General features: G+C 41.2%; 2 protein-coding genes across 2 annotated transcripts; both read left to right on the top strand.

The window, feature by feature from the left end:
* The first annotated feature begins 7,563 nt into the window (after positions 1 to 7,563).
* Positions 7,564 to 35,091, top strand: rint1 (RAD50 interactor 1). The gene is made up of 15 exons (XM_080050805.1): positions 7,564 to 7,791; positions 8,920 to 9,045; positions 14,038 to 14,153; positions 16,526 to 16,699; positions 17,151 to 17,291; positions 18,711 to 18,882; positions 18,965 to 19,075; positions 19,736 to 19,961; positions 20,817 to 20,954; positions 24,050 to 24,144; positions 25,815 to 25,919; positions 29,554 to 29,774; positions 31,040 to 31,220; positions 32,439 to 32,557; positions 33,701 to 35,091. The coding sequence occupies exons 1-15, from the start codon at positions 7,570 to 7,572 to the stop codon at positions 33,912 to 33,914; spliced, it is 2,361 nt and encodes a 786-aa protein (XP_079906931.1). The 5' UTR covers positions 7,564 to 7,569; the 3' UTR covers positions 33,915 to 35,091.
* A 5,862-nt stretch (positions 35,092 to 40,953) lies between these two features.
* dera (deoxyribose-phosphate aldolase (putative)) lies at positions 40,954 to 54,428 on the top strand. Its single transcript, XM_080050730.1, has 9 exons — positions 40,954 to 41,093; positions 42,548 to 42,645; positions 43,330 to 43,477; positions 45,078 to 45,173; positions 46,236 to 46,370; positions 47,354 to 47,482; positions 50,010 to 50,122; positions 53,229 to 53,378; positions 54,026 to 54,428. Exons 1-9 carry the CDS (start codon positions 41,063 to 41,065, stop codon positions 54,080 to 54,082), a joined length of 957 nt encoding a protein of 318 aa, XP_079906856.1. The 5' UTR covers positions 40,954 to 41,062; the 3' UTR covers positions 54,083 to 54,428.
* The last annotated feature ends 13,483 nt before the right edge of the window (positions 54,429 to 67,911 follow it).

Genomic DNA, 67,911 nt, shown 5'->3' with positions numbered 1-67,911 from the left:
GCTTTTCATAGATTTAGGAGCTAGTTTTAGTGCTAAAATGCTTTGTGAATTACACTTATCTCAGAAAGTTAGGAGTCCTAAAATTAGGAGTGAAACGACCCTTATTTTTGAGAGTTACTCCTAAATCAGCACGTTAGGACCTACTCTTAGCCTTAAAATGTTTTGTGAATACGGCCCCTGATCATTTCTATGAGGTAGCAGGGGCCGTATTCACAAAACATTTTAAGGCTAAGAGTAGGTCCTAACGTGCTGATTTAGGAGTAACTCTCAAAAATATAGGTGCGTTTCACACCTAATTTTAGGACTCTTAACTTTTTAAGATAAGTGTAATTCACAAAGCATTTTAGCGCTAAAACTAGCTCCTAAATCTATGAAAAGCTAGGAGTCCCTTTACCACATTAAGCCCATCCCCTTTACCACATTAAGCTCCTCCCTTTACCACATTAAGCCCCTCCTCTTTACCATATTAGGCCCCTCCCATTTACCATATTAAGCTCCCCCTCTTTACTGTATTAAGCTCCTCCTCTTTATCATATATAGTCCCTCCCCTTTACCATATCAAGCTCCTCCTCTTTACCAATTAGCTCCTCCCCTTTAGGGGAAGGAATAAGAGATATGAATATTTGGTCAGTGTGATTGACTTTAAAACCTGCAGTATTTCAACAAACACACAGTAGGCCTATAGAGGGGATGCTGGTCCTACATATAGCCTACATTTGATTTGATTATATTTTCACAACATGTGTATTTTATTTATTTATTTCCTTTCAGCACAAATGACATATTAATGAAAAAGCAGCTTTCTCTTTTTTCACTTGTGAATACTGACTTGTGAAAAAGCTCTAGTATCACTGTATGGGGGAGAGACAAATCTAATTCCTGAGAGACACCTGTTATACTGCCTGGCAGGTAAGCCAGGCAGTTTTTCAGGTTAGAGGCCAGTCTAAAAGCAGCATCGCCATCACCCATTGGCAGTAGGATGATTGGATATGCAATAAGTGTGGAGCTCATGTGCATATTCAAATAGATTTAAGAAGAAACTTGTAATACAAAAAAAGTTACTTTTCAAGTATACTTTTACTATGTAAAGTTGTATTGTGGTAGGAGTAAAGGAAAAATGTAAGCCTATTTGGGTTTATTTTGGGCATGTACGATTAGTGTATAGCTCATTTGCATATTACAATTAATTTCAAAGAAACCTGTAATACAAAAAAAGTTCATTTTCATGGATACTTTCATTGTGTAAAGTTTCATTTTGATAGGGGTAAAGGAAAAAAATAGCCCCATTGGGTTGTATTGTTGTCTCGCCTTATTGGCACACATCTCGGATTGATGAGAATTAAACATATTTCCTCAACTACGATTTCTTAGGACTTTTAGTATGTTGTTCTGGACACCTCATAGAAATTATCTGAGCTGAAAAAAATTATTTTACAATTAATTCTATTTTTGGCCCCAAAATGCCTTACTTTACCTAGCCTATTAATATCGAACTTGTATTTTATATTGTGTTTTATGTGTAACTGTGTTCTGCTGTCCATCTTGGCCAGGTCTCTCTTGTAAAAGAGATTTTAATCTCAATGAGACTAACCTGGTTAAATAAAGGATAAATAAAAAATAAATAAATAAAAAACATCTGTATTCTGCAAACAAACTTAATACAAACTTAATACGACATGCCTTTCACAAATTGTTAGAAAAATAACTCTAATTTGTATGATATTATGCCCCCCCATTAGTATTACTCTTATATACTCAACTAATAATCAAATACAATTATAACGTGACCTAAATGTTCTCATTTCAGTACAGAGCAGGGAGTGGAGAAAGGAGGAAAGTCTCAGGCCTTAAGGTGAGAACACACCGGGCGCGTTGGGTGTGGTGGGCGCGTTGAAAAATCCTATTTTTGCATAGGGAACCATTGGTTGGGGCGCGAGGATCCGTTGGCCGCGGCAAAGCGTTGCTTTGGGCACTTTGGGCGCGTTGCCAAAGCGTCACCGCGCCGGCAAAGCGTCAAAAAGCGTCACCGCGCCGGCAAAGCTTCAAAAAAAAGATGAAAATATTGAACTTTCAACGCTCCGGCGCGTGACGTTTAGCCGTGTTGGCCAATCAGCGGTGAGCTTGACCCTACGACACTGGCAGAGAGCCGGAGGACAGAAAAATCTGAGACAAAATGGAGGCGCAAATAATCACCGCTGTGTGTGCGAGACCGTGACAACACAGAGGCAAACACCGAGTAGGAAATGTATTTACGGCTGGCTGCCTGGTGCTGTATGAAGCCGCTCGGGGTTACAAGACGTGGGGAAAGTGAACCAGGAGCAAATAATCACCGCTGTGTGTGCGAGACTGTATAAACACCGTGGAGGAAATGCGGCTGGCTGGTGATATGAAGCCGCTCGGGTGGGGAAAGTGAGCCAGGAGAATGGGCTTCCTGGTTAATTCAGTGAATATGTGTGGCTGTGCTTAAGCCGATAAACCAAGTTAGCACCGGTCGGATAGCGTTAGCTAACTCACCCGGCTGTGTGCGGCCACCACCTCCATATAATGAACCCAAACATAACGGCTAAATCCGGGGAACTTTCACAACGAGTACAGCGAAGCACCGGTGTTTATGCCTGCCCTATAGGCTATCTACGCCAGCCACGGTCCCGTCACAGCCAGGTAATGTAGGCTACTTGCCTTTATTTTATACTGCCCTGTGCACAATGCTGCTGTAAATGTGTTTGGTATGGTGCTGCCTTGCTGTTTGTGTTCATTTCCGGGTGGCGTGAATCTGCAATGCTGTTTTAAGGCTATTCGTTCCGTTCACTTGCTGTTTTTTGGCACAATTGTTGGCCGTGTAGAAGTTGTTTTTGTGTGGACATGAACGCTGTTGTGTCGGGTCGGATCTGATCGCAGCCATGTTTGATTAGGGGAATAAATATATTGGGGGAGACTAGCTGCGTAGCTCCGTTCCTCGGACTCCCACAAAAGATAGAGCGCAGCGATGGGGATTATCTCAGCCATGGTTGATCAGCAATAGAAAAAGCAGGGGAAAATAAGTTTCGGGCGGGCTCATCTACGTAGGCCATGACGTAGGCGCCTTGCTTTTGGGCGCGTTGGACAGTTTTTTGACACAAAATGACCACGCGCCAGATCGGGCGCGTTGGTCGCTTTGGCCCAAAGCGCCAACGCGCCCAAAAGATAGAGCGCAGCGATGGGGATTATCTCAGCCATGGTTGATCAGCAATAGAAAAAGCAGGGGAAAATAAGTTTCGGGCGGGCTCATCTACGTAGGCCATGACGTAGGCGCCTTGCTTTTGGGAACCATGGCTGCGATCAGATCCGACCCGACACAACAGCGTTCATGTCCACACAAAAACAACACCTACACGGCCAACAATTGTGCCAAAAAACAAATAAACAGCAAGTGAACGGAACAAATAGCCTTAAAACAGCATTGCAGATTCACGCCACTCGGAAATGAACACAAACAGCAAGGCAGCACCATACCAAACACATTTACAGCAGCATTGTGCACAGGGCAGTAGAAAATAAAGGCAAGTAGCCTACATTACCTGGCTGTGACGGGACCGTGGCTGGCGTAGATAGCCTATAGGGCAGGCATAAACACCGGTGCTTCGCTGTACTCGTTGTGAAAGTTCCCCGGATTTAGCCGTTATGTTTGGGTTCATTATATGGAGGTGGTGGCCGCACACAGCCGGGTGAGTTAGCTAACGCTATCCGACCGGTGCTAACTTGGTTTATCTGCTTAAGCACAGCCACACATATTCACTGAATTAACCAGGAAGCCCATTCTCCTGGCTCACTTTCCCCACCCGAGCGGCTTCATATCACCAGCCAGCCGCATTAACACCACGGTGTTTATACAGTCTCGCACACACAGCGGTGATTATTTGCTCCTGGTTCACTTTCCCCACGTCTTGTAACCCCGAGCGGCTTCATACAGCACCAGGCAGCCAGCCGTAAATACATTTCCTACTCGGTGTTTGCCTCTGTGTTGTCACGGTCTCGCACACACAGCGGTGATTATTTGCGCCTCCATTTTGTCTCAGATTTTTCTGTCCTCCGGCTCTCTGCCAGTGTCGTAGGGTCAAGCTCACCGCTGATTGGCCAACACGGCTAAACGTCACGCGCCGGAGCGTTGAAAGTTCAATATTTTCATCTTTTTTTTGACGCTTTGCCGGCGCGGTGACGCTTTTTGACGCTTTGCCGGCGCGGTGACGCTTTGGCAACGCGCCCAAAGTGCCCAAAGCAACGCTTTGCCGCGGCCAACGGATCCTCGCGCCCCAACCAATGGTTCCCTATGCAAAAATAGGATTTTTCAACGCGCCCACCACACCCAACGCGCCCGGTGTGTTCTCACCTTTAGAAGAACGTTTGGTGGATGGTACAGACCTGACTCATCCCAATTATTATAGATAAGAAGTAAATAGCCAAGGTTAGGAGCATAGTTTCACTTTTCAGGAAAAGACGACGAGGTCAGGATTGGTCAGAGAAAACGCATGGCAACGAGTTCAACCAATCAATAAACATTGTCAAGATATGATAAAAGACTCTGCTGTAGAGAGAGAACTTCACTTTTTTTCGTCCTGTCAAGATTGCTTGCATCACCTGTTCTGTGATATCACTTCATTAAACATCGCTCTTGAGAACTTTGAAACTTTTTCCTGTCATATTTTTTCTTCCATATATCCGAATAAACGAACACGTTTTTTTATTGTTATTAAAATACACGTTACTTTCTTTAAAACCACGACTCTTGTCTGTCTATACGAGCTGTTTTTGTGAACAATTTCTGTGACATAACAGAAAGAGAAATGTAGGGTTAGACAGTGAGACCATAAAACACTCTTTCTGCCTTTTCTCAAAGGGTGTTTTTTTTAACCCTATATTTCTCCTTCTCGTGACATCACAGAAAGAGAAATATAGGGTTAAAAAAAAACATACTTTGTAAATATTACTGTGATGTCACAGTAAAAGACATCACAGTGATATTTACAAAGTAAGTTTTTTTTAACCCTATATTTCTCTTTCTGTGATGTCACGAGAAGGAGAAATATAGGGTTAAAAAAAACACTCTTTCTGCCTTTTCTCAGGCTAGGATGAACCGATTTCAATTTTTTTCGCACATTTATACTAAATAGGATCTCAGAATTCAATCACCTTCATATTCAAACCGGTGAAGTAGGCCTTTAAGTACAGTTGTAAAACATAAAAATAAGATTCTTAACTAAAAACATTCACATGTCATTCAATATAAAGTGAATGGAGCGCTGTGTATTGTTTTCCCCCACGATGGGCGTGGCCTCCGATTATGACGCGTTCCGCTCTGTCTCTATTACATAGAGTAGGTCACAACCATATGTTATGCGATTGGTTGGCAGATCCAGAGTGGCACTGGGCAGATCCAATAGTTTTAAACTTCAACAGACACCCACCTTCAAGTGAGTTAACCTTTGTCAATTGAGCAATTCCAGACCTTCTGTACTTGATGAAATGAAGCTACGATGGTCTGGTTGAACCAGGCTACCTGTCATTTGCATCCTGGGATAATTAAAACAGATCAAATTTAAGTAAAAAAACAGTAGCAATTATACTTAAAAAATCACTTACTTTCAAAGGAAGGGTGTAACAGATTATCTAAATCTTTGTTGCGCTATAATGCCTAGCAATATCAAAAAAGATTAACTCGACAAATATTCACTAAAAATACCATTGAGCTAGCTGGCAGTGCTAATGATAATTATGATGCTAATTGCTAGCTAACTAGTATAAACAGAAACAGATAAATAAAAGCTATTTGGAATAATCAATTTGCAAAAAAAAATATGTAATCACTATGTTCCATAATGCCAGCAGGCTAATACAATGACATTTTAAACAGAAAATAAGAAGACATGATTTTTTTTATTCTGATTGACCACTCTATTACATCTCATAATACACATTACAAACATCCATACATTTGTTAGATTTGTATGACCTTAATATCATTTACAACTAAACGCTATGTCATTGTGTGACTTTTCATCTAAATTCACTGCAATGCTGTTGAATATGGCTAAACCACGCCCCCAGAAGTGATGTCATGACCACATAACCAATATTTTTTCATTCCAAACGTTCATGATTAGCTCACTGTTGATTTTTTATAAATACAATATTATTCATTCAAAGAAACACATGATCAAGCTTAACTGTCCCAAGATGCCCTTTGTCCCAAGATGCCTGTACTATACTTCAAGAATTCCTATATTTAGTTTATAAATAAGCCATCTCCCTCCCTCTGACAGCCAGCTTCTCATTCTGCCTTTGAGTGTAGCCATTCAGTTTAACATATTTTTCTTCTGATGTGGTGGTCAAACAAGATGTTGTAAGAACTAGAAGGCTATACTTCATTGTAGCAGATCATGAGGAAATATTCACTGATTTCGAAAAAAAGTGATTTTGACAACAAACATTCTCCAGAATCGCTGACCACAAACTTAAAAAAATCCCTCTTTTACTTTTATTCATGTTTTTCTTAATTCTTTGAGTGTCAGGAAAGGCATAGGCTTAGGCAATAATGTGATCAATTATATTATTAGGCTATAGCCTATTAATAAATGTAAATGTACTTTATTTATACAGCCCTTTACAACAGTCCTTTCGGTGTACCAAAGTGCTTACAGGATTGAGCAAGATAAAACACGATAAGATAAAATCAAACAAGACAAAAACAAACAAGATCAAAACAAGATAAGATCAAGATCAAAGTGTCATCACGCTACTGTGTATTAAAAGCCATCCTGAATAAATAGGTTTTTAGCCTGGATTTAAAGAGGCCCAGGTCAGAAATGAGACGCATGTCAGTGGGGAGCTTATTCCAGAGCCTGGGGGCAGCAACAGAAAAGGGTCGGTCACCCCAGTGCTTGTATCTTGACCTGGGCACTTCCAGCAACAGTTGATCGGTGGACCTCAGGACTCGACCAGGATTTCGGATGGTTAAAAGCTCAAATAAATATGGTGGGGCGAGGCCGTTAAGAGCTTTAAAAACTAAAACAAAAAATTATAATAGGCTATCAAGCCTATTAATAATAATAATAGCCTACATTTAGGCTATTATTATTATTATTTTATTATTATTATTATTATTATTATTATTATTATTATTATTATTATTATTATTATTATTATTATTATTATTATTATTATTATTATTATTATTATAGGCTTGATAGCCTATTATAATGTTCTTACTCAATGATTGTAATGTTTTATGTTGTTTTGATTGGAATAGTTTTGGGATCAATTAAATTTATCTTGTTAAAAAAATAAAGGGGCTAAAGAAATATAAAAAGCCCATATTTTTGGCGTGTAGTAGCGTGCTCCGTCTGAAAAGCCTTTAAAGACCGACGTTTAAAAAGTAACAGTAAGCAAGGCACAAGTGTTCACTTCCCTCCAAGGCTCCAACACGGACAAGGAGTGAATGAAAGCTTGGGCTCACGGTGCCACGTAACCGCCCGCGGTAAACCAGCGCCCCTCCCTCGCGACATGTTTGTTGACAGCCAGCAGCGGGGAGGAAAGATGGCGGCGCACACAGCTAAGGCAGAGCCAGCCATGAATAACACAGATACTTTTCATACAAAGAGCCTGGATAGCGGGTCGTTGTCAGCAGACCCGGGGACATTACATGACTATGTGGTGGACTTCCTCCAGAGAGAGGTCGGCAGTGACATGAAATCACTGAAGAATGTTAGCGAGCTTCTGGACGGACTAGTGGAGGAGAACAGCGTCCTGGAGGAGCAGGTGAACACACAGCGAAGACTCTTTTAGTGTATTAAGCCAAACACTCGAACACGCATTTACCCTCTGCGTTACGTTTACAGCATGTGTTCTATAAGAATGACAACGGCCTCCGTGTAACAGTAACATAAGCTACACGTCAGCTCAGCCTCAGCAGTGAGGTTATTCAACACTATAATACAGACAGTGTTGGACTATAATACAGTGTTGGAATACCACTTCAAATATTAACTTACACAACAAACCCGCTTCTCTAAGCATGAGAGCACTCCAACCACACTGTTAACAGAGCAACAGGGCATTGGCACTCATACAGCCCACCACTGCATCTAGCCGCTGAAGTTGCATTTAGAAGAAACTCATTCACGTTGGTTTGGAGTAGCCCACTTAATTTATCCGTTAGGAACTTCATTTGTGCAGAACATTAGTGTGTGTACACAACACATAGGCTACCACACACACACATCACATTCAGGTACAATTGGCAAAGCACAATAGCCTATAGGCTACTGAATACATGTCAGTAATTTAGGGTCAAGTTCAAAAGAATAGTGTTAAACAATTGGCTCAAAATACACACACTCGCCCAAAACACTGATGACAATTGCACTTCTTCTCAGCAGAGTCTATATATTCTCCTCATCTGTGTTTCATATTCTGTCTTTGGAATTGGTCCAACACTGCACTGCACAATCTAACAGAAAGTTCCAACATTTTAACCAGCGGACTGCATCGTTTATATGGTGTCGCAACAGGAAAGATTTTTTTTTTTTTTTTTTTTTTTACCTTTATTTAACCAGGAAAGTCCCATAGAGTTTAAAAACCTCTTTTTCAAGGGAGTCCGAGGAAGTTACATGCATACACATACACTCACAACATAGAAACAGAAATTATAATGATAAAAAACAAGTAAACAAGTTACAAGTAAATTCAAATGTAGAAGAAACATCTAAAGTAAAGGAGGTGGTCTCAAGTGCCCTCAGCCTGGATTTAAAAGCATTCAAAGGAAACAATTCAGTTGATTTGCATCTTTTTCTAACCAACAGAAAAGTGAGCAGAAAGTTGTTCAGTACACGTTGTTGAGGTTTTTTGACTGTAGGACCTGAGCAGTGAGTGTGTTTGTTCCTCCAGGTGCTGAGTGTGTCCAGCTCTGTGCCTCCTGCAGTGTCCCTGGCTCTGTGTGCAGCGGAGGAGGCCTCAGCCTCACTGGAGGAGCTGCTGAAGAGAGAGAGGCTCATCTCCAACAAACTGCACCAGGTACACACACACACACACAACACCAAGAAGGGAAGTATCTAGAAATAAAGGTGCTTTCAAATCCCTTTAGTGGCAGCAGGACCAGCGCATGTGACTCACTGCAACTGGTAGAACCAATAGGATGCTTGTATTTCACTGCCAATGCCATTAACAAATATATTTGACTTCATGTTCATGTGTTTAATTTGCCGATATACATGTGCATATCCATAAGTTTTTTAGTCAGACATATTGAATTGGTCAGAGAATAACATTTGTTTCCTGCTGTCAAAGTGTATAACAATGGAGCTTGCTTATTGTTGACCTTGGACATTTGCACTCTTATTAAACAATGAAACCTTTGGAGATGTTCTTTTCATTTTAAATGACATAAAATATCATCGTTTTGATACAATGAGCTCATTTCCATGAGAGATAACACTGCTGCGCTGTGTGATGAACTTTGAGTGTTTAGAGAGAAATGTCGGTGCGCAGCCCTTTGTTTATTGTGTGTTGTTTTTCTTGTTCATTGAGTAAATCAGCGGGCTACACTGAGTCCTGCTGCTATGATGTCACCATAGTTACATAGCTGCTATGATGTCACCAGCGCTGTTTAACGGCTCTGGCCCATAGACTGTATTCTGACCGGCATAAACCCCGCCTACCAAGTAAACGGTATTATAATGGCGCTTTTCCACCGCATGGTATCAGCTCGACTCGACTCAACTCGCATTTTTGGCTTTTCCACCGCAATTTCATGGTACCTGGTACCACGTAGCGGCTGCTTTTTTGGTATCGCCTCGCTCTAGGTTCCAAGCGAGCTGAGCCGATGCTAAAAGGTGACGTCGGCAGACGGCCGGCCACTGATTGACCAGAGACTATTGTCTGGCCAATCAGTGGCCAGAGACTACCGGCTTCATTCTGTTGTTTATTCTCCCCAACTCTCCGGGACTTTTGAGTGTATTTACGCCGCGTGCAGCCTTCTCTGGCTCTCTTTCATTTGATTTGCATCACAGATCTGAATTTATTTTCCATATATTCTCTAAGCTCACCCAGTGTTGGTTGTTGGGGAAGTTACTTATCATACGAGAGGAGACATGTAGGGCAGCTAGCAGCTAGGCTAATAGTAGCCAGCTGGGACAGACATGATAGCGAGCGATTACATTACAAGCCTCGGACTGAACTGATTACCTCAATAAAATATTCAGGCTGAGACACGGCTTGCATTTGAAAACACGTATCCTGAAACAAGCACTAAACAGTCAACTTTATCATGCCCGTGTTTACGTGCATAGGGGTGTACGTGACGCATCCCTACAGCTGACTGTGTGGCAGTCACACATCGGGACAACAACCATCCCTTTTAATGGCCCGTAGCAATATTCTTCTACTTCTTTTAGCAAACAGATACAAGGGGGGTATTTCTTAAACATTTTTCATCCGTGTTTTTGGCGGTTGGTTCAGTTAATAGTGCAGCAACTGCTCGCAATTTCTGCTCTGCTACTTTGCTCCGGAGTAGGCTTTCAGCCCCTTACGACGACCCCGCCCACGTTCAGGAGGTACTATTTGCGGTGGAAAACGACCCGTGCTGCTACCAAACCAAGTTGAGTCGAGTCGAGTTGAGTCGAGCTACATTTGCCGTGGAAAAGCGCCATAAGTAAGGGTGCTGTCCGAAGTGGAAATGCAAGCCAGTCCATCTAGTGTTACCGTTCCCTTACCAAACCATACCGTACCAAACCCAACTGTCCTGCTCAGTGGAAACGAGGCTTGCAACTCTGCAATACTCTTACGTCTACGAGTCATTGCCACATGTTTATTTAATTTAGCTTTAAAAGCGGAGTCGGCGATACATGAGAATGCTTGTTGTCAAAATCGCTTTTTGACCAAATCAGTGAAAGTCTCCTCACGGTGAACTACCTGTCCGTACTGTGTGTGCAATGAAAAACAGAGTCCAGTGTTGTTACACAGCCTGGCAAACGGGCATGTTGCTAGCTACCCATTTGTTTTAAATACCCTTTGCTTACATACCATTTTACAGAGCATAGGCTGTGTATGAACACCAGTAAAGACAGGTAGCGGATCATGAGGAGATAATCACTGATTTTCACAAAAAGGGATTTTGATAACAAGCGTTTTTTCCAGAATCACTGACTCCACCTTTAACAGAGATGATATTCCAGATTCTACATCTGTCCGAGGCTATACAATCCTTTCACTTCTGGCATTTTAGGAGTTCAAAGCAATTGGCTGTGTTCGGAAAGCCATAACGCCCTACTCATACTCATTTTGACGTCAATTTGAGTATGTTGTGTATGCGAGTTTGGGTAGTCAAGAAATCCCCAGATGAGTACTAACTTCCGGGAAGATTTTGGGTATGGATCGATTGGATACTTTTCCTACTCAACCGCCCCACAATGCATTGCGTCGTTTCCAGTGTTGGGAATAACGCCGTTTAAAATAACGGCGTTAGCTAACGCCGTTCTTTTTTCAGTAACGGCGTAATCTAACTAATTACTTTTTCCGTCGTTACAACGCCGTTATCGTTACTGAATGTTAAATGCGGTGCGTTACTATGAATTGATTGAATAAACTGTGTTATCCGAACGCACCCCTGGCTCCATACTACACAAACTAAGTTAAGGAGAACGGTGGGTTAACAACAAGATAAGCGATTGTTATTTCTTATAGTGTTTTAAGATGTGTTTTATTCAGTGTGGATGACATTATAACTGTCAGTTAGCACCGTCACGTCAGTCAGCCGGAGCGCCTGTTTAGTGAAGTTTCTTTTTCTTTCTCTCTCTGTTGTGTGAGCTTGCGCGTTGCCGCAGTAACCACCTATCAATCCACGGTTGAAACGTGCTCTCCCTGAGTTCTTTTGCATCGCCCTTGTGAGTAAGTGCATGGAGTTTCCCGATCTCTATAAATTATAATTTATGCACGTTATTAAACAGCCGCGATTCGCCGGTTGCAACAGCTGTTTAGCGTGTCATCATGAGCCGAATATTGCTACTGTTATTTTCCTGGGATCTGTATGCTGCTGTGCATGTTAAAGAAGGAAATAAACATAGGATAAATCCTTATTCCTCCTCTCATCGTCTCATGCTTCATAGTCTGACGTTTTTGGCCTTAAGTGGTGTTTTAGCCGACACCCCTGAAGTGAATCCAGTGATAGCAGATCAGCACGGTACATTCAGCAGTTTCCTCTACTACTTTTGTTGAGAACAAAATAGGCTAGGCCTAGTGCAGGATACACCTCTTGCTGTCTGTTGATGTGCAATAAATATTGAAGGTTATGTAGCCTACAAGTAGGCCTACCTGTCTGTTCTACTCATTTCAACTGACTTGTGAAAACTGCTCAGAAAAATCCAAATTTGTTGACATACAGCTAATTTCTTTTTTTTTTTACAGTAGGCTAACGCAAATAGTTACTTTCCCTGGTAACTAGTTACTTCTATTATAAAATAATTCAGTTACTAACTCAGTTACTTTTTGGAACAAGTAGTGAGTAACTATAACTAATTACTTTTTTAAAGTAACGTTCCCAACACTGGTCGTTTCAAACGACAAGGAAGGTTTTTTTTTAATTCTTTATTTACAATTCTGCATTTCCTACACTACAAAGGACTGTATGTAAAAATCTAGTTCTATATCTAACCTGTGGAGGGCGGTAATACGCTAAACAGCATCTAAACGAAAGTGGACTCACGTTTGTCCAGTGAAATGCTGTTAATGTTTAGCCAGTGAAATGCTTTTACTGTGAAGCCGTAGCCTTAAAGGTCACATATTATGCTAAATGCACTTTTTAAATGTGTTTTAACATATCCATGGGTCCACGGTGTGCCTAGAGACTGCCAAAATATATAAAAAAATAACAATCTCTCCTGTTCTCACTCTCCCCCTTTCTGAAACCCCCACCCCTCCCCCCCAATATACTCTAGTCAGAATTTTCCCCTTTTCTGACCTCACAAACTGGAAAGCCAGAAGCTTCCACTGTGCAGCCCACACCCCTATTTCTTATTGGTCCACGGCCCTGACAGACAGAGGGCGAGGCGTATCTGGCTTCGCTTCCGGACAGGGGGCGGGGGCAGCTCAAAGATTGTATATTTATGAGGGGAGCTGCAGCTCTTTTTAAAAAATAGGCCATTGTGAGATTAGCTGAACTTCAGCATAGTACAATAAATTATCTGAAAGTTTTTTTCAGCAAACAATTAAAGAAAAACGTATTAGGGACCACTAAGACCATATAATATGGTGTATAATAGTACCGAAAAGTGTATAATATGGGAGCTTTAATGCTCCCTTTGTTGAACAGTAACTTAACCGCTGCGCGCTGAACTATGGATATTGTTTTTTAATGTAGAGAGAGCCGTGTCCCTGGCATATAGAAGCTACACACGTTTATTTGGCTAGAAAAACCGGCAGAGCACAAATCTTTCCCCAGACAAAGTGGCCGTTCGTCTCAATAACTTCAATAACTTACTAATCGCTTAGACTAAATTGGCGAGTGTTATATTTGAGCCCTGCACAACACTCTCCGCTGATCACAGTGATGGTGCAACGGAGACACCGTGCATATTATGTTGTCTTCTAACTTTATAACTCGCGTGTGGGTATTTTGACAGCAAATGTTATAGACTACGCATATGTGAAGTGGAGCCGTGGCGTCAGCGTTACCAGGGGAAATGGTTGCGGTGTTTACAAGAAACCAAAACCGTTGTGTTTTCCAAAAAATGCTCCCTGGGAGGTGATCTCAAAAACCTGCGGTTTCATGCCTGCGTTTGCTGTTTTCATGTAAATGATATAGTGCAACCGCGAGAATATTTTCGCGTATGCACCGTTTTGTGTTGTCGTGTAAAGTGCCCCTCAGTGTGAATGTTTCCATGCACCTCACGTACACAATCGATCTTTAAGTAGACAGTATGTAGTAAATAGATGTTGAGTATGTAGGAGGGTGGACGTTAATATGGCTTTCCGAACACAGCCATTGTCTTAGTGAAGTGTTGTGTCTCCTAGCACCTCCAGGGGGCCCAGCCTTGGATGGACAGCTTGGGTCAGACGCTCAACCAGGTGGACACCATAGAGAGACACATGAAGTACCTGAGGTGTCTACAACACATAGAGGAACTCAGGTACAGTAACCAAGGGCAGACAGACAGACATACACACATCAAAACTAATGAGAGAAAGAGGAGAAGGGAGATGTACATAATACCGGAATGGAAAGAAGGATTAACCCTGAAAGACAGCACAGGCTGAATAATTGGTGATGAGTTAGGGCTGGGCAATTTGACCTCAAATAATAAGATATCATGATATGATCACCTCGATAACAATGAATGAAGGAGTGTTTTGTTTTTCTGCCCTCAAAGTTGACTGAAAAGGTTTGTACTGTAAATACGCTCTAACTATAAATGCTTTTTCCAACGAACGAGTACATAGCTTATCTTTATGTTTTTTTATGTTAAAGAAAAATAATAAAATACATTTTTCAAGTATTAATAAATCAAAACGAAACAATAACCGACATGGGCAGGATTACCTTGGCTAAAGGTTCTGAATGTCGGTTTCCATTCATTTTCAATTGTCCAGCCCTAGGATAAGTGGTCTCTGGCTTTACTATAATATGGCTTCCACATTTGCATGGTTACAGGTAGACTAATCTACTATTAACCATTACTGCGGAGTGTTTCACCTCCAGACCCTTATTAGCACATTAATAAATATATAAATAGATATTAGTCTACTTGCCAGCACATAGAGCCCCATTGTGAACCCAGATATGTTGAGTACAACAAAGTTTTATGTTAGAAACAGAGGTGGGCAGAGTAGCCAAAAAATGTACTCAAGTAAAAGTAAGTTACTTTAAGATTATAATTACTCAAGTAGAAGTAAAAGTACTCATAAAAATTATTACTCGAGTAAGAGTAAAAAAGTATGCAGTGAAAAGACTACTCAAGTACTCAAGAGTACAAGTAGGCCTACTGAATTACTCCGGATTTATTTTTGAAATATACAGAGCAACACAAACGGTACAGAATAGACACGAACATAATATAAAACAGCAATGTTCAAATAAAGATATGTTAAATAAAATAATTTTAAATAAAACAATAAATAAGGTATTTAAAAATCAAATGAATAACCCTTGAACTCAAACAATAATAAATTAATTATCTGCCAAATTAAATACATCACCCTTCAAATAAAATGATAATAAATTAGGCTTGTCCAAAATTATATTAATTAAAACCAATACACTTATAACACTGTTGCAATTGTTTTGCACATACACATTTTAAAACAAATTCCTACAATATGTCACTGGCCCTGAGAAAATTATCTAGGTTGGGTTTAGCCCCAAAATGATAAAACACACAAAATTAAACTTTGTTACACATCAAAACCTGCTGGCACACTCACTTAACGTATGAAACTACAAAGTGGCTGAACAAAGAGACCACTCTCAGACTCTCACACAGCCAGACTGGGGCATGCGAAGTGAGTAGGCTACAGGGAGAACAGGACATGTGTCAAAGAAGAACAGTTTCTCTGTAATTGCGAGTGTGTGGGAGTCTGTGTCACTGTGATTGTTATTTTGTAAGTTAGTGTGATTGAGAGCTTGCGAGTGTGTGAGTTTGTATTTGAGGCCAGGGGTGTGGCTATTGCTCCTCGGAATCAGCGGTTTCTTCCATTTTCTCGACTCACCCAGATAGTCAGTAAAATATGCGTTTAACCTACATGGCACAGCCACGGACACAACATCGGTGCAGAACCGCAGCCTTTAAAAAAGTCCGCGGACATTGTTGAGCCCATGGTTGAGCCCTATGACAACATGACAACACTTGTCATGTGACTGAAGTGGCTGCATTTGATTGGCAAGCTTTTGTAATGTGGTTTTTATTGGTTGAAATAGTCACGTGATAGAGATGTTGGCTGAAGACGTCCCCGGGGAGAGAAATCATGAGAGAAATAGCTCTCGCATGTAATAAATAAAATATATAAAAAAATAAGGTAACGACCGTCACGTAGCCAAATGGAACGGCGTAAAAGTACCGTTCTTTCTTCAAATATTTACTCAAGTAAAAGTAAAAGTATGTTGCAATAAAACTACTCCTAAAATTACAATTTATTCAAAAAGTTACTCAAGTATTTGTAACGGAGTAAATGTAGCGCGTTACGACCCACCTCTGGTTAGAAATGTAAAGTATGGGTCCCCAGTAGGTAGAAACTGGCAGCTGCTAACTTGCATATGTTGGGCAATTAGTGTAGCATAGCATAATTAGCATGATTACCATATTGACAATATTTCAGGAACTGTTTGCCGATTTGGACAATATTGGAGTGGTTTTGGGGGTTAATGAGGAAGATTGACCCATACTTTACATTTCTAACATAACACTTTGGTGTACTCAACATATCTGGGTTCACTTTTTGGCAAGTAGACTATATGCTGAGTTTGAATGTGAGGGTTGTGTGTGTGTGTTGTCTTGTGCTCGTGCAGTGCTGCGGTGCAGCAGTGTCTGATGACCAGCAGTGTGTGGGAGGCCATCAGGGCAGTAGACAGCATGGCGGCGCTGGACGCTGGACTCAGCCAGTCGGGCTGTACACACCTCCAGGACTTCCTCAGAGAAACACTTCACTTCTGGCACAAGATAATCAAAGACCGACTGGCCAAGTATAACCACCTCCACCCAAATGTGTTGTCACTTTGTGTTTAAAGGTACAGTGTGTAATATCGCAGTATTTAGCAGCATCTAGTGATGGAAGTTCTAGATGTCAAACGCTCCCTTGCTTACCCCTCCCTTTGGGAGAATTTACAGAAGCTACGGTGGCCTTCAAGGACAAGAAGCTAGTTACTAAGCTCCTCTTTGTACATCTAAAAAGGGGTCATTCTAAGGTCGTAAAAAACATTTATTTTCAAGCAATTATACATGAATTAAAACCTTCTTATAAATATTATATATAGTTTCAACCAAGTCATTTTTGGAAAAACGCCAATAGATTCTACACACTGTACCTTTTTAAATATAAAGTGGTTCAGACAAGCAGCAATACACACTGGCTTACTGTATCATCGTCCTATGTTTACTGTATAAGCTAAATCCTCCTCTTGAACACTTTGACAGTGACTTTGAGAAGATCTTGACTCAGCTCCATTGGCCGATCATCTCCCCTCCCACCCAGACCCTCACACCCACAGCCAACAGCCAGGAGATCAGCAGCCAGCTGGAGCTACTGGTCACACAGCTGCTGGCCCTGCAGACCTCGTATCCTATACTCTACACATTATCACCACACACACTACAAACTACATTCATATACACAGCCCATTGACTTTGTCTCATGTAGTCAGTTTATTTTCAACTTTTTCTTGATTTGCTTGAATGAAGATTAGCCAAATAAACAACCAAAAATAATACAGTTTAAGTTACTTTATTAGTCAATGGTTACATTGAAATTTGTCTTCCCGCATATCCCCTCTCCAGTTCAAGGGGTCGGTTGTCACACACTATGGGGTTGTTTGTCACAATGTTATCTTAATGGGAATAATCTTAAAAAGAAGGCAAGAAAGCAGAACTAAATTTTAAAGTTAAATTGCATTGTCAAATAGGCCTACATAACTTACTGTTTCTTCTTCTCCAGCTGGGGTGGAGTGCACTGGGGTACAGTAGCCTTGGCAGCTGGTCTAGTTTGGGATGCACTGGGTTGTTTTGATTTTGTTGCCCTTTTTGCTTTTGCATGCTAGCTGCCTTTTCCTGCTCTATTCTTCTGTATAGAGCAGGCAATCAAGTGTATCCTCACTGACACCTTCTCTGGGGTATCAGTGAGGATACAGCTTGACAATTTATTTCGTTATTGGGTTCCTTTTCTGGCTGCAGCCTTTGGATAACATGTGACAACCAACCCCCCAAAAAATGTGACGACCAACCCCAACTTGAATTTCTTGCTAGCATCAAGGCCAACAACCATCTGACAACTAATTAGCTTGCTAACAACAATCTAAACTATAGCTTACCCTTCACACTTTTTTAGGGTAACAAGTGTTTTGTTATAAACCCATTGTGTAAAAGCCTAGAAGAAAAATACTGAGGAGCTAAATATTTTCAATTTGACATGAAAAACACAAACAGTCCTCTCACCTCAAATTCAGCGGTCTAACTCCAAGGAAGACTATGTAGGTGACCTCTGATCCCAATTCTGGATATTTACATACCAAAATTTCACAGACAGCGCCTCCTGGTTCTGAGATATAACGATTGTGACAACCAACCCGTGTGACATATAACCCCGTTCTCCCCTAGTGACAGATGTAAATGCTCAGGTTCTGATGCATGTATATTTATTTGCAGTCCAAATATTCTGACTTATTCACTGCGCAGCTTTCCCACATTATTCAAGCGTAAGTGTTTATGTGTGGCCTTTCAGACAGTATCAAAAGATAGAACCACAACCAGAAGTTACTTAATCGTTAATTAATAGTTATGTGTCCCGCTAAGTAAAGTCACAACATTATGATATATTTACAGATCATTACCTAACGATTAACTAAGACAGTTTAAGAGCCTCAAGTCATTTGGTGGAGCTGGGGTAAGGACTCTGTCATTACCAGGTCCCCAACAGTGTAGGCTGGGTACTCTGCATGTGCTCCAGTTGTTTTGTATTCTTTAACTCCTTCCCCCTTCCAGAGATGACCTGCTGTCCCAGAGGGCTCTGCTCTCCTCTGTCCCCCCCACCACCCAACCTGTGTCTCCAGCCCAGACCCCCCTCTGTCTGCCCATCCAGATCATGCTGCAGCCGCTCAGCAAGAGGTTCAGGTACCACTTCTACGGGAACCGACAGACCAACACCCTCAGCAAGGTCTGTCTCACACAGAACACACACACAGTATCTATCTATATATGAATGAATATACGCTCACAGTCCTGCCCTGTGTGTCCAGCCCGAGTGGTACCTCACACAGGTTCTGATGTGGATGAGTCACAGCTCCGTCTTCATGGAGGAGAGGATCCAACCTATTCTGGAGCGAGCCGGAGCCACCATCAGTGCCAGGGTACAGCATGCTCTTCTCTCCTGGACTGCTTAGACCTCATGTGGTTTAGGTGGCATTCACACCAGTCTTGTTCAGTTCAGTTGAGCTGAACCCTGAGTGTTTAAACCCTGAGTGCGGTTCGGTTTGGGTTGGTTTGAACGTAGTCTGAGACCTCTGGTGTGAAACAACCGTTCACACAGTCACACCGTCAACCGCTGCTCCATTTAAAAGGGCTGGTCCCTGGAGCAGTTCATCACACCAATCACAACATAGTATTTAATCCTCATTTCACCGTCGTAGTAGAAGCTGTTGACAATCCTTCCTGGTGGACTCCAATTCTACTTTATGTTTATTAGGAGCAAACATTTCTCCCGACTCACAGTCCCCCTTTTCACTTTTTTGACATTTTAAATGTATCTGTCTGGATACACTTCTGTGATCGTGGTTACACATCACATAACAGTTCGAACAAATAATGTGTACAACTTCTTGATGACATATCTTCTGAAAACAACCTCAAGAAGTGTTACTGTAGGATCCACAACTAAAGGTGCGTGTGTGTGTGTGTGCGGGCGGACACCTCTGTGTGTCTGTCTGTCTGTCTGTCCATCCGTCCGTGTGCGTGTGTGTGTGTGTGTCTGTCTGTCCGTCCGTCTGTGTGTGCGACGCGTGTGTATGTAGGTGGAGCTGTGTCGAGGCCTGTTGTCTCTGGTGCAGGAGAAGGTGTCCAGTGATGCCTGCAGGCTGCTGTATGACGACCTGCTGTTCTGTCACCTGGTGGAGGAGGTGCTGCAGTTTGAGAAGGAGCTGAGGAGCCAGCAGGCCTACCCAGCAGCTCTGCCCGGGCTGCTGCACCTGCTGCTGGACGACGCCACGCTACAGAAGTGGCTCGTTGTGGAGAAGAAGAGTAAGTCTAAGCCACAGTTTACTCATACATTGTGTGGATTGGGTGGTGTACCGCTTTCCTAATAATGTAGCCAACATATCGTTAGCCTCATAGCAGAATTGCCTAAATCATATTTACTCTACTCTACTTTTACTCTACATCTACTCTATTCTACATCTACTTTTCGTTAGCCTAATAGCATAATTGCCTAAATCATATTTACTCTACTCTACTCTACTACCCTACTCTATAACCCTTAAAATATGACTTAAGCAATTATGCTATTAGGCTAACGAAAAGTATATGTAGATGTAGAATAGAGTAGATGTCGAGTAAAAGTAGAGTAAATATGATTTAGGCAATTATGCTATGAGGCTAACGATATGACAATTTTTCTAATTTGTCATTTATTTTGATGTATTGCAATGGGTGTTTTTTTTGGGGGGATAACATGAGAGCCTGTATGTGCTTGTCTTTGTAATAGTTTGTTTTCTGTCACTGTATTTTTATCACTTGTATATTTGACTTAGTCAATGTATTTGTTTCATGTGTCTTGAAGACCCCCTCAGGTTTATTCATTCTCTAATAAATGTAGAAATGTAAAAAGAGAAAGAAGTAGTCAAGTGTGAGGGGAACTGCCCGCACCGGTTAATGTCATACCCATTGTTAGGTTTGGCTCCTGGACTCACTGCAAAAGCTAAATGTGTTAATGTGAATTACTTGCTCTTTAATTGTTCTCCATCCACATTGTATGTCACTTCTAACACAGAGTCTAGACGTCAACCCATTTCCTTGTGTTATGAAACAAACCAAACAAAGTCAGACGTGGAGACATGCAGTCTGCTCTCAGTGTGTGTGTGTGTGTGTATTCTACAGTGGCAGTGGAGAAGATGGATGCCATGCTGTCGGCAGAGGGAGCGTGGAGCTCTCAGTATAAAGACATCAGTGATATGGACGAGCTGAAGGCCCCAGACTGTGCTGAGACCTTCATGACTCTGCTTCAGGTCATCACCGGTGAGAATACTCAGAGCAGCTCTTCTTCTCTCTCTCTGGTTCCCAAGGTCAAGAATCAATCTTGATTCTTCAAACACAGGGGCTGTGTTCGGAAAGCCATACTAACGTCCTCCCTCCTACATACTCATATAGTACATACTGTCTACTTAAAGTTTGATTGTGTATGCGAGGTGCGTCGAAACATTCACACTAAAGTATACTCAAGCAATAAAGAATTTCTTCTTCTTATAAGATTCCTGCCGTTTAGATGCTGTTTAGCGTATTACCGCCCCCCTCCCCCCCACACGTTAGATATAGAACTAGATTTGTACATAGAATCCTGTGTTTTGCAGGAAATGCAGAATTGTAAATAAAGAATTAAAAAAAACACTTAATTGTCGTTAGAAAAGACGCAATGCATTGTGGGGCGGTTGAGTAGGAAAATTATCCAATCGATCCATACCCAAAATCTTCCCGGAAGTTAGTACTCATCCGGGCAATTCTCGCATACCCAAATTCGCATACCCAAACCGTCACATACTCAAATTGAAGTCAAAATGAGTATGAGTAGGACGTTAGTATGGCTTTCCGAACACAGCCTGGGTCATGTTTGAGGCTTTCTGCAACACTATTAGATATGATTAACATGGCTGCTCGTTGTCCTTAAAGGCACCCAGCTGAGTTTTTGTGTAAATATTTACTATTGTTGAGGTCTGACAAGCACATGTTCTACCTCCTAACATGTTCAGATCAGTTATGTGCACGTTGTGCTTTGTTTGAACCCATGTTGCCAGCAAGCTTCCTGTCAACCTCTCCTAGCACATAGCATATATTTCTTTGTGCGTTACCATCACATGTTGATTGGTAGAACAGTGGGAAATGGTTGACAGGAATTTATCATGTCATATATATACAGTATCTCACAAAAGTGAGTACACCCCTCACATTTCTTCACATTTTTCTTTATATCTTTCCATGCGACAACACTGAATAAATGACACTTTGATACAATGTCAAGTAGTCAGTGTACAGCTTGTATAACAGTGTAAATTTACTGTCCCCTCAAAATAACTCGACACACAGCCATTAATGTCTAAACTGCTGGCAACAAAAGTGAGTACACCCCTAAGAAAAAATGTCCAAATTGGGCCCAAAGTGTCAATATTTTGTTTTGCCATCATTATTTTCTAGCACTGCCTTAACCCTCTTGGGCATGTAGTTCACTAGAGCTTCACAGGTTGCAACTGGAACCCTCTTCTACCCATTCATGACGACATCAAGGAGCTGGTGGATATTAGAGTCCTTGCGCTCCTCCATCTCCCGTTTTAGGATGCCCCAAAGATGCTCAATAGGGTTTAAGACTGGAGACATGCTTGGCCAGTCCATAACCTGTACCCTCAGCTTCTTTAGCAAGCCAGTGGTCGTTCGGAGGGGTGTTTGGGGTCGTTATCATGTTGCAGTACTGCCCTGCGGCCCAGTTTATGAAGGGAGGGGATCATGCTCTGCTTCAGTATGTCACAGTACATGTTAGAATTCAATGAACTGTAGATCCCCAGTGCTGGCAGCACTCATGCAGCCCCAGACCATGACACTCCAACCACCATGCTTGACTCTAGGCAAGACACACTTGTCTTTGTACTCCTCACCTGGTTGCCGCTCCACACTCTTAACACCATCTGAACCAAATACATTTATTTTGGTCTCATCAGACCACAGGACATGGTTGCAGTAATCCATGTCCGTAGTCTGTTTGTCTTCAGCAAACTTTTTGTGGGGTTTCTTGTGCATCATCTTTAGAATAGGCTTCCTTCTGGTATGATGAGCCATGCAGACCAGTATGATGCAGAGTGTGGCGTATGGTCTGAGCACTGACAGGTTGACCCCCCACCCCTTCAGCAATGCTGGCAGCACTCATACGTCTATTTTCCAAAGCCAACCTCTGTGTACGACGCTGACCATGTGCACTCAACCTTCGTAAACTGGGCCGCAGGGTGGTATTGCAACATGATAACGACCCCAAACACACCTCCAAGACGACCAGTGGCTTGCTAAAAAAGCTGAGGGTAAAGGTTATGGCCTGGCCAAGCATGTCTCCAGACCTAAACCCTATTGAGCATCTTTGGGGCATCCTCAAACGGAAGGTGGAGGAGCGCAAGGTCTTTAATATCCACCAGCTCTGTGATGCTGTCATAAATGGGTGGAAGAGGGTTCCAGTTGCAACCTGTGAAGCTCTAGTGAACTCCATGCCCAAGAGGGTTAAGGCAGTGCTGGAAAATAATGGTGGCCACACAAAATATTGACACTTTGGGCCCAATTTGTAAATTTTTTCTAAGGGGTGTACTCACTTTTGTTGCCAGCAGTTTAGACATTAATGGCTGTGTGTCGAGTTATTTAGAGGGGACACTAAATTTACACTGTTATACAAGCTGTACACTGACTACTTTACATTGTATCAAAGTGTCATTTATTCAGTGTTGTCCCATGGAAAGATATAAAGAAAAATGTGAAGAAATGTGAGGGGTGTACTCACTTTTGTGAGATACTGTATATATATATATATTCAATATGCGAATTAGCGAAAGATTTCACTTGCAGTCTCACTGGGTTGGTACTTACGACACGTTTGCGAATGTCCTGGCCAAAACTTGCCGGGAGCTCGCATTTATGCCTCGCGAACGTCTGGCGAGGGTCGCCCGAACGGACTGTCAGTCTCATTTTTGTCTCAAATCAGTCGCAATTAAGTTTCATATGTCGCCAAACCTTCGCAAAGTTGTCTCACATTTCTCGCACTTTCTGACTCACTAAATTGAGAAGGGTTTGCGACGCGTTCGAGACACCTGCGACCACTCTGAGACTATTTTGAGAGAACATTTGTCGCACAATTTTTTTGAACATGTTCAAAATTCAAGCGACAGGACTGCAAGGCTCTGCGACTCGTGAAGAAATTGAGACCCCCCGCAAACGTTTTAAGACAGTTTAGAGACTCCCTCACGAATGCAGTCTTCAACTTGTCGCAAACAGTCGCAGCCCAGTGAGATAGGGGGCTTAGTAATGTCTGCTGTTGGAGCATTTAAGGCCTGTTGACTCTTGGTGTTGTGTGTTCCTGCTGTTCACAGAGCGCTACCGGCCCCTGCCCTGTCCCTCTGCCCAGCTCAAGTTTCTGGGGTTGCAGAGAGAACTGCTGGATGACTTCCGCATACGCCTTACCCAGGTACCAGTCACTCTTTAATGTTAAAGACCTACTTCACCGGTGGAAATATGAAGGTGTATTGAACTCTCCTGTGTAATATAAATGTGCAAACAATTTAGAAATCGGTTCATCTTAGCCTGAGAAAAGGCAGAAAGAGTGTTTGATGGTCTCACTGTCCAACCCTACATTTTACTAGAGTGACATCACACTAGTAAAAATGTAGGGTTAGGATTAACAGGACAGCTGGGCCAAGGGAAGACTGAGGGAAGAAATACCTCATTCATTATATTATAATAGAGTTTTTATAATGATAGAACGCCGGTTCCATATGGGTGAAGTATTCCTTTAATGACTTCAAACACTATATACAGAATACATATAGCAATCAATTGTCTTCACAGTGGATTTCCCATTGATGCTTTATGTGGAGAAAAAAAAGTAATGGTAGAACAATGTGAAACAGCTGTTTACGGCGAGACACTGCAGGTGAATAGGGTCAAATGTTTAACTTAAAGATATCGTCATGACACTTTGCCAGTTGATTACTGGCATAAAAAAACTATATATATATTTGTATTCAAATTAAGTTTGAATAAATATTTAGATTTTTGGGCAATGCCAAACTAAATATGTGTAAACTGCGTGGATGTTGGATAAAGTCAGAGTCAACATATTAGTGTCTAACGTTTTCACAGCAGATTTTGAACACAGCCTTTTTTCATTCGATAAATCAAAAAATACCATGTACAGGTCTTACAAATGAGTTTTAATCATGTTTTTAAGATAAAAAAAAAATTATAATAAATCAGACAATTAACAACCTATGAACCCATCCTTCTGTAATAACCTTAAGCTTAATGCTTAGTGCTAAGAATAATTATGGAAAGTTTAATTGATGTAATTGCTTTAGAAATGTATGAGATTTTTGGTTAGAGTATTGAAAAAAACTAATATACAGACGTAGTGTGACAGGAATATTAGACGTAACAAACTATATTTTCAGTCTACACAGTTTTGCTTTGTAAAAAAAGAAAAGAAAACGCTGCCATCTTGTTTTGTTCTCCATTGTGCATATCTCACTGTAATTGCTTTTTATGCATTACTTTTTCTAATAGATTTTGTAATTATGTACAGACTGAAATCAATGCTAGTTTTCACAGGGGGGAAGAAGTGAGTGCTAAATGAATGAGACAGAGGTGAATTAATTCAATTCAGTTCAGTTTATTTAAGAAGGGGACAGTGCAAATTATAAAACACATGATCATACATGGGTTAAAAATGCCAGAATTTGCCGAAAGGCCATTTATCATCTGTAGTCCCCTGACATCAATGTTAAAAGAAAATACAATTAAACAAGATATAAAAACAACATAAACAGGACAGAACCCCAGAGCACAAAACAGAGCATCACAGAACAAACAGAACTGACTAACTAAGGTAAAACAACACAACACAAAACACAAAGCACCAGTGAAAAAATAAAACAAGATAAAAACATAGTGTGTTGACCACATTCACAACAAATTATTTTAGTGCTGACATGTATATGTATTGATCAACCATTGTCTTAATTGCTTAGTGAACGATTTGTATGTGTTTAGTTCCCTGATATGTCGTGGGATTGAATTCCATTCCCTTGCCCTTTTGACGGACCAGTCTGACTGACTTTGATATTGTGTCAATCTCCCCAGGTGATGAAGGAGGAGTCGCGCTGCCCTCTGGGACCACGCTACTGTGCCATCCTGAACGCTGCCAACTACATCTGCACCATCCTGGCAGACTGGGGAGACAATGTGGTGAGCGCCTCAATTAGTTCACTTTAGTTTTATTTGTGCAGATAAACAAGATTAAAACGGCAAAAAGATGCACATAGACATACATGAATGCACGGGTGGGACAAAAGAAACCCCGAAGGGCTTATAAAGGATGTCCACCTAACATTAAAATACAATAAGGTAAGGTAAAGAAATATAAAGTAAAAGAAAAAATACCCAAAAAAAATTAACAAAATAAAAATTAAAAGATAAAACTAAAACAACTACAAAATCATGTTACAAAAGTTAAAAAAAAAATACATTTAAGTAGGGGAGAACGGGGTAATCTGAGCCACTTTTTACATTTGCTCCCCTCTAAGCGAGCTAAAATTATTTATCACTCAAATTTACACATTTCCCATTAATTCAGGATGTTTCCTAGAAATGGGCATTAGCAGAATTTTTTCAAGACAAAGGGCAGTGAAAATATGATTGTTTAAAAAAAAGTTGTCATGTGGCTCACTTTACCCCGCTGTGGGGTAAACTGATCCACTTACTTTTTCCACTCTGAAACTACCATAACAACACATATTGTAACAGTAAGAATCCTGAAAGCTAGCCACACATTCCAGAACTAATGTCGGACTAGTAAAAGAATGATGGGGTTTGGTCAATTAAGCGAAGCAAATTTTCTAAACACTTGAAAGTAACTCTGAACAAAATCAAATACAACATATTATAATTCAAAAGGTTTTAATAAGATTCAAATGAAAGATAGAACCAGTTAGATTAGAACACAGTCTGGGGGTCAGAACACAGGACCCTTAGAGCCAGCTAGTGTCTGGGGATCAAAGCATAGGAAAATCAGAACCAGCGAGAACAGCCTGGGACTCAGAACACAGGAGAAGACCCAACTGGATTATAATATCAGCCTGTCATACTCTACAACTAGGCCTACTCTACATTCCAGCCCTGAAGGTTACAGGGAAAGATGAGAAGGTGCTCTTTCCGTGTGGTGGCCCCAGGTCGTCTTCCTGGTGTATTTCCTTGGCATGATGGCTTTTCTACAATGTGTATGACATTAAAATAAAACATATGTAATGTAATATTACATTAAAATATGTTTAAGACTAAACTTAACTTGTGCCTCATGGTGTGGGAAAGTGAGACAGTGGCTCACTTTCCCCCACAGCATTTGGCTCACTTTCCCCCACCACCACAATTTGAGAAAAAACTACCTCTCTTAGCATTTCAGGCTAATCTTCAGTTATCAGCATCACATGGTTTCATATGTTGGTAGTTCATCAACACGTATGATAGAAGTTTTTCTACGTGAATACATTTGCTTTGGCACAACAGTTGATTAAGTTGACAGCAAGAAAATGTACTTTTACATGCAAAATACCCATTTTGGTGAAAAAAACATGCTTACCACAGCACCATGAGGTCCTCTCTTTCAGGGCCATGGGGAAATGAGAGGGGCTTGAAAACATATATCTCACATGACCACAAATGTTTTCTGTTGCCTAGATACAGGGGGTGGCTCACATTACCCGATGCCTCAGATTCCCCCGTTCTCCCCTGCATATAGTAATAAAGCAAAATAAGGAAGTAACTAACAAGCAAAAAGACAATATAACATACAGTCAGTGTATACATTATCGTGAGCTTTTAAAATGAGGTACATTTTAAGATGTTAATGAGGTAAATTTTAAGATTCATTGATTTATGCATTGCTGCCACAGCTCCAGCCATTAATGTGGGATGCTGTAGATTTAAAAAAAAAAATGTGCAACAAAGATTTGAATAAAACAATTGTTAAAGATCTAGTGTAAGAAATTCCCTATGTGAACAATCATTTTATTTTTCTAAATAAAGTCTTTTTTTTATACAAATGTAGATACAGTAAATACTGAGACAGTAATGCCTCGTTTCCACCAAGTAGAGAGGGTTGGTCCGGTCACTTTGGCTTTCTATTTGCCAAAAGTTGGGTTGCAGGGTACGGATATAAGCGAGCCTAACCGCTCTAATGCCTCGTTTCCACCGAGTAGAGCGGGTCGGATCGGAGCGGTTCGGTCTGGGTAGTTTGGCTTTTCATTTGCCAAAAGTTGGGTAGGGTACGGTTTAAGCGCACCTAACCGCTCTGAGCCGCTCCAAATCTCAGTACTCCTCCGTAGGGGTACTAGCCGCCTGAAAGGGTGCCGAAAATGCGGAGCTATACACTGCCGTCATTTGATTGGCCGAAAGAATCATTTCCGCCATGTGTAGTCACCTCGGCAAGAGTCTTGTGTTTTGGCGAAAATGTGAGCACAGCACTGTTTATTGTGTGGTGTTTTTCCTCGTCAATAATTTAATCAGTTGGTTACACTGTGTCCCACTGCGTAGCTGCCGCAGCCAGCACTGTTCGCTCACTGTCTCTAAGAGTTGCACCGAGCCGTCTCTGTGTGTTTACGCCATAGCCTAGATAGAAGTAAATACACGCTCACAACAACACGGGGGAATAAATAAAAAAGCGGCTAGTTTGACCGAGCAAAAACGAGAGACCGCTGGCTTGACCACAGTTGGTCGAAAGAATCATTTCCGCCTTGTGTAGTCACCTCGGCTAGAGTGAAGAGAGTCAGTGTGTTTTGGCGAAAATGTGAGCGCGGCACTGTTTATTGTGTGGTGTTTTTCCTCGTCATTAAATGAATCAGTTGGCTACACTGTGTCCCACTGCTACGATGTCACGAAGCTGCCGCAGCCAGCGCTGTTCGCTCACTGTCTCTATCAGTTGCACCGAGCCATCTCTGTGCTCTCAACAACACGGGGGGAATAAATAAAGAAGCGGCTGTCTTGACCATGCAAAAACAAGAGACCGCTGTCTTGACCACAGTTGTTCCACAGCCCGATAGTTTGACCCACATTCTGGCGGCGGCTATCGCAGTCCAGCCTAAACCCCGCCCTACCAGTAAGGGTAGGGTCGGCGGTGGAAACAACACCGAGATTCTAAAAGTGAGCTGTCCCGCTCTGAGCCGCTCCGACCCGACCCGCTCTACTCGGTGGAAACGAGTACATACGAGACCATCAGTGCAAAGAATGATATTTTTATATTTTATCGTTTTTCCTAATGCCTTTGTCATGGGCACGCTCCCAGGAACAACATCTGGCGTGGTAAAAACACTACCGCTTTTGTCCAAAGGGGGCGCTAGAATGAACAAAATCTGAAAGTTCCCCGGTGTACCTTTTTAAATATAAGTATCCATGCCAAAATGAAGCTGTGTTGATGCTCACTTTTGAAGGACTAATACTAATTGAACTTCCTCTGAAACATATTTAAATCCATGAGAGGGAAATCGTTAGCCTCATAGCATAATTGCCCAAATAATATTTACTCAACTCTACTTTTACTCTACATCTACTCTATTCTACATCTACATCTCGTTAGCCTAATAGCATAATTGCCTAAGTCATATTTTAAGGGTTATAGAATAAGGTAAAGTAGATGTAGAGTAGATGTAGAATAGAGTAGATGTAGAGTAAGAGTAGAGTAAATATGATTTAGGCAATTCTGCTATGAGGCTAATGAAATGTTCTCTTTGCACTCTGTACCTTCACAAACACTCAGCATTGTCACTTGTAATGTGAGATGAGTTTCCCTTGAGCTGCCAGCAGAGGGTGACAGTATCTCCCCCTCCAGTTCTTCTTACAGCTGCAGCAGGCAGCAGTGTCCCTGGGAGAGGAGGGGGTCCTGGGGGGTCTGGGGCTGATGGAGGTGGGCCGTCTGGCCTCTCTGGAGGGCTCTCTGTTTGAGGGGCTGCTGGCCCTGCTGGACAGACTCAAAGCAGACATGCTGGGCAGGATGCTGGAGTGGAGCATGAGAGAGATAGCAGACAAGACCAAGCCCTACCGGCAAGACAAGTGAGAACGTTTCATTTACTTGGAACTGTTTTTAATTATGTTTAATTGCTAATGTTTTTTTTTATAATTTTAATATCTGTTTCTATGTTGTGAGTGTATCCATGTAACTTGTTGCTGCCTCTTGGCCAAGACAAGGTTAGAGGTTAGAGGCAAAAAAATAGTCAGCATTTACATTTGAACATATCGCTTATACATTTTAAATCATATTTAACATTATTATATTACAAGTACAAGTGTCTTATTTCACTGCAGTTATTATTTTATTGTTATTGCCATGTAAGGTATTCCATTTAGTCTACATTTTAATTGACTTCATTTTGCATTTTAAATTGACTATATTTATATGGTCTCAACACATTCTATCTGCACTGTGTCCTTGCACTACCTTACAGTTTATTTGTGTCTCAGGTGTTGCTCTCCTCACTTGTGTTTCTTCTTCTTCTATATTGCATTGTTGAGAGGAGCCTGGGATCTTGAATATATCACCATAGTTAGGCAGTGACACGTACTTGTCTAACACTGTCCACACTTTTTCAACTCTCTGACAAAGAAGTGATAGCACTTCTGACAGTATCTAAACGAGTCAAATATCATCTGTATTGACGGGGTGATTTTAAAGTTAGATATAGACAGACGTGGCTCATTCAAAGTGCTTGAATTCATATAGTTTATGCAAGAATAGGAATGAAAGTTCTTCTGATTTATTTGAACTTAACATCAGTAAATAGGCTGAATCCCACTGTACGTATGTCTCGTACCCTCTGTGTGTTTTCTTCTCCAGAAAGCCTGCTAGTTTTAATCTTAACAATTCTCCTTGTAACAGTAATTAACCTTGACTGGTGTGTCTCAAACTATGCTGTGATGGGCCCTTGAACTTGAATGTGATGTTTAAGAAGGCGTGCCAACCCTGAATGTTTTTTCTCTGGTAAAGCATGTACACATATAGTTCAGGGATTGCTCTCACTGTACTGTCACCAAACAGTGGGTAGAGCCACTAATAGTAGTATCCAGTTTAATGGAACCATTGGCGCTTTAGCCTATATGCTAATATCTGAACACTCTTTGTGTAGTGTGGAACTGACAGCTGGAGTCTTTTTTAGTCTTTTTTATTGTTGTTTGTCTTTTTACTGTTTTTGTATTGTATTATGGACCGTTTTCTCTCTGTGTCTGGAATAAAATTAAAATCAAATCAATGTAGATTTAGCTTATTGGCTTGTTTCCCTCCTAATCCCTTTGTTCAGCACTGACGTGTTCTCTGTCTGTAGATGGCTGTCTCTCCCGTCGCAGCATGATCAGTCCACCATGTCTCTGTCCAGCTCAGCGTGTCCCATGATGCTTTGCGTGCGGGACAGACTGCTGCACCTGCACCAGGTCCTGAGTCTGTCCCTGTTCCAGCTGGCCTGGCAGGGCCTGGCTGAGAGACTGGACACCTTGCTCTACCAGGAGGTAAGAGACACACCCTGCCTTCAAATCCCCATACTATCTACTATTTAGTACGGTAGAAAAAGATTTAGGATGTCCCGATTCTTGTGGCCAGATTTAGTATGGTAAGAAATACCTGGATGTCTATTTACATCCGGCAGAGGTTTTTAGTGTTGAAATCAGTATCCTATTTGGGCGATTCTGACCCACAATCCAGTGCGAACTTGAAGTGACGTCACATCGACGGAGCCTCCATATGAAAACAAAGCGGGGATGCAACGGATCAAGAAGCAAGATCAAGGCGCAATGTTATGATGATATAAATAAGTAAAAGTATGCCTACTGCATCCTAACTAGATTATTTTTAAGGTCAGATGTAGTATGTAGAATATAGAAAAAAGAAAGAGTATGAGATTTGGAACGCAGGGTCAGCCTCTCTCTGCTGGAGCCAACTACATTATTATCCACTAGACATGGGCCGATGACCACTTTCAAGGTGTACAGCTGTTTGAAAAAGTCAAGCTTATAAAACCACTCTTTTTTTCCCGTCTAACCGTTCTAAGATGTTAGCCCCCCCCCCCCCCCCTACCCGCCCCCCACAGGATGGTAACATACAAGTGTATTAATGTTCAGAATATTCCTGCATCATAATGTTGACTAAAAGACAAATGTGTGGAAAGTGAGCGTGTCTCTACAAACCTTGTTGAGCTGCTTTTGTAATTTGGTTGAGAATAATTGAATGACTTATCGTTAGCCTCATAGCATAACTGCCTAAATCATATTTACTCTACTCTACTTTTACTCTACATCTACTCTATTCTACATCTACTTTACTCTACTTTATAACCCTTAAAATATGACTTAAGCAATTATGCTATTAGGCTAACGAAAAGTAGATGTAGAGTAGATGTAGAGTAAAAGTTGAGTAGAGTAAATATGATTTAGCCAATTATGCTATGAGGCTAACGCTATTGAATGATGTTATCATACAAGTTTAATCATGTTCAGAATATTCTAAATACTGTTTGAAAGTAAAACCATTGTGTTCAAATTCTAAATTGTTGTTTTTTACCCAGACATTTCAAAATAACAGATCTGAACTGAAATTGCGATACCGTGAAACCGTTTTGTTGTTGTTGTTGTTGTTGTTGTTGTTTAAAACAAATAGACTTAATGCTCTCTGTTTTTCCAGGCCTGCTGCTACAGTAGAATGCACTCACCATGTCCCTGTGTCTCTGTCAGGTGATCCTGTCTAATCACTTCAGTGACGGAGGAGCAGCTCAGCTTCAGTTTGACATGACCAGGAACCTATTCCCTCTGTTTGGTCACTACTGCAAAAGACCTGAGAACTTCTTTAAGCAGTAAGTGGCGTGTGTGTGTGTGTGTGTGTGTGTGTGTGTGTGTGTGTGTGTGTGTGTGTGTGTGTGTGTGTGTGTGTGTGTGTGTGTGTGTGTGTGTGTGTGTGTGTGTGTGTGTGTGTGTGTGTGTGTGTGTGTGTTTTAGCATCAAGATATTACATTTGTCTATTTTCTACTGCCTTGTTTAGCACATCATGCACTTCATACTCGATACTGGAAATTACACATACCTGTTGTTTATTTCTCAGCTGAAAACTGTCATAATGCACTTACTTTCTTTTTAATACATGTATATATGATTAAATATGTGTGTGTGTGTTGGAAAGCAAACAAAGAAATTAATTGTAGGCCTACAGCGCAACTGCTTGTTTATGACAATACATATCTTGAATCAGATATTTTTTCCACTTGAGAAACTTATTTTTGCACATTTATAGATTTGATTTTCTTCTTTAATAAATGAGCGGATGTGCTGATATATAATTAGTACATTTGATTCATGGAAAAGAACAACTCGAGTACAAAAAATATTTATTAGGATATTAATTCTCTCAGAGTGTGTACTTTGCCAAGGTGTGGGTCCACAGTACTTCCTGATTGGTTTTATCTGGAGATGTCGTTACTACATAGAGACTGTGTGGAGCGTTTTCAAGAAAAAAACATCTTTTGTCAGGCTTTGCAATCCATACCATGGCAGTCTGGAACAGTTTTACGCTGCAAAAAATACTAAAACAAAACAAAAAGCACAAAAACATTCCCTGCTTTCCAAATCACATACTTTTTCTTTTTACTACACTACATACTAAAGAACAGAAGAGTTTTAGGGCCACAGACAGGAGAGAGAAAAAAAATCAAATAAGGAAGATTTTTTTTGTTCATTATGTTGAGAAATGTCAAGAATAAAGACGAATACTCCAAAATGCTATTGGAGTTAGTTGGGCATTTATGTATTTTCAGCATACTACAATTGACATGCATGTATTGGGACATCCTAAATCTTTTTCTGGCATACCAAATAGTAGGGAAGTATGGGGATTGGAATGGGCAGGGATTATTTTATACATGATTGATTAGTTTTGTGTGTGTGTGTGTGTGTGTGTGTGTGTGTGTGTGTGTGTGTGTGTGTGTGTGTGTGTGTGTCAACAGTGTGAAGGAGGCGTGTGTGGTCCTGTGTCTTAACGTGGGCTCTGCTATCCTGCTGAAGAACCTCCTGAGAGAGTCATCAGAGGAGCTGCTGGACAGTGATGGAGCAGGAGACCCCCCTCCAGAGTCTGCTCTCAACGAGCTAGGAGTCTACTGTCTGGCCCCCTGTGATGTCAGCATTCTACTCAACCTCAGAGCCTCCTGGCCAGGACAGTAACACATTGACATTGACTTGTGTTTGTCACCAGTTGGGGATATTTACACAGTCCCTGCGTTCCGAATCGCATACTCTTTCTTTTTTTCTATTTGCCATACTACATCTGACGATAAGAATAATCTAGTTGAGATTCAGTAGGCATACAATTGGGACATACTTTTACTTATTTATTTCATCATAACATTGGGCCTAGATCTTGCCTTTTGCTTTTATATCCGTCGCATCCCCGTTTGTTTTCATATGGAAGCTCTGTCACTTCAGGTGCGCACTGGATTATGGGTCAGAATCGCCCAAATAGGATGCTGTTTTCAACTCTAAAAATCTTTGCCGGATGTAGTAGACATCCGGGTATTTCTAACCATCCTAAATCTGGCCACAAGAATCGGGACATCCTACATCTTTTTTCTACCATACTAAATAGTAGATAGTATGGGTATTGGAACGCAGGGACAGTTTAGTGAGTGGATACTTTTGAATGGTCATTGTATGAACTTCTTATTGTGTGTTGCACTTATTGTTTGGGGGACCTACTCACCATCACCTCAGTTGAATAAAGAGAACCAGAAAACCTTATTCATTATTAAAAAAATAAACAATTGTCTTTGTCAGGTGGATGATGTAATAAAATGTGATGACCTGCAATGCTACAAAAAATGAGAGAAAAAAAGGTGTTTATGATCAGAGAAGTTTTAGCAAGCCTTCTCAACGGTGGCATAAACCAGCAGAAGGTCCTAGAGAGTTCACCCTCTTTCCAACATGTCTGGAAAATGGTAGGATGGCCTTTAAGTGGTAGGATGGCCTAGAGGTAAGGTGGCCGACCAGTAACCATGAGGTCGCTGGTTCGATCCGCGGCACCGGGCAGGAGGGTGTTAGTTGTAAAACTAGTGGTGGCTGGTATTACGTCTACGCTGCCCACCAACTCTACCATTGTGTCCTTGAGCAAGACACTTAACCCCAAAACTGCTCCAGGGGTGCTTTACTACAGCTGACCCTGCGCTCGGACCCCCTCTGGAGTGTGGTTACTTGAGAGGGGAGATGCGGAAAGACAAATTTCAATGTAACCAACCATTGACTAATAAAGTAACTTAACAAGTTGTCAATAGTATGGTCCATCACTCTATATGCTTTGTGCAAAATGTGCAAAATCCGTTAACTCGTATAGTTCAATCAAATACTATATCAGGAACAGTAATATCAGTTTATCTATTTTTTCATGTACTGTATAATTTAACATTGCATTGCTTGTTCGCAATGGTTTGTATGACAAACTACCAAACCAAGTGAGAGGAAGTGAAGGAAAATGTATTATTTGTATATTAAAAGTCAAACTATTCTACATACACACCCACTTGTTAGCAGAGTATAGCCAAGGTGTCCTATTCATTTCTCTGGAGTAAATTTTAAGTTCTGAAAAAATTATTTTCAATCAATTGGGTACTTTTTTTTGTAAAGTTTCTTGACCCCACTGGCCTGTATGACAGAAGCTAGTCTAAAGCCAAACAGTGGATGGGAGCATATCGCTATTTTTTGGCACGGACGGAAACGTTTTATTGTGGAGGGATTCCTCTTCCTCTCCGTCGCTGTCAGGGACTATAGATATAGAACACTAGATACGTCACGCCCCCCTCAGCCTCGGCACACAAAGCCGCCATCTTGTGTAGGTCTCATCAGCCAAATACTGTATATGTTTTCAGCTCTCATTTCTCCCAACAACAACAAAAAATGCCAGTTCATTGTGCTGCTCTCGGGTGTGTACACCGTCGCTCAGCACACACCCGACGAGAGGGAATCACTTTCCACAGGTGAGATACATTTTTTGAAGTAAATGTAAATGTCTGCTTGCTTGAATATTCACACAATTCAGTTTCCCTTGTAACTTAAGTTTAAGTTTGGTAGCCTATATTCCAATTTGAGCTATTGATGGTTACATTTCCATACAAAAACTTTTTTGTTAGCTTTATTACGAGAATGTTAGGGACAGGGCCTGCAAAACTAATACAAATCGACCCTCAGCTTGGGCTTTGTGACCTAACTATAATCTCATGGCCCTATGTTCCTTAATATTGTTCCAGTCCCACATTTCAATTTTTTCCCTCAAAACTATAGTCCTTTAACACAAGACCACATTTTGAAAATGTCCCCCTAATCCCCCCCCCCACCCCCTTGCTTGAAGGTGATGTGAGCGTAATGGGAGCCTACACTTGTGATTTTTAATTCTTCCCCCCTGTTTGTTGTTTGTCTTTTGTTTTTGTTCTTTGTTATATTGTATCTGATAAATGTATAATGTATGTTTCCTTCCCCTTCGAGAGTTTTGTATTGTATTTTTTTTTACTGGGAGTTTTTTCTCAGCCGAGCTAAGGGTGTAAGGGCAGGGTGTCATATTGTATCATATTGTATGAAATGTGAAGACCACTAAGGCAAATATCAATTTGTGATATTGGGCTATAGAAATAAAACTGATTTGATTTGATTAGATTTATTTTGTTTATCATTAAAAATAAATAAATGGTAGCCTACTTTTAGCTAACTTCCTGTCAGTGACTGCAGTTAGCAGTCCCCTCCTTCGTCCCTACGTCACCACATTAATGCACTGCGGTCTTCAAGCAGCGAATTATCTAGCATCATCTCAGATCCATAAGTGTGATAAAACATGATAACAACTATCAAAACAGACATTGGGAAGGATGTTTACCTGCTCCACCATTGTAGGCGCATAAACATTCACCCATCTGTTGCGCTCTGCGTGCGCACCGACAGTGAGACGGGTGCCGGTTTGTAGCGTTCTCTCCTCTGATTGGATATCAGGTTGTGGGATCCCAGAAAAGTTTATTTGCAGATAACATGCAGAGCGGGTGACTGAGAGACCTGTATTATGAAGCGTGCATACTTTATAAGTGATCACTGTATGAATATAGAGCAATTTAAGACGTATATTAATTAACTTAAATATATCGCTCACATCACCTTTGAGTTTAAATTTAAATTTGTTTTGGTGAATGCCATCACCTAAATGGTAGCTTCTCTTGCCTCTTTCCTTACTTTAAGGTTTCCCAGAGCTGGTGACCAGCGAAGGGAATGGGAAGTCGCCCTAAGGAGGGAGGGTTTTGCGGCCAGTGATGAATCCATTGTGGTAGCCGATTGTTCCCCATGGCGACCAAGACAAGGGCGAGACTGGACAATCATCATTGTGTTTTCAGAGAGGTTTATTTCAGGAGTTTTCATCAGAAAACATACAGAGGATTTCATGGAGCATGATAGCAGCGGGCTGAGGCCGCAATGGCACTCTCGTTGCTAGTTACAGGACTCGTTTATATCTGTGTGTGGGGTGTATCATGTGTCTTAAGTCCTCTACTAATAGACAGATCGTTTCATCATTTGTGCAATACCAAGTCAAACACACGTCCATCTAGGGATGTTCTACTTCTTCCTCGTGACCTTAACCTTTAAAGGCTATCTGCTCAGCAACTCTGGTGAATAGAAGCTATTCAAATCTACCACACCATGCTCTTCAGTAAACATTTCAAGCCAGAGCATTTTGACCGGACTGGTCAAACTGTCCGTATCAGACTTGGTGTTGTCCCGTCCATCTTTGCCTTCCCCGCTCATCTTTTAACAGTAGGTAGGCCTATACTAGTATAATACTAGTTGGGCTTTCTGCATTCTGTAGGCCTATGTCAGGGATTTATTACGTTATTTCACTGAAGCCATCAGCCAGCACTGCCCCGACCACTGAGACTTCAAGGCCACCCGAGCAGAGCCTTCCATTGGACCTCTCTCAAGATGCCCCTGTTGTCCCTGCACCTCTGCCTCAGTTTTAGCCTGTTGTGAGTCTGTGTACTTGATGGCCCTCATTTATCAAACTTGCGTGGAAACTGGTGCAGATGCTGGCGCAAATACCTCCCTACGCCAGGTATCGCGTGGGATTTATCAAACAGTCGTATCTCGCCAATCTCAGCGTACGCCAGGCCATTATTGATAAATGCGGCGGCTGAAAACGATCGTATCACGCCCCTATATTTTCTCAGTTTAGAGGCCTCGCCCAGAGGTTTTACGACATGGATATGCGCATTACGGCACAGAAGAGGGACTTCTCTGAAGTAGAAATTGACAGAATAACAGCGAAAGTAGAAAAAAAAGAGTTTCATTTGGGAGCATTACAAGCGGCATCAAAGAACGACAGAAGGCAGCAGCTAGGAAGGAAATAACTGCTGCGGTCAACAGCGTTGGTGTTGACAACAAACGATCTCCAGCTGAGGATTTTGCATTTCAGGTTTACATCAGTAGGCTACTATCGCTCAAATGCTATAAAACAGCATATGTCGCTATTTCTTTACATAGATGAAGAAAAGGTGGTCTGACTCAAAAATCGCCACTAAAAAAAGCGTGTTGCTGTTCTGAGATGCAACCAACTGGGGGTGCGGGCATAATATAGGCTATGTGATAGAGGAGAAACAGACGCACCAACTGTCCGATAATGGTCCCCATAAAATAAATACAGGTCTGCAGAGATTTGAATGATTAGAATATATTGGCCCTTTTAGATAGCACTACTCAAAAGGGTTGTAAAAACTAAAAATAACACATTTTGCATTTTACTGTATGACAGCACGAGTGGTCAGCCCGGCCGTCAGCTGCACAAGCCGACCCGGCAACGATCAGCTGTGAGAGCGCCCACTGTCCTGCTCCACCAGCAGATCGCCAACCCGATTTCAGTCTTCTTCCCGTCTTGACATTCAGACATTATCAAACAGGTTTGATATTATCGTTAGTCTTGAGGGATTGGCTCAAGCAAAATGACGTGAACAGTGTGTCCGCCTTTTTCGGACACTTTTACCTAGCATCCTCGGCTGAAGAACCAGGCTGACAACTGCGCAACATTAACACTTTACTGTCACATTTAAGGTTAGGAGTTAAGAGTTATTTGGTGACGAGATCAGCAAATAAAGCTGGTCAAATAACTACAGGATTTCCCCCGCTCGGAATATTGAATTAACTTTTTTTAAATTAAACAATCACAATCGTGTTTGCAGTTTTCCACGTGATCATATAGCCTACGTGATAAGGGCATATAGTTTATATTTACTAACACCCAGTCCATTTTACCTGCTAAAAAATTACTTTTTATTTGACTGAAATAACTTTTAATCCCCGGTAGCAGGATTGGAAATAATATTAATCTCAAAAGGAATCTAGTTGTAGTCTTGCAGTATGAGACCCCCTGTCTTTTCAAAATCTCAGTCTGTGACCACACCTATCCAGTTGTCCTGTTGCTCTAAAGGAGGCGTTCATTAAGGCTAGGGACAAAGTAGTCAGACTGGAGATGGAGAAGAGGAATACAAGGAAGCGTGAACTGAGGGCAAAGAGTTCTCTGTATTGATGGAGCTGAGGGAGAACAACTTGATGACTGAAGAGCTCAGTCAGAGGCTTGGATTGTATGCAGGTAAAATGATGTATAGGTCTGATTCCTTAGATACATGTCTATTAGGACTGTAACGATTTGCGTATCGAACCGAGAATCGCGATACACAGAGCCACGATCCCGCATCGCGGTGTGAGAAGGCAGAATCGCATTTTATTTTTTATTTTTTTAGGCTTAAGTTTTTGATAACAGGTTTGGTGAAGGAACCTGTAGTTGTTAAGTGTTTATTTGTTTTCTAACTTGATTTTTGTTTTACAGCACAGTTCAATATTTTTTTTTTCAACAGTATTTTTTTACAGAGAAGAGAGAAATGTTATATCTTTGGTTATTTATTTATTCATGTTGCTTATATTGTTCTTTGTGTTCAAATCTGTTCAGGTTATTTGTAATCAAATGTTACATTAAGTGAAATGTTACAATACATTGTATTTAAATAAAATGCTTTTTAAATTTCAAAAATCGTTATATGTATCAAATCGTCGGAAAACAATCGTGATACAAATCGAATCGTGAGTTTTTTTAATTGTTACAGCCCTACTGATATGGCCCGGAGACATGTCAATTTTATATTAATGCGTAATGTATGTATGCAAAGTTGTATTTGTGCTCATGAAGCCAATATTTGTTTGGAAACAACATTAGTTCTGTTTGGGTTCAGGTACCAGACATAAACTGTTCATCTGAGACCAGCAGAAACATTTTCCGTCTCCTTTTCCTTGGGCTTCCAATACAAAGAATCAGCTTTTTTCTAACAGTGTGAATAATGTAAATAGTTTGTACCTATTGTTTCTTGAATATTCAGTCAAATCTCATTATACAACATATTACTGATTTTTCTATTCCATTTGTCTTTCCAGTTCACAAGTACTTATCTTTCTCTTTTTAAACATTCTTAAAATGAGGAATACGATTTTGTGAGCATTCCATAACTTAACTCTTGAAACAGAAAAACACATTTTCTTTTTTAAGTTATCTGACCAAACGGGTTTGAGTTCCATGTCTGCAGCTATCTTCTAATCTGAACAAGTTCTGCAAATGTTTGGGTAAACACTCTTTTGCTTGGATACATATTTAAAGTCTGAAGTTTAACTAAGTCTTTGATTTTCAATGAACCAGACAGGATTAAAAACAATCTAATTGTATGTTCTTTAAACTCTGCATTATTAATTATCTTTAGAGCTCTTTCTGCAACAAAAACAAAACTTATATAACAGCATACCTTAATGTTCTACAAATCACAAAGAAAGTTTATAACCAAATATGGCCACGGGGAAACATAAACTGATAGTAGATACAATCAGTGGCAAGTTAAAATGTCATGTATTAAAAAGTGTGTTTTTAGTGTAAACTAGAGAGAGAGAAAAATCTTCCAACCACTCAGAATCAAACATGGATTACCAACTCTGATGTTTTAGTGTCATCCACTGAGCCACCACGGCTTAAATGTGCTACATGTTTATGAATTTTCCTTATGGTGTAATGCACTATTTTATGATGAGGCGGCGGATTGACCTATTCAAGATGGCCGCCGCGGTGTGCCGTCAGCCTACTGGAGCTCAACAGCGCCGTAGCGTAGCCTATCTAGTGCTCTATATCTATGGTCAGGAAGTTGTATATCGAGTCGACCTGACAGCTACAGCTCAGCCCAGCGCACGATCCAGCGTCGGGGCTTCTGCTTCTCATTTCTACATCTGCAAAGGAATAAATAATATCCTGTACGTCTTTCAACATGGCGGCAAGGAACCCGGGGATGAAGCTCGGTAGGAAATCGAAACAAAACCATGTGGCCTTTATAAACTGTAGCTGTGACGTAAGACTGTACCATTGTGTAGGCTATTTCATTAACACGGTGTGGTGCTCTCCGTTTTGTCTTTACCATAACATTTACCAGCATTAAAAAAACGTTGAATAATAATTCCATGTTGGGCTTCACACTCTGCACCGTTAGATAGAGATAGCATACAGCCTTATTTGATTACAAAGAACAACAGTCCAGAAAGTCCAGTCTAGTTCAATAAGTAACCTTTGAACTGTTCTGCTGAGCTTCAAATGTTACTGTGTAACCGACTGCAACATGGAACACACACTGTAACATTGTACGTGTTGTCATTAAGTCACAGCTTAAGAAAAACAGGCTAAAAGCATCGTTTTTTCAAGCACTGGTCAATTTTGAGAGCATTTTGTCTATTTTGCTTCCATAGCAGGTCTCCTTTCTCCTTTTTATAGGCTACTAGTATAAATCAAAGGTCCGAAATGTACATTTAGCCTAGGTGTTTATTTGACTAAACTTTGTCTGTTTGCGTCTGTAAGACCTGTACAACCTAGTAGTTTTTGATTTATCACATGAAAAGGCCAAAATCTGTTCTGTTAAAACTTTGGACACTAATATGTTGTAAAACTGAAACAAAGATTTGGCTATATATCCAACATCTAGATTTTATTTTATTTTTTTATTGGAAAAATATGAAACTGTAGGCCTATGCATAATTAGTTGGATATCGCTAAAATGTACATATTTATTCTAACATTTCTGAAAAATTGTAATACAAAAAATTTTTGTTTTGCTATCAACGGGTAACCTTTCATGATGATATCTATTGGTTCAAAAGTTTGACCCTATTCACCTGCAGTGTGTGGCCCCAATGTAGCTACACATGTACAGTATTCTGTTTAGTAGCCTATGTGTGAGGCTGCTGTATCCACAGTATGACAGTGTAATAGAGAACTCATGACAGCACATGTGTTCCTGCTCAGCTGACCAGTCAAACCCTTCAGTAGCTCTCAGCTCACTACTGGCCATTTACTACACACACATGCATCAGTTATCTAGAACAGTAGGCATACAATTAGGACATACTTTTACTTATTTATTTCATCCTAACATTGCTCCTAGATCTTGCCTCTTGCTTTTATATCCGTCACTTTCATGTTTTTTTTTTCATACGGAGGCTCCGTCGATGTGACGTAACTTCCAGTGTGCACTGGTTTTGTGGGTCAGAATTGCCCAAATAGCATGCTGTTTTCAACACTAAAAACCTCGACCGGATGTAGTAGACATCCTGGTATTGTTAAGCACCCTAAATCCAACCACAGCAATCGGGATATCCTAAATCTTATTTTCTACCATACTAAATAGCAGAAGGTATGGAGATTGGAAGGCAAGGTAACTGTCATCTCTATAACTTATTTCTTGTCCATTCTTGCTGTGCGTCAGACCTGGAGTGGGTGTCCAGGGTGAGAGTGAACACACAGGCTGTGTTGAAGAGAGCGCAGCAAATCCAAGGACAAAAGATCCCCAAGAAGCAGTGGCAGGTGTGTGTGTGTGTGTGTGTGTGTGTGTGTGTGTGTGTGTGTGTGTGTGTGTGTGTGTGTGTGTGTGTGTGTGTGTGTGTGTGTGTGTGTGTGTGTGTGTGTGTGTGTGTGTGTGTGTGTGTGTGTGTGTGTGTGTGTGTGTGTGTGTGTGTTACACTCTCTACATACTGGGACATGATGACAACAACTTCATATTTACAACACATAATTATACATTTATTTGAATGTAACAGTGTGTATTTGTATGTTTATTTTTTTCTCCATTCTGTGCAACTGTGGAAACCCCCCCCCCCCCCCCCCCAAATCATTCATGTACAATGTAACGGTATGAGTGGGTGAACTGCTTCCAATCTCCTATCATTTGATTATTATACTGAATTATTGATAATCTAACGATATAGATTAGTACTTTCTGTACAATCTACAGAGAAACTCTTTATAGATAAAGAATTAGGAATGTCTGTTGTTCACTGATCTGGCAAATTGGATGTAGTGGTTAGTGCATATCACCAAACCTCCACTCCAACTAGTGTGTGTGTGTGTGTGTGTGTGTGTGTGTGTGTGTGTGTGTGTGTGTGTGTGTGTGTGTGTGTGTGTGTGTGTGTGTGTGTGTGTGTGTGTGTGTGTGTGTGTGTGTGTGTGTGTGTGTGTGTGTGTGTGTGTGTGTGTGTGTGTGCGCTGCAGGCTGCGTGGCTGCTGAAGGCTGTAACCTGCATAGACCTGACCACGCTGGCTGGAGACGACACTCCGTCCAACGTCCACCGTCTCTGTCTGAAAGCCATCCAGCCTGTTAGACATGACCTGCTCCACAACATGGACATGCACAACAAAGGTCTGCTGCTGCTACACACAACACACAATATTCTTCTTCTTCTTCTTCTTCTTCTTCTTCTTCTTCTTCTTCTTCTTCTTCTTCTTCTTCTTCTTCTTCTTCTTCTTCTTCTTCTTCTTCTTCTTCTTCTTCTTCTTCTTCTTCTTCTTCTTCTTCTTCTTATTGACCAGGGTTGAGTCTCTGGATCTCTTGTTCTGTCCACTGAAGGTCCCACAGCCAAATATATCCCATTACCCATGATGGTGTTTTTACTGAAACATGTCATCAAGTATCACAGTTGGTTCCGTTTCATCTTTTGACTGTCTCATTGTTTCAGCTATACCCAGTGTTGGTCAAGACCTTTTTCTTCTGCTTTGCAAACTCCCGATGAGTTGACAGTGGAAGAGGTTGAACCAGAGCAAAGCTACTCTAGGGAGACATCTAGATTGGACTTAACTAAAGCTACTAAGAAAAAGAGCTTCAGACCACTTTGTAAAAACGTATCAAATTGAAAATGTACATTTGATTATGAAATGAAAACAAAATATAATCCAAAAATGTCACAGGTCAGCAAAAAGATGCAACTGAGTATATTGCAGACTGTACAAAGTCCCAAGTAGTTATTCCCAGGTCAGATATGAACCAAGAGATAACATTTAGTACGTCACATGGGTTCATGAATAACAAAGCAAAAACAATAAATAAATCTTTTCCCCCAGGTGAGCTGACGGTAGCCCTGAGATCTAAACCTGTCCGTAATAAGACAGTCCCATCTGGAAACTTCACAAGGACTCGATGATAAGGAATATCACGTTTTGGTTGAAAACTAATCTGGATTTGATATTATCTGGGGCTCGTCAATGGGGCTTGAGTAAGAGAAGCAATGGGAAAGCAAAGTTTGTAGTTTCAGTAGTTAAAGGTGCTTGTGAGCGAAATGGTTCTTTTAGTAACCTCCTGTCAGTGACTGCAGTTAGCGGTCCCCTCCCTCGTCACCACATTAATGCACTGCGGTCTTCAAGCAGTGAGTTATCTAGCATCATCTCAGATCCATAAGTGTGATAAAACATGATTAAAAAAATGAAAGCAAACATTGGGAAAGATTTTTACATTCTCCACCATTGTAGGCGCATAAACATTCACCCCTCTGTCGCTCTCTGCACGTGCACTGGCAGTGAGACGTGCCGGTTTGTAGCGTTCTCTCTTCTGATTGGATATCAGGTTGAAGGATCCCAAAAGTTTTTCTGCCCATTACATGCAGAGCGAGTGACCGAGAGACCTGTGTTATGAAGCGTGCACACTATATAAGTGATCACTGAATGAATATAGAGCGATTTAACACGTATATTAACATCAATATATCGCTTACTTCCTCTTTAACTACACGGACATACAATCCAGGATCAGGGGCAATAATGTAACAGTTAAACATGAGTATAGTTCAAAGAAAGAAAAAAAAATCAACCAGGGCAAACGAGGAGTAAAACAAAGCCTTTTCATGAAACTATAACTTTACAAACAATTGCGTTAAACAAAAGTGTCTATTCAGTGCTGCATCCAGCCTGCAGAGGGCGACACAGGACAGATTATAACTCTTCTTCTCCCCCTGCCTGTGTTGTGTTAGGAGTGACTACAGCAGCAGTGTGTGTGTATCCGTCCCGTGTGGCAGATGCCTCCAAATCACTGAAAGCGGCCAACTCCAGCCTCCCCATAGCCTCAGGTAGGTCACATGATCCATGGTCCACCTATTAGTAACCTTGTACTAGTATTGCAAGGTATACTGCTATTCCTACCCATTTTATTTTATTTTTTTGTAATCCGAATATGAATGTTCACATGCATGATCTCTATAACAATGTATGATTGAAAATATGGAGAAGGATTATTCTGTCTCATTGCAGAACAAAAGACATTTCAATTATTACTTAAATAAAAATGTTGGCTAATTGTATTTGGGTCAGATCTCATTATTAGTAGCATTTGTGAAATTCATCAGTGTACTATGTCAAGACAACATTGGAACTTTCTCTTATTTTCTTTTAGTTAAATATGAGCCTATAATGTGACATAACCTAGTTATATGATAGGCTGTATCTTGTATTGCTAGTATGACACATGTATCACCCAACATATTTCTAATCAAAAGGTGTCCAGCATTTTGAACGCCGTTGTTTTTATCAATTTTATTTGAATTCTTCTCATTGTTCCTAACGTTTCTGCTTTAAAAATATGAACATCAATGACATTTGACAGTCAGTGCGTTCGGAATCGCATACTTTCTACTATTTAGTCTGGTAGAAAAAAAGATTTAGGATGTCCCGATTCTTGTGGCCAGATTTAAGATGGTTAGAAGTACCCGGATGTCTACTACACCCGGCCAAGATTGTTTGTGTTGAAAACTGCATCCTATTTGAGCGATTCTGACCCACAATCCAGTGCGAACCTGAAGTGACATCACATCAACGTAGCCTCCATATGAAAACAAACGGGATGCGACGGATATAAAAGCAAGAGGCAAGATCAGGGCGCAGTGTTGTGATGAAATAAATAAGTAAAAGTATGTCCCAATAGTATGCCTACTGCATCCCAACTAGATTATTTTTATCATCGGATGTAGTATGTAGAATAGAAAAAAGAAAGAGTATGCGATTCGGAACGCAGGGTTAGTTTCCCTTTGCTTAGAAACGTAGGATAAAAGTATCCCGATCCAGATTGGTAGCAGTATCGTGACTACTAGCAGTGTGAGTTTGATTGACAGCTCATTGTCCCTCCCCCTCACCAGTGGCCACAGGTTTCCCAGCAGGTCAGACTCCTCTGGTGACCCGCCTACAGGAGGTGCGCATGGCAGTGTCAGACGGAGCCACGGAGATAGACATAGTCATCAACAGAACACTGGCCCTCACCGGACAGTGGGAAGGTAGGCTCACATCACATGACCAGCAACACACACAGTCATTAAGCACACAATAACAACAACAACAACACACTTCAGTTCTCTGCTGTGTCACCCAGCCGTCATCAGTACATGGTGTCACCCATTTGTCATGGAACTAACATGTATTTTTATTGTTTGTTAGCAGGGATGTACAATGTCACACATGTTGTAATATTTCACAATGTTTTTTTTATATTTTTCTAAACCCCATCCAACCCTAACAATCCCCCAAAAATACAGTGAAAATGATATCTTTCACATCACACGCTACAAGCCACAAAATGTGTCATTGACATACAGTACATATTTGAACCATGTGAAACAAGAATAATTTGTGTTATACAGTATATCAACACATTTGTATATTTATTCAAAGGTTCAGAAAAAATTGTAATACAGAAAATAATTGTTTTGCAGTAAGTCAAATGTTTTACCTACAGATTGAATGATGAAACTTGACCCTATCCACCTGCAGTGTCTGGCTTTAACTTGTTCTTCATTCTTGACATTGGCAGAAGCAGTTGCCTAAACACTCCAGGTTGACTTATGTACTTGTTCGGAGGCCGAGAGCCAATCATATGCGCCACACCTCCAAAGTCAAGAGTAAATGGTCAAGACCAGAAAATGAATCTTTTTTTCTCACTCTTTGGTTTGGAATGTGACGGCTCCAAACAACATGCCTTGAAGAACATAAATAAAGGGTTGATGTCAGTGTACTGTTGAAGGGTACATGTGAATTATGACCAACTATTGAGACATTTGTGTCCTTACAGTGTAACTATGGGAACATGAAAGAACAAAATAATCACATCTTGATATTTTTTTTGTAACTTAAATGATTATTTTGGTTTAGTTTCTTTGGCCTGTGTATTGATAATAATATATACATAATGAATGTGATGGGTGACTAGTTCATATTTGGATCATAGATAAACTAAGTGTGTCCTGTCTGTCCCCCTGTCCAGCCATGTACCAGGAGATCTGTCAGTTCCGTGAGGCGTGTGGCGACGCCCACATGAAGAGCATCCTGGCTATTGGAGAGCTGGGGACCTTCACCAACGTCTACAAGGCCAGCCTGGTGGCTATGATGGCTGGTCAGTCCAACAGCCTGTGTCTGGCTACTCTGACTGTTACATGTGGACAGAGGTTTTTACTGAGGGTGTGCATGATCAAATCAAGTCACATGTATCTTCAATTCAAGTTTGGGACGCACTTTGGTCAATTATACAGAAATGATACAAAAAGAAAAAAAAAATCCCAGTGTACTGTAATGTAGCAGATGACATGTTGATCTAGTGCGTGAGAATATGATCTAGTTACCAAAGCATCACTTTACTTTAGAGTCAGTTCATTCTTATTTTTGGGGGGATTTTTCAGCTTTATTTGATTGTTTTCAGAGACAGAGAGGAAACACAGTGAAAGAGGAGTGGAGCGGAAAAACATAGCACAAAGGTCACTGGCTGGAATGGAACCAGCAACCTTTTTTGGCTACAGCAGTGGTCAGCGCAGCAGTCTCCCCAAAAATAAACTAGTGCCTATAGGGTGCTGTCGGCATTGGAGTTACCATGCCATGCCGAACCGTGCTGTGTCAAACCATACTGTGCTGCCCAGTGGAAACCAGGCATATGGCGTTTATAGAAGTTATTATTTAGATTAAGCATTTCATTGTTTGAGAAACAAGTAGGCTACAACTTCACAAGATGTCCCAAGTTCTTCATTTGAATGGAGGGGAGAAGACAATCCCTGCGTTCCAATTCCCATACTTCCCTACTGTTTAGTATGCCAAAAAAAGATTTCCCAATACATGCAGGTCAGTTGTAGTATGCTGAAAATACATAAATGCCCCACTAACATTTCTAGTATTCGTCTAATTTCTTGAAATAATGAAAAAATAACTTCCTTATCTGATTTTTGTTCTCTCCTGTAGCCCTAAAACTCCTCTGTACTTTAGTATGTACTGTAGTAAAAAGAAAGAGCATGTGATTTGGAACGCGGGAATGTTTCCTCTCCCAGATAACAGTCTAAAATACCACTTCATTCTCTTACTGACTTTTTCTCTCCTCAAATGATGACTTTATTCTTGTACTATTATTTATTTTGACTCTTGGACATGGCCCCTTATAATCCTGTCAGCTGCTATTTAATGAGCTCCTTAGCACATTTCTGCCCTTGTTACGGCTGGCTATGTACACTCGTAACACTTTCCCCTACACTAATGACAAATAGGGGATGCAGACCTGAAGTAGACTCCGTGTTTTATTTCGTTTAATTTGAAAAATTCCAAAGTGAAAGTCAGTAAAAGTCAAAGGCCTGCTGCTTTTTCTCGTGCCTTTTTGAGAAGGCAACACACACACACACACACACACACACACACACACACACACACACACACACACACACACACAGCAGCAGCGTATACTTAACTAGCCATCACATAATAAGCAGATTACAGAACCAAATTGTCAGGGGCTCTGATAGAGATCATTATTAAAATGCATTGCTTTTGTCGCCACGCTCTGCTTCTTAATCTCTCTCCTTGTTCCTATGAATTGCGGATGAGATTTCTTGAAATTGAATGATAATTTCACCTATTAATCTCCGATGACGCGGGGCTATTTCACTCCGCCAGTATCCCCCTCTGCTCCGCGCCCAAATGAATAGAGCTTCATTACCGCCACCCGCATTTAATAACCGTTATCCATTATCTGGTAATTAAGACTCCCCCCATAACCAATCTTAAGGATTACGGCAGTTTGAGGATGAGAGGGGGGAGAAAAGACCTGAGTGGAAAAATACATAGAACATGTCTTTTAATGAAGTGAAAAATGTTCCATCTAGCTGTAGTTTCAGTAATGAACATTCAGTCATTGTACAGTGGGGAGGCAGAAGGGGCCGCAGCCTGCAGTTTGTCTGTGGCTCATCTATTAAACAGCGTCGGTTCATCTTCTATTTTTATCAGGAAAGCTGATAAAACATAATTGGCTGTGAAGGAGAAAAATGAAGGATTTTATTGATGAGCGTGCAGGCCGCCCTCTGTTAAGCCATCAGCCACGGCATATGTTCTTGTCTGGGACCAGGCCACACTGTCTAGATGAATACCCTGTCCATCTATACACCAACACTGGCCACCCTGTGTTCCAATACCTTCTGATATTTAGTATGATAGAAAAAAAGATTTAGGATGTCCTGATTCTTGTTGTCAGATTTAGCATGCTTCAATATACCCGGATGTCTAGTCTACTACATCCGGTGGAGATTTTAAGTGTTTAAATCAGCATGCTATTTTGGCAATTCTGACCCACAATCCATTGCCCGCCAAAAGTGACATCACATCGATAGAGCATACATATGAAAAATAACCAGCAATGCGACGGATATAAAAGCAAGATCAAGGCGCAATGTTATGGTGAAATAATTACGTAAAAAGTATGTCCCAATTGTATGCCTACTGCAAGTTGACTAGATTATTTTTATGATCAGCCTTAGTATGTAGAATAGGAATAATAAAGATGATGTTGTTTGGAATGCAGGTTTTGTCTATTGACACATTGCATCATGTCAAACAGCTGCTGGCCTGACCTGTTATCTAACACTAACATGTGACCTGTTCACACCTGACAGGTTCTGACTTCATCAAGACTTCCACAGGAAAGGAGTCGGTCAACGCTACTTACCCTGTGGCCATCGTGATGGTGAGGGCCATCAGAGACTACTACCTGGCTACAGGACACAAGGTAAGCTCCTGACTCCTGCTGTTCTCTACCAAGGGGACAGTCATTACAATCTGCTTCTGTTTGAGTATGGATATTTTTCCTATACAACCATCTTTAACAGCCATTATCTCAACTTTAGTTATTTTTTTCATAAAACGGAGAAAGATCTCAACTTCCAAAGTACTTACATCAAGTGTTAGTGTATTCACGCAGCATCGGTGTGTGTGTGTGTGTGCGTGTGCGTGTGCGTGCATTCTGTCTCCTGGTGTCGAGATGTTTATTACGTTGAGCAAAGGTGACGTGGCTGCCAGATGAATGTTGTACTGTGTGTGTCCAGTGACAGTGTTGTACTGTGTGTGTCCAGTGACAGTGTTGTACTGTGTGTGTCCAGTGACAGTGTTGTACTGTATGTGTCCAGTGACAGTGTTGTACTGTGTGTGTCCAGTGACAGTGTTGTACTGTGTGTGTCCAGTGACAGTGTTGTACTGTGTGTGTCCAGTGACAGTGTTGTACTGTGTGTGTCCAGTGACAGTGTTGTACTGTGTGTGTCCAGTGACAGTGTTGTACTGTGTGTGTCCAGTGACAGTGTTGTACTGTGTGTGTCCAGTGACAGTGTTGTACTGTATGTGTCCAGTGACAGTGTTGTACTGTATGTGTCCAGTGACAGTGTTGTACTGTGTGTGTCCAGTGACAGTGTTGTACTGTATGTGTCCAGTGACAGTGTTGTACTGTGTGTGTCCAGTGACAGTGTTGTACTGTATGTGTCCAGTGACAGTGTTGTACTGTATGTGTGTCCAGTGACAGTGTTGTACTGTATGTGTCCAGTGACAGTGTTGTACTGTATGTGTCCAGTGACAGTGTTGTACTGTATGTGTCCAGTGACAGTGTTGTACTGTGTGTGTCCAGTGACAGTGTTGTACTGTGTGTGTCCAGTGACAGTGTTGTACTGTATGTGTCCAGTGACAGTGTTGTACTGTGTGTGTCCAGTGACAGTGTTGTACTGTATGTGTCCAGTGACAGTGTTGTACTGTATGTGTCCAGTGACAGTGTTGTACTGTATGTGGCCAGTGACAGTGTTGTACTGTATGTGTCCAGTGACAGTGTTGTACTGTGTGTGTCCAGTAGGGCTGGCCCGAATGCCATTTTTCAGGCTTCGAGTATTCGTTGGTTTTTCCGAGCGAATATTCGGATATTCGTTCCAGAAAAACACACCATCAAACCAACATTAATAATGCCAATGTACTCACTGAAACCGAGTGTGTGAGCCGAGACAGCAAGCTGCGTAGTTTGTTGATGCTTTAATAACTTTCGAACGGTAGTAAAGTCGGAGTTCCTTACTTTTTCCCCGTGGAGGCGAACAGCTGTTGTTACGTTCCAAATCAGCTGTCCTCTGCGCCATCGTAACCCGTACAGGAGCTTATCAATTCATCCAGGAATGAGCATCTTTTCGGCGATTTATAAATCCATACAAAGATCCAATATTGATAGTCTTTTGTGTCCATATTATATCCATTATTGACTGCCTATTCCCATGATGCAAGCAAGTCACGGTTGATGGCTGAATAGCAGCGCTGAATGTAAACAAACAGCTGAGTTAAGCTAATGTTAGCATTACGCCAAGCATTACATTTCCTTCCGAAATTGCGCTAATGTTGTGGTAGCTTATAGAGTTATTAGGAACACAATCTATTCTTCCTCCATCTCTCTCTCCCTCCTGCACTTGGTGCCACTTTTAGTTTGCCTCACTCTGGTAACATCACGCAGCCTACTACAGCTGATATCAGCGGTTGCGCTTTGAAAGGTCAGCGGCCAACTAGGTCAAAGTTCAAATAATTCGATAATATATTTTAAATGAACGTCTAATTTGTATTTTACAATTGTTTTATAACTTGTGTATCCAAATATTATTTGCTGACAAAATTTACTGCAGTTTGAGCTACCTTTGCAAAAAAATGTAAAAAAAAGTTTTTTGAAAAAAAAAAAGAATATCCCGAATACTGAATTGAGCTCCGAATACTAATTTAACAAACGAATACTCGGATATTCGAATAATTCGGCCCAGCCCTGGTGTCCAGTGACAGTGTTGTACTGTATGTGTCCAGTGACAGTGTTGTACTGTGTGTGTCCAGTGACAGTGGTGTACTGTATGTGTCCAGTGACAGTGTTGTACTGTATGTGTCCAGTGACAGTGTTGTACTGTATGTGTCCAGTGACAGTGTTGTACTGTGTGTGTCCAGTGACAGTGTTGTACTGTATGTGTCCAGTGACAGTGTTGTACTGTGTGTGTCCAGTGACAGTGTTGTACTGTGTGTGTCCAGTGACAGTGTTGTACTGTATGTGTCCAGTGACAGTGTTGTACTGTGTGTGTCCAGTGACAGTGTTGTACTGTGTGTGTCCAGTGACAGTGTTGTACTGTATGTGTCCAGTGACAGTGTTGTACTGTGTGTGTCCAGTGACAGTGTTGTACTGTATGTGTCCAGTGACAGTGTTGTACTGTGTGTGTCCAGTGACAGTGTTGTACTGTGTGTGTCCAGTGACAGTGTTGTACTGTGTGTGTCCAGTGACAGTGTTGTACTGTGTGTGTCCAGTGACAGTGTTGTACTGTATGTGTCCAGTGACAGTGTTGTACTGTATGTGTCCAGTGACAGTGTTGTACTGTGTGTGTCCAGTGACAGTGTTGTACTGTGTGTGTCCAGTGACAGTGTTGTACTGTATGTGTCCAGTGACAGTGTTGTACTGTGTGTGTCCAGTGACAGTGTTGTACTGTATGTGTCCAGTGACAGTGTTGTACTGTATGTGTCCAGTGACAGTGTTGTACTGTGTGTGTCCAGTGACAGTGTTGTACTGTATGTGTCCAGTGACAGTGTTGTACTGTATGTGTCCAGTGACAGTGTTGTACTGTGTGTGTCCAGTGACAGTGTTGTACTGTGTGTGTCCAGTGACAGTGTTGTACTGTATGTGTCCAGTGACAGTGTTGTACTGTATGTGTCCAGTGACAGTGTTGTACTGTGTGTGTCCAGTGACAGTGTTGTACTGTGTGTGTCCAGTGACAGTGTTGTACTGTGTGTGTCCAGTGACAGTGTTGTACTGTGTGTGTCCAGTGACAGTGTTGTACTGTGTCCCTCAGGTGGGCTTCAAGCCAGCGGGGGGGATCCGTACGGCCCAGGAGTCTCTGGTGTGGCTCACTCTGATCAAAGAGGAGCTGGGCACAGACTGGCTGGGCCCACACCTCTTCAGACTGGGGGCCAGCAGCCTGCTGGCAGACATCGAGAGGCAGGTGGGGGGTACACACACACACACACACACACACACACACACACACCTGCACACCGTCTGCTGAGGGCCAACACAGAGAGGATGAGGAGGAGTTTCTTTCCCCAGGCATCAGACTGTTAAACCAGACTGACAATGTCACTTAGCCCACCACCAAGTGACCACCCAATCATTATTCTAAACAAATCTTGCACTTTTCAGCCGGACTCGTACACAAGAATTTCACTATGCATTGCCCTGTGCAATTGTGTGTGTGACAAATAATAAAACTAACTAAGTAACACAGATGCATACGCGCACACACACACACACACACACACACACACACACACACACACACACACACACACACACACACACACACATTCTTTTACTATCTTTGTGAGGACATTGACATAATGCATTCCCTAGCCCCTCACCATAACCCTCACAACTAAATGCCTAACCCCAACCCTCACACTAACCCTGACATAAACCTAATTCATACCTGAACCTTTAAAACCTAGTGTTAACCCTCAAACAGACCTTTGAATAAGTGAGAAACCAAAATGACCTCACTTTCCAAAACTGTCCTCATTAAGCTAAAGTTGATCCTCCATACCTTTTACTTTGCTCCACATAAATACATTTATTTGCATTTTTTTTTTACAGCTCTACCATCACGTGACTGGACAGTATGCAGCCTATCACGAGCTGCCTATGGCCTGAAGCTGCTGTCCACTTCCTGTTTGAATGAAGCTCAGAATCACCACACAAAGCCTCATCCATTCTGTTTACTTCACTCATGTTCAGGAGACTGGGACCAATGTCACACAAGACACAGTCAAACAAACAAGCAGCTTGTATTGTTCTCTGTTACACTACTGTGTTCGTCTAGACTGTGTATACGCTGTCTCTACAACATGTCTCAGTCAGTGTAAAGATGTGCTAAGACACTCTGATTTGGTTTCATGTGAAGTGTAAGAAATGAGTGACTCAGAATTAGCAAAGTGAATAAAATAATATATCGGGACCTGAAACTCTTTTTAATCTTTTTACAAAATAAAAGATACATGAATATGGAAGGATAAGTGACTCCTGTTCTCTATACCTTGTGCTAAAATCTTTGATACAGTATTGTATTGCGTAGCAGAGATATGGCTTATATACAGTACATCTCATAGGCAGGAAAGTGATAACATTACACTGTCAATACAAGAAGTGTAGGTTGGGGAAACATGGTGGTCTCAGTTAAAGGTGAAGTAAGCGATTTATTTATGTTAATATAAGTGTTAAATCACTCTTTATTCATACAGTGATCACTTGTATACAGTAGTGTGCGCATTTCATAAAGCCGATCTCTCAGTCACTCGCTCTGCATGTAATCGTCAAATAAACTTTTCGGGGATCCCACTACTGATAACCAATCAGAAGAGAGAACGCTACAAACCGGCACCCGTCTCACTGCCGGTGCACGTGCAGAGCGACAGACGGGTGACTGTGTATGCGCCTACAATGGCGGCGCAGGTACAAATCCTTCCCAATGTCTGTTTTGATGGTTTTTATCATGTTTTATCACACTTATGGATCTGAGATGATGCTTGATAACTCGCTGCTTGAAGACCGCAGTGCATTAATGTGGTGACGTAGGGACGAGGGAGGGGACTGCTAACTGCAGTCACTGACAGGAAGTTAGCTAAACTGACCAATCCGCTTACTGAACCTTTAAGTAATATTAGATGAATGGATTTTCAGTTGACAAGGTGGGTCAATGTTATCTCCTTACAGTACAGGTAAGCGGACTGTGAGGAAAAATGAACTGGTTTTGACATCAAGCCTTCTCCAGAATTGCTGACTCTGCCTTTAACTGGTGGCTCGTATCCCTTCTTTCACTCTCTTGTGATTTGCATAGCAAGTCAGTTATTTAGACAGCAAGTGATAAGTCCTATAAATGAAATGTGAGGAAGTGAGACAATCCCTGCGTTCCAAATCACATACTTTCACTTTTTAATACACTACATACTATAGTACAGAAGAGTTTTAGGGCCACAGGAGAGAAATAAAATCGGATAACGAAGATTTTTTTTTCTTCCTTATGTCGAGAAATGTCAAGAATAGAGGAACACTCCAAAATGCTAATGGAGTTAGTGGGGCATTTATGTATTTTAGCATACTGCAATTGATGTACATGTATTGGGACATCCTAAATCTTTTTCTGGCATACTAAATAGTAGGGAAGTATGGGGATTTTTTGCACAATATATTTATTGCATTTTTTCCCCCCACAACACTCACGAACAACACCTGCACCATCACAACATACAAAAAAAATTATAAAAAATAAACAAACAAAAAAATAAAAATAAAATGAAAAATAAAAATGCAAATCTATCCCATGTTCCCGTCCAACCATTATATTTACGTATGGCTCCCAAAGCAAAACTGTAAAGCGCTTTGAGTGCCTAGGCAATAAATCCTATTCATTATTATGTTATGGAAGCAAAATAGCTGATATTTTAGCTTGCAGTGTCTTGCCTTAAATGTATTTGTATTATTTTAATTCAGTTTTTCAAATATAAAACACATTGATGAATTACGATTATCTTAGTTTTTCTTAATGAATGGCGTGCTTTCCTGTTGATGCACACAGTAAACATAATCGATGGACAACCAAGCGAGAAAGAGAGAGAGAGAGAGTGTGTGTGTGTGTGTGTGTGTGTAAATTAAATGAAGGTGGACCAGGCAGACGCCCATAGAGTCCCAGAGCCTCCATCCAGTGGTGCTCAATCTGCTATGTAGAAACTTCCTTTGCTCTTAATTTCATTAGCGTTGCAGCGGGCCATCTGAACAGCACTGGGGGATTAACTAGGGGTTAAGTGAGTTTAAAGAGATGTGATTGAACGGCTCACACACATTTCAGGCTTCATTTGAAGAAGACTGCAAACTTTCCTCTTCCCTTTTCTTCTTTAATTTAAGCTATCAGCAGCCCTGACCTTGAACCAGAACACAGTGTAAATGAGTCAATTAGCTAGAGGAGCAGAGGGGGGTGGCAGTGTTTGGGGGGAAAATGTGGGATTTAATATAAAACTCCTGGGATTGGGAGAAGGTTGGCCCACAGGACCCTGGTGGAAGGGCTGGGAATGAGGCCGTTCACATGCTTCAGATGACGGCTTGTTTTTCTCAGGGGCTGTGTTCCAAAAGCCCTACATACTCAACATGTTTATACTACGTACTTTCTAATTAACCATCCATTGTGTATGCGAGGTTCATCGGACCGTTTACACTGAAGTATACAGAAGCAATAAAGAATAAAAAAAAAAGTACTCATCCGGGCATTTCTCGCCTACACAAACTCGCACAACCACAACATACTCAAATTGATGTCAAAATGAGTATGAGTAGGATGTTAGCCGGGCTTTTCGAACACAGCCATACTTTGGAAATCTCTAGTCACATCTATTAATGTTGACAAAAACGTGAAAAGTGCATTTTTACATAAAAGTTGAGCCTTTATAGCCTCTCCTCCCTGCTGGGAAAGACTGGGAAATCCAAAATGTAGGAACTAAAGGCAGCATGGCTTAACACTTTCTATAGTTTTAACTAAGTTAACTTACTTTATTAGTCAATAGTTACATTGAAATTTGTCTTTCCACATACAGTATCCCCCTCTCAAGTCACCACACTTCGGACTTCGGAGGGGGTCAGAGCGCAGGTTCAGCCATAGTACATCGCCCCTGAAGCAGTTTTGGGTTAAGTGCCTTGCTCAAGGACACAATGGTAGAGCTGGTGGGCACCGTAGACGTAATACCAGCCACTACTAGTTTTACAACTAACACCCTCCTGTCCGGTCCCGGGGATCAAACCGGCCACCTTTCCTCTAGGCCATCCTACCACCCATATAACTTTCTTTGCTGGAACTTTTTCCAGTTTGACTTTTAGCACAGGGTTGGGATGGTATTCATATCTACACATAACATGTTGAACTGTGTGACTGAGTGAGAGAGAGTGACACACATCTCTGATTTAAAAAAACATCCAGACTTCATCCACAGAACATTTATTTCTCTTTGTGTTTCTTCCTCGGAGATGAAAACCCCTCCCTCCCACGCTCCCTTCCACCCTCCGTGTGTGTGTGTGTGTGTGTGTGTGTGTGTGTGTGTGTGTGTGTGTGTGTGTTTGTGTGTGTGTGTGTGTGTGTGTGTGTGTGTGTGTGTGTTTGTGTGAGGTGTTTGAAGGCAGCAGTGATGGAGCGCTGCAGTCTGCTCCTGAGTGATTGGCCCTGCTTGTGTAAAGGCATGTAGATCATCTCACATCTGGACAGCACGCTGCCACATGATAAGACACAGGCACACAGGCTGAAGCTTGATTCGCTTTGATAGATTCCCCGGACCATCCATAAAGATCCCTATCACACACACACACACACACACACACACACACACAATCCAGTGCAAGTTGCGTCACATCGACTGAGCCTCCATGTGAAAAAGCAATGTAACGGATATTAAGAAAGATGCAGGTTCATAGCGCAATGTATTGATGAAATAAATAAGTTAAAATATGTCACAATGGTATGCCTACTGTATGCAAACTACCTTCCTGTTATAATCAGCTGTAGTATGTAAAATAGTAAAAAGAAAAAGTATGAGATTTGGAACGCAGGGACTGTTATAATGCCGGCATTGGCGCCATCGGACAAATATGTGAAGGCCCCATAGTCAAACATCTTCCTTAGGTCACTTTCTAACATTAGGAGAAAATCTCATGTTTGTATTATCAAAAACACAATTCCTTCAAATATATCACATTTCAGCTGCGGGAGGAATGGTGTGTGTGTGTGTGTGTGTGTTTTTTTATGAGTTTTCTAGAGTGGGTGTTGTGATGTGAATTTGGACGGTGCCTTGTTTGACAGTGTGTCTGTTTGCGAGAGAGACCTTCCCATTGGTTTAGAATGAACACAAGCAGACCCGGGCTGAATTAGTCACCATGGCGCTGATCCATTGGCTCATAGCTGACAAATGGCCTTGCTCAGATTGATTGCTTTGCTGTTGTTTAATTCATCAGTGTTTCTTTAGCCTGGAGCTAAGCGGTGGAACAACAACACTTTCTAACACCCCACACGTAGTAGTTCATGATAGGGGAAAAGATGTCCGGAGTGGGGGGGAGGTCAGAGTGGGTAATAGCCTGACTATCCATTATGAGCCCACACACTGATTTGTCATCATACTGTTTGTGGCTGTAAGAGAAAACACTGTGTACATGCTTTTTATTAATTGCAGCTCTGCTATTGGCCGTCACCGCCGTGGAGTGATGACAGTGTGAGTGTGTGTGTGTGTGTGTGTGTGAGTGTGTGTGTGTGTGTGTGTGACAGATATTTCTCATGTCCAGTGGGTGGACATTTAGTTAAACTGAATAGGAGAACACACACACACACACACACACACACACACACACACACACACACACACACACACACACACACACACACACACACACACACACACACACACACACACACACACACACACACACACACACACACACCATATTGATTTAGGGGGGAAAAACATACAATATCTTACAAAAGTTCGAGCTTGACATATAATAAAGATCAGTTAAAGAAGGGCTTGGCATATTTTTCTATCCTTCTTCATTTCCCCACAGGATCAATACATCTATAACACAGCAGCAGGAGATATGTAAATCAATGTGCCGTTCGTGTCATTCCACTTTAAAATATTCTTCTAATATGAAATGTTGGAAGCAGCCCTCCAAACATAAATCATCTTCAAAAGTAATGAAAGCTTTAACAAAACTTGTGATGCATTTGCTGCTCTTGGCTGTGGGCTCCATACACTGACAGTGGCTGTGTTCGGAAAGCCATACTAACTTCCTACTCATACTCATTTTGACTTCAATTTGAGTATGTGACGGTTTGGGTATGCGAGATTGGGTATGCGAGCATTGCCCGGATGAGTACTTACTTCCGGGAAGATTTTGGGTATGGATCGATTGGATACTTTTCCTACTCAACCGCCCCACAATGCATCGTGTCTTTTCAAACGACTAAGGAAGTTTTTTTTTTATTCTTTATTTACAATTCTGCATTTCCTGCACAACACAGGACTGTATGTAAAAATCTAGTTCTATATCTAACCTGTGGAGGGCGGTAATACGCTAAACAGCATCTAAACGGCCGGAATCTTATAGGAAGAAGAAGAAATTCTTTATTGCTTGAGTATACTTCAGTGTGAACGTTTCGACGCACCTCAAGTACACAATCGATCTTTAAGTAGACAGTATGTAGTATATAGATGTTGAGTATGTAGGAGGGAGGACGTTAGTATGGCTTTCCGAACACTCTCACAGTGTGTGATGGCGGCCAATGTATTAGACTGATGATAAGCAGATGATAAGCAGAGCCAGGCTACGTTATGCACCTGATGTTTGTGTGTTTTGTGATCAGTTTGTTTGCACAGTTCCAGACAGCCGCAGTGCAGCTCGTGTTTATTTTATTTTACCGTTGGTTTAGTAGATGGGGGCTGTTAGTTAGGTTACGTGTAGCTTGGTTGTAGTTCTAGTTCTAGAGCAGGGGTGTCCAAACTTTTTTCACTGAGGGCCACATACAGGAAAATCTACGAAGGGCCGGGCCACTTTGCAAAAATAACACATTTATCAGGACATGTAGCTGCTCTGATGTTTAGTTTCATAGTGTCTTCGTAAATTGTAATCCTTCTTCACGGCAACACTTTACTTGCACATTAAAGAGACACATTTCCCCTCTTGTTAATATGCCAATGATACACCCAGTGTTTTCTGCCTCTGTGTCCAATGTCCAGCAGGGTGAAAATAGTATCCAGCCGAGGTCCCGACCCTCCTAGGGAGGTCCGGGGGTATGCCCCCCCGGGAGATTTTTTAAAGTTTTTAAAGTGAAATGCATGAATCTGGTGCACTTTGAGAGGGAAATTAAGAGGCTAAATCTGAAGAATTTTGTATGAAAAAAAATGGAGACACTGTGTCAGATGAATTAGAAGCTATTGGAGAAGGACACATAGATTTTCCATAATAATATTAATTTAAAATAAAATATTATGCAGGGTCCTCTTGGATGGGCTTGTTGCTCTTTTTCTTTTATGGGACACATTTCTCTGTAATATAATGAGTGCATTTAAATTATTTAAAAATTAAAAGCACCATATTACATTATATTTTTTAAATGTGCCACGGGCCAATCAATCAGTTTTGACACCCCTGCACTAGTGGGTTAACTAAGAAATGCAAAAAAAATAAAAATAAAATTATTATCATATTTTTTTTTTCAAAGGGCCATATTACATTATATTTTTAAAATCGGCCGCGGGCCAATAAAAAGCGGCACCCCTGTAGTTTGGACACCCCTGTTCTAGAGGGTTCAGGGTATAGGTTAGGAGGAGGAAGTGCTGGACCAAACAGTCAAACTGTGGCTGCTCCAGGCTTCCTTCACTTTAGTTTTCCTTTACAGCCCTCCTCCAGTGGACGTGAGTTGTGGGATTGATTTAATAAATTTATATTATTGTTTGAGCTCTAATCCTGGTTTTGTGTTGTTCTTTATTTGAGCGAGCCAGGTATGGGCGGCCATAACAGTCTTCCTTCTTCAGACTTCCATCATCCAATCCAATAAAAGACACCAAACAAGACTCAAAAACAGACGTTTTTAATGAGCGCATCCCACATACTCAACTCTGCTGCTCATCCCACAAACGCATTTTCCTTACAGTTATGGCACCATATAATAGGGAAATAAACAGGCTTTCCAACGGTATAAAATGTATTGCCACGAAGCATTATATAAATACTCAACCTATCACGAATTTCCTTACTGTTTGTGCTAGGGGACATAGGCTATCCCCTGCATCCCAACCCAAATCTAGGCCTATGGCTGAAAGTATAGTTTGATAGTTGAGGAATGAAAACGGTAGAGATGTCAAGTGAAGTGTTGAAAGTAGCTGAGGAGCAGTTGAACACACTGTATATATGTACAGCATGTATACGGTTGTACTGAGATCAAAACAGAACAGCTGACAGCTTTTGAAGTCTCGTTTGAAGAGTGCTGATGAAAGCAAATACACATCCATGTTCAAATGGGAAAATATCCCTAAAGGATACAGTACAAGAAAGCTGAAAATAAGTTTGGTGTCACTGTTAAACTGTTAAATGTGTTGAGCTTCAAGTAGGAAACTAGTTAGGATTGAAACATATCTCAAAGCACATTAGGAAAAGAAGAAGCATTTAAGAAAGTCAACTGCACCCAAACATCAGCTGATAACGAATGCTAAACTTTCCACACCACTAAAACCATACATAGTGCTGTACTGAATATGATATGATTAAATAAAATATGTTGACGTGGACATTTTACTTATTATTACTATTATTTTACTGGAAATAAGCAACTAGCATTGATTTTTTTTTTATAAACACACTGTTGTGTGTCGAATAGGCCAACATCCACACTGCTGCTTTGATCACAGATGGCGGTGTGTGTGTGTGTGTGTGTGTGTGTGTGTGTGTGTGTGTGTGTGTGTGTGCGTGTGTGCGTGCGTGTGTGCCTGACTCAAGGTTGGGGCAGGTGTAAAAAAACTCAGAGAGAGAATAATTGGCCCTCAGACTGCAATGATATTAATGATACAATTAGAAGAGGCTCTTTGGTTTTTTTCCTCTGCGGCAGAAACAGGTAGTGATAGGTGATACCAGGGGGACTTAACTAGTGTCAGTCCGATCCTTCAGATGAGGCTGGCACACACACACACACACACTCATTTCCCATGGTGCACCCTGCCTTTGAGCGCTGACCTTGGTTTGGAGGCTCCCTCGTGGAGACAGAGAGAAGAGAAGGAATACATGTTTGAAAGATCAAAACAGGTCCGGGGCTCACCTGTCTACACACACACACACGCACACACACGCGCACGCACGCATGCACACACACACACACACACACACACACACACACACACACACACACACACACACACACTGGTACACAGTGTTCACAGCCCACATTAAGGTGATCAGCATTGATTCAGCCTCAGCTCCAACACACAGCACTGCACTGTGTAGAAATGACAGTTTACTGGATAACGGATGTCTACTGTACACGGGCTGACTCCATAGTGCTGCTCTACTCGGCCCAGATCTACTTTCATTTTATAAAATTTAAAAAGGAAACAATGACTAATACCAATCGGCTGTTGCCAGAACCCATATGTTACTTTTCCAAATTGCTAATTTACTGTGTTTGTGTGTGTGTGTGTGGATGGGTGTGTGTGTGTGTGTGTGTGTGTGTGTGTATGTGCGATTCATTCGCTTTCTTTATGACGGTTTTATTAACATATCCCTGGCTGAGAGCGCATTTATGTCATTTTTTATTTAAATGAATTGCATGTTGAACATTCATTTACATGTAAATATCTGGTATAGAATAAACACGGGGAAATTAAAATGTTATAGATGTTACCAGAAGCACCGTGTAGGCGAGTTACCTTAACAAATATCACCATGAGCATATGCTATATTCATAATGCTCATACAAAACAAAGTGTAGTGTGAGGCATAACTATTTATTGAATCGAGACACACTTGTGAATAGGGTCAGATTTGTAATGTAAATGTATCATCATGACATTTTGCCAATTGATTACTGACATAAAAACTATTATTGTTTTGTATAACATTATTGTTTCAGACATCTCTTTAAAAAACAAAACATGGAGATGCTGGATGAAGCCAGAGTTATAATCTGTATTTCATTTGACAACATTTTGGAGTCCAAAGTTTCTACAGAACATATTTTGGATACTTTTTTTCTTGATTATAAAAAGTATTATGAAAAAAAATGACTAATTTGAACAAATCCTTCTGTAATATCCTTCAGATAAGTGCTCAGAATGATGGCAAGCGTCTTTGATATAAGAGCTTTAGAAGCTGATATTTTTAGTTCAAAGTATTGAAATAATGTTGAGATAATGGCCTCTAAAGATGGTTGTATATGAGAAATATACAGACACAGACAAGGATTAGTCAAATAAACACCTAAATGTACATTTTGGACCTTTGATTTATACTAGTATGAAAAAATTCTAAAAAAACTGACCAGTGCTTAGAAATACAAAACGTTTTTTGCCTGCAGTGTCTTGCCTTAAGGCCGGTCCAGTCCTAATCAGCCTCTCCCAGCATGCACCGGGGCAATCAGCATCACACATTATGTGTGGCGTGCTGTGGGGGGACCTCAGGCATCAAAGCATTCCATCATAAACTCAAGGTTTTTAATGTGTTTTTGTTTTTTGTAAGGATGGATTGAATGTTTGTAGCTCTGTTGTGTTTACTGCCACTGTGCTGTATTGAAGTAAATGAAAGGTCCTTAGCTGAATCCCTCACCTCAGACCCCTTCACCCTCACAGTGTTGCAGGCTTGTTTCATTTCCCTTCCCTTACACTCTCACTTTATTCTCACCAACCTGCTGGGCGTTGTTGAAAGCGTCTACTTATCATTTGGTTGCGGTGCGCGTGGCTCCATAACGCCTCCCCTTGCTCCCCCCCCCCGCCCTTGACTCTCTACCAATGTCAGCGCTCACTTCAAACACCTTCACACAACCAGCTCTGAAGACTCCATTGAGATTTCCCCATTGCAAACAATTATCCCGTCCTGTGGAATCATTTTGACAGAGATTTTCTCTAGATTTCTATTACTAGGCCACGGAATCAAATATCTCTCTTTAAGTCTCAGCGGTGCCTCCTCGCGCTTTCACACTGGTTATGCTATTGACCCCCGAACCTTGAGCTGAATGTAGATTATTCTCTATAAAAGGATCGGGCAACCCCACTTAATTCAAACCAGCTCAGTCAGGAGGAGGGGGGAGGGAAGCAGATTGAAGGGGGGGGGGGGGGGGGACGCTGAGGAGAAGGGCTTAGATGTGGTGGGAGAGTTCTCATCTTTGCTGTGGGTGTCTTCACATTCAGAGTTTTTTGGAAAGTCGAAGTTCACAAACGAAACTTCCAACTTTGGAAGACTTCTGGTCCAGCCCCCCCCCCTCTCTCTCCCTGAAAACCCAACCCTCTCTGGGCCTGTGTACCTGGGATATCTCCACCTGGGCTGGGGGGCTGCTTTCATGATGTGTAGGCTGCATCATCCAAAATGCATAAGACAGCCTGTGTGTGTGTGTGTGTGTGTGTGTTGCCACAAGAAGGCATTGTGAAGTGAGTGGTCCCAAGCAAAGGCTCCCCCAGAACAAGGGCTCAAAGAAGGCTTGAGTCCAACACAGCCTCACCTCCCCTCAGGTAACCACCCACACACACACAGCCCATGTCCTGGAGGAAAAAAGCAATCGCAGTAAACATGGCTGAATAAATAAATAAATAAAACACATCAACTTTCTGTTATTCTGAATTTAAGATTGTATTGCTGGAGGACTCTCAGGGGAAGTTTGAAAAGCAAAGCAGGCCCACCTGTGATATGCTGCAATACAACTGTTGGTCAGGTATACGCAGGACTTTATACTGCCTTTTGATTTTTCCTCTAGTGATGCCAGAATGAGCTGTGTTATATTATATTGTTATATAATAATAATAATATCTTTATTTATATAGCACCTTTAAAAACAATGGTTTACAAAGTGTTTTAACAAAATACATATGAGCAAGTACAATCAAATAAATAAGGACTAATCAAAATAAAAACACATACAAAAAGATAAATACACATACTCATATATATACACAACAAACCAAACGAGATTAATAGGTGCTAGGGTAGAAAGACATTGACGAAGAGAATAAAACATATGAGTGGACGGCATCACGTAAAAGCAAGTCTATAAAAATGTGTTTTAAGAAGTGATTTTAAAGAGGTTACTGATTCGGCAAGCCGTATCTCCGCGGGTTATGATCAAATGCATACTAGTGTTGCTTTTGTTTAGTTTTTTTCAAAGGATACTGAATTATTTTGAGGCGAACTGCAGGGAAGATCGTTGTATTTTTTAAGCGCTGGTCAATTTTGGGATCTATTTCGCTTCAGTAACATGTCTTCTGAGTGAAAATCAAAGATCTAAAATGTCCATTTAAGTGTTTATTTGATTATCCCTGCGTTCCAATCCCCATACTTCCATACTATCTAGTATGCCAGAAAAAGATTTAGGATGTCCCAATATGTGCACGTCAATTGTAGTATGCTGAAAATACATAAATGCCCAACTAACTCCAATAGCATTTTTGAGTTTTGATATTTATTCTTTACATTTCTCGACATAATGAAAAAAAAAATTCTCTCATGTGGCCCTAAAACTCTTCTGTACTTTAGTATGTAGTGTAGTAAAAACTTAAAGTATGTGAATTGGAACGCAGGGTAAGTCTTGTCAGTTTGCATCTGTATACCTCCATCTTTTAAAACCATAACCATCTCTGAACCACACATCTCAACCTCTAAAGCACTTAACATCCACCAAACTTTCCCCTGATCACGGTTGGCACTGTTCTGAAGGTTATTACAGAAGGGGTTTGTTCATATCTGGTTTATTGTCTGATTTATGAGACTTTCTTCTTACTATTATTTTACAGAACACAATGAAAATCAACTTGCAGGGACTTGAGACTGCAGTCATCCATCAGGGTGAACATGATGTCTGATTTTATTGTTGTCAAATATACATGATCTTTATGGCGCAGTGATTCAGTGTGTGGGTAGATTGATGGCCTTGATGATTTCCATGGTCTATTTAAATGCAGTAAAAGGGGAAAAGTAGGGGAATCAATCAGAACGGTTTTGGTAAAGAGTGACAAATGATGTCAGCACTGTTTGTGTTAAATGGAGTAAAACATGCAGAAAAACACGGCGCCTCTAATGACATATTACTGTGAGGAGGAAACCAAGATGTTAAGAGAAGTGCAAAGTAATACTTCACATGGAAAGAAAAAAAAAATACATCTGATCTTATTTTTTTTCAACTGACTCATTATTGCCCTTAAGCTGAGCAGACACTGTTCTTTTCTTCCAATGTTAACTCACAACACATTCTAAACAAGGCCGAACAAGAAGTAGCCCTAAATGTCTTTAAACATATGCTCAAATACAAAGAAAGGCAGCATTACTTTCTAAAAAGAAATGTATTAACAAAAGAAGAAAAACATACACAGTATGGAGTCGGAGATGTCTGGAAGATGCAGTCAATATGGTGTGTGTGTGTGTGTGTGTGAGCCTTGCACACAGGTGCTGTGATGTAGAGGATGGGCTAGGAATTGGTTGCATGTAGGGCTGCATGTGACCTCCCTCCCTTAGTCAATCCCTGGGTTCAAAATCACATACTTTTTCTTTTTACTACATTACATACTAAAGTACAGAAGAGTTTTAGGGCCATGGGAGAGAACAGAAAATCAGATAAGGAAGATTTTCGAGAAATTTCAAGAATAAAGACGAATACTCCAAAATGCTTTTGGATTTAGTGGGGCATTTATGTATTTTCAGCATACTACAATTGACCTGCATGTATTGGGACATCCTAAATCTTTTTCTGGCATACTATAGTAGGGAACTATGGGGATTGGAGTGCAGGGCCTGCCGCTGGCCAACCCAGCCCTGGGTAAAGGAAGCTGTGTGGTCAGTCTTTCCATAGCCTCTCCTTCACCAACACTACTGGGCCTCCTGGTGGCATCTTGTGACTCCAGGCTGAACTGGTAGGGGATCTGGGAGCAGCAGGGGGGCCCAGAGGTAGGTAGCCTAGGCCCATCAGGTGTGGACAAGTCCTGACTACTGCCATCCACTACCCCAGTGCCTCCTGGGTAGACCCATGTTAGGCAGACACCAACCAACAGACCGCTGTTCTGTCATCCTCTAAGTGAGACCCTCTTTAATGGGGAAGACTCAATGACGGAGGTGAGAGAAGGCTACACCTTCTACACCTTCTACCAGAAGGCTCCATGGAGTGGCTTTTGAGAAGTTTATGCAAATGACAGAAATACAAAAATAAGAATTTTTCTCTGGCCTCTATATAGTGCTAGATATGTGGACATTTAACAGAACATACTCAAAAGTAAAAAAATAAAATAAATTAAAAAAATATTGATTCTGGGCGAACAAAGCAAGCTTGCAGTTTGTTTTTTAATAACCAAAGGCAAACTGCTTCCGATCGAAACAAATCTGTGGGTAAACTTTTCCCTCTCAATCCCAGCCATGACAGTGTTGTCCCAGTGTTGTTTGAAGTCTTCAGCAAAGGAGTCAACCAGGGACCAAAACCAACCAGTAAATAAAACATGCTGCTTTCCTCTAGCCTAGTGCTGCTTTAATAGGAGGGCCGGCCCTGCTGATCAAAAGAACATTAGCTTTGATTAATCAATCCATACCCAGGTGGCCCTGCGTCCTAGCCCATTGATCTGTGGGCTGTGTGGAGGTCAGCGGCTGGCTACGGCAGGCATGTGAAATGCTCCGCTGGATTTTTCACACTGAGAAACTAAAAATCCACCCTCATTGATTTTTCTTTTATTTTCCCCTTTCTTTCAAATCTTCTTCTGTTCAAAGGTTATCTGCAGCTC

This window comes from Ammodytes marinus (assembly GCF_949987685.1).
Source record: "Ammodytes marinus genome assembly, chromosome: 22".
Classification (NCBI taxonomy): Eukaryota; Metazoa; Chordata; class Actinopteri; order Uranoscopiformes; family Ammodytidae; genus Ammodytes; species Ammodytes marinus.
Note: the sequence above shows the minus strand (reverse complement) of the source record. Positions and strands in the feature narration are given on the sequence as shown.

What these genes read in the sequence shown, in the direction of transcription:
- rint1 (XM_080050805.1), top strand. Translation starts at nt 7,570, where the DNA reads ATGGCGGCGCACACAGCTAAGGCAGAGCCAGCCATGAATAACACAGAT. An exon ending in AGACCAACACCCTCAGCAAG is followed by an intron (nt 18,883 to 18,964) that starts GTCTGTCTCACA and finishes CTGTGTGTCCAG; the next exon opens with CCCGAGTGGTACCTCACACA. An exon ending in TCCGCATACGCCTTACCCAG is followed by an intron (nt 24,145 to 25,814) that starts GTACCAGTCACT and finishes CAATCTCCCCAG; the next exon opens with GTGATGAAGGAGGAGTCGCG.
- dera (XM_080050730.1), top strand. Translation starts at nt 41,063, where the DNA reads ATGGCGGCAAGGAACCCGGGGATGAAGCTCG. An exon ending in TCCCCAAGAAGCAGTGGCAG is followed by an intron (nt 42,646 to 43,329) that starts GTGTGTGTGTGT and finishes TGTGCGCTGCAG; the next exon opens with GCTGCGTGGCTGCTGAAGGC. An exon ending in CCTGGTGGCTATGATGGCTG is followed by an intron (nt 47,483 to 50,009) that starts GTCAGTCCAACA and finishes CACACCTGACAG; the next exon opens with GTTCTGACTTCATCAAGACT.